Here is a 72,089-nt window from a genome sequence, read left to right as displayed (position 1 = left end):
TGTCGTTATTGATGCTTTGAAGTAGCAGGGGGCATGTATTTTTGCCCCACCTGAAATGAAAGAATAAAACTCTTTTACTCTTTTACACCAAGAGTAATTTTCATATATTTTCATTTTATTACATCATACATTTTAACAATGTTGTAAATATATTGTTATTACTGTAACTTTTTTTGCTGTTTCATATGTTTAACCATGCTACTGCCTTTTACCTATAATTTAAAGTTCAATTTACACAAACCCCAAATATCCATTAATATACACCATTTCTATGCTATAAAGCACACATCTTCTGAAGCACCTTCTATTGCCATGGCAACATTGGCTACTGCATGCAGCCTGTAACTTTCAGAGTCTGGAATATAATCAGCTGGAAAGCTGTGGGAACATCTTAATTGGCATGGCTAAGGAATTCATCTACATTCCCAAACAGCACCAGCACAATATGTGTCCAATGTATTCTATATCATAATACAACAAGCAGGGAGGTCAGTCATAAGGGCTACTACTGTTTCATACCTGGCAAGGGCAAAGATGTAGTCACCATGCACAAAAGTCCATGATGAAGATGTCCTGGCATTATTCTCTTGGTAATGCAGTGTTCCAGAAATCGTTGCCCCAATGTTTATTTGAATATTCCATCTCCCAAAAAACCTTTTGGGTTAGCAGTACTGACATTGTCTAAAGGGAGTTAGCTATTTTGTAACATGGTGCAGATTCCAGACTGTTATGCAGGGCCCTTTGCTAAGGCATCTAGCAAAATGGATATATAAAGCACCACCTCCTTAATCTCATTCTATAATACCTCATGCCTAAGTAGTCAATATTGGATATTGATACAGCCATATTGCTCCTGTCACAGTACATATCTCTTATGGCCAAGGCATCCATACATTACTAGCAGATGTGGCTGAACAACTATCTGTGGCCTATGTTCCACATTCCATGGGGGATGTCCAGTATGTGAGACATATACCCCTGGGAGAGGTGGGGGTGATGGAGGGCCCTAGAGATGCTGAGGGAATTGGAGGATGGCATTCATGGGTGGTCATACACCTGATTGCTGTTGTGCCTACATGCACATCCTAACTAGATATTGTCTACCTGTACAGCCTTACTCATGCACAAAAGTGTCAGCATGTATCCACAAAAACTCTGGTACAGCAGTTAGCAGTAAGATTCAAAACACACCACTTCTAGCTAATCAAAACCTTACCCCCTACATATATGCTGACGATGTACATAAGTACATAAGTAATGCCATACTGGGAAAAAACCAAGGGTCCATCGAGCCCAGCATTCTGTCCACGACAGCTGCCAATCCAGGCCAAGGGCACCTGGTGAGCTTCCCAAACGTATAAGTACATAAGTAATGCCATACTGGGATGTTACGATCTACATCCCATTCAACAGTGACTTAAACGAAATAACCAACGAGATCAACCAGAGCCTCCAAATCATGCACTCTTGGGCGGACTCTTTCCAGTTAAAACTTAACGCAGAAAAAACTCAATGTCTAGTCCTCACTTCCCAATATAACACAAACAACTACCCCACTATAACCACACCATACTGCACACTTCCTATTTCAGAAATCTCAAAATTCTTCGAGTCACCATTGATTGAAACCTCATACTCGATACCCACGTGAAGAATACAATGAAAAAAATGTTCTACTCGATGTGGAAAGTCAAAAGAATTAAACCTTTTTTCCCAAGAAACATCTTCCGCACCCTAGTACAGTCATTAGTGATAAGTCACTTGGACTACTGTAACGCTCTTTACGCAGGCTGTAAAGAACAGACCATTAAAAAACTCCAGACAGCCCAGAACACCGCAGCCAGACTCATTTTTTGAAAAACTAAATACGAAAATGCGAAGCCTCTAAGAGAGAAACTGCACTGGCTCCCGCTGAAAGAACAAACTGAGTTCAAGATCTGCACAACTGTTCACAAAATCATCCACGCAGACTCCCCACTCTATATGTTAAATCTAGTGGACCTACCGCCCAGAAACGCCAAAAGATCGGCCTGCAAATTTCTCAACCTGAACTTCCCCAGTTGTAAAGGAATTAAATACAGTCATATGCCACTACTTTTGTGTACAGAAGCACACAAATATGGAACGCATTACCCATGGTCCTGAAAACCATGGATAATCTAACCAACTTTCGCAAATTTTTGAAGACACATCTCTTCAACAAAGCTTAAAAAATAATCCTCAATGAAACAAATCATTCCTTAAACCACTCATGTGCAACACTCATGTGCACTAAAAAAAAAAAAACACCTCTCACACTACCTTACCTACCACCTTTCCATCTAAAACCCCATTTACCTTCAGCCTATTATCGATTGTACTTAAGATCATTCAGCCTATCATTGATTGTACTTAAGATCCATTTACCTTCAGCCTATTATCGATTGTACTTAAGATCCTTCAGCCTATCAGCGATTGTACTTAAGATCCTGTAATGACTACATCATAACAACACTCTGTAAGCCACATTGAGCCTGCAAAAAGGTGGGATAATGTGGGGTACAAATGCAATAAATAATAATAATAATAATAATAATAATCTTTCCCCTAAGAAACACCAATGCACATGCTGACAACCAAGCTAATGTTTCCCATGACCATATGTAGACTCTATAGTTGCCATTCAGGCTTATTTTCAAAAGAGAAGGACAACCATCTTTTGACACAAATCAGGAGATGGGTGTCCTTCTCCCAGGGGCGCCCAAATCGGCATAATTGAAAGCCGATTTTGGGCGTCCCCAACTGCTTTCCGTCACGGGGATGACCAAAGTTCCCAGGGGTGTGTTGGAGGTGTAGCGAAGGCAGGACTTGGGCATGCTTAACACACGGGCGTCCTCAACCCATAATTTATTTATTTATTTATTATCTCATTTGTACCCCACATTTCCCTGACAAGCACTTGGACGACGTTACTTGGTCCTTTTTTCCTTACGACCAAGCCATGAAAAGGTGCCCGAACTGACCAGATGACCACCGGTGGGAATCGGGGATGACCTCCCCTTACTCTGCCTTCATTTTTTATGTTTTATCTATGTAATGGAGACAGATACCACACCCAACTGATGCAGTCAAAAACACCAGACACAATATAGGCATGTTAGAGATCACCAAATCTTTACTTCAGAGATATGCAATTAAAACTCTAGTTTCCTATTAATAGTTTTGCTAGTGCCATACATATTTTAAAGCTGGAGCATATTATGACAGGCTTGTATGTCTCCTATCAATGCTTTCAGCCACAAGCTATGAGACAACCTCTGCCTTCCCCACCCTTTGTAAACATAGCTACAAGTACTACAAATTCATCCTGCCCCGCTCACTATACAGGAAGTACCGCCGATCTACCACAGCAGCTCGGCGGTACTTCCCACCTCTAGCACACCGTCATTTCTGTCGCTACAAAACTTTATTTATTTTTGTAGTGCCCCAACGTACCCGGCGATAATCGGGCCGTGTTGCACACTGACCAGTTTACTGCTGGGTTAATGCGGGAGCCCTTAACACCACCTCAATGGGTGGTGGTAAGGGCTCCCCCCGAAATGGCCATGTAAGAACGCAAGACTTCCCTTTTACCAGCTGTGGCAAAAGGGAGCCTCGACACGCATGTAAAACATGCACCAATGCCAGCGCTGGCCCCCTTTTGCTGCAGCTTGGTAAAAGGGGCCCTCAACCAGCTCTCTATATCAGGGAATTCGATGGAGACTGGTCATGTCCCAGCATTGAAGTTTTGGGTTTAATGCCAGCGGCAGTCAGTAAAATTCTGATCGCTGCCGGCTGAATATAGGGCCCCTATATTTAAGTGCAACTACTTATATCAGCCATAGAACTGGTATAAATGCTCATGCATAAATTGGGAAAAATGGACTTAAATTATAGTATTGTATAATTTACATTTGTAACTATGCATCGTATTTACACATATATATGCACATATATCTGAGTATATGATGTTATTTTGCTAATTTACATGTGTTCTTGATCCCTAAAAATAGGTGCACTGTTATAGAATTACCCCAGATGTATGCAGAGCTCTAGTTTGGGTGCTGCTGCCTGAAAGACATTGACCAATGGGTTGGCATGATACATGGGTCAACCCAGGGGCAGCAGAAAGCCTTTTTGTTGGGGGGCACAAAACTCTGCCCCAAACTTGCCCCCATCTCTACTCTGACCCAACCCTGCCCCTGCCCCCACTCACCCCTAGGTCTGCCCCTTACCTTATTCCCAGCTCTGTCTCTGACTCCACCCTGGCCCCAACTCTGCCCAATCCCAGCATCCCCCCTTCCCTTACCCAACGTCCCATAGTCTCCCCATGGCATTCAGCAAGTTTCTCCTTCCATACCTCTCAATTCCCCCATGATATCCAGTATCTCTCTGTGTCCTTCTCTCCCCTCCCTGTGGTGTCCAGCATATCTCTCCTTCCCTCTCTTCCCCTGTGGTTTCCAGTCTCTCTTTCCTTCTGCTCCTCCCCCGGTGGTGTCCAGCATTTTTCTTTTCCCAACATCTCAACCTCTACCTCCCTGATGTCTAGCATCACTATCCTTCTCTCCTTTCCTATGTGGTATCCAGTCTCTCTCTATGTTCCCCTCCCCCATTGTATCCAGCATTTCTCTCCTTCCCTACCTCTCAAACTCTCCCCCCAATGTCCAGCATTTCTCTCCTCCTCCATGGTGTCCAGAATTTCTCTCCACTACCTCTCAACCCCTCTCCTGATGTCCAGCATCTCTTTCCTTCCCTCCCCCCATGGTGTTCAATCTCTCTTTCCTTCCATCCTCTGTGGTCTCCAACATTTTTATTTCCTTACCTCTCTCCCTGATGCTACAATTATCAGAACAGGTATCAGGGCTGGCCAGTACAGGGCCTTAAAGATCTGTACATGCTTAAGACTTGCTGGTTCCCACCCCCTCCAAACTTCCTGTTTCAGAGGGTTTGGAAGCCGGCAGGTCTTGAATATGTGTAGGCTCAAGGACCTGCTTCAGCTGGTTGTGATACTTCTATAGTTCTGCCCATTATAGTGCTGACACCCCAGGGGTAGGAGGTAAAGAAACCCCACCCAGAGGGGAGGGTGGAAGAGATGAAAAATGTTGAAGATATCATGGCACCCGTGACTCCTCCCATGTTGATACCTATGTGTCAACCAAACTTGAATCACTTGACACTCCAGCTACAGATGGCCAGTGGAGACTGTGTGCAGGTCACAGGACATCAAGAGCTATACTTCCAGCCCTACCAGCCACAGCTGAATAAGATTTTGGGGCTTACTGGATGTGGCCAGGGATAGAAACATGTCACTTCTGTGATGTGGTCTGCATTATATGCTTGTATTATGCTGTCTGAGGTTACATGGGCATTCCTGTAGTGCAAATCAAGCCCTAGTAACTGTCTTCACTGGTGACAACAGACAGCTGTGCCAGCTCTATGGCCATGTGGATTAGGTGACCTGGAATATGAAAGGCTATTTATGCATTAAAGTGAAGACATGAGGCTCCAGAAAGCAGATCTTTAACATGATGTGATAGATGCTTCATGATTGATACCCTCTGGATACCCCTGGCAGAGAAGTGCATTGAGATTGGGGCACTTGTGCAGTTATTATCTCCCAGATTCTATAGTGCACCTAGAGAGCCATGACAAAATCCAAGCGTATTCTATAACAATGCGTGTAACTTAATTGGCTTAACAAGCTAATCAGCATCGATAATAGCTCTTAACATGCAATAAGAAGCACTAATTGGTAATAATTAAAATTTACGCACACAACTCTCTAAGCACATTCTGTAATGCAGAGTGCATAAGTTATAATGTGTGCAGGTAAAAAGGGGAAATGGGTGTTTCATGGGCATTCCAAAATTTATGCGCATAGTTATAGAATATGGCCTAATCTGCCTAAATCTACATACCAGGATTTATGCCACATTTCCTTTGATGTAAATGGATGTGCATAGTTTTAGGAGCTGGGGTATCAATTAATTGTATTCTATATACCGTGCCTAAATCTAGGTGCTGCTTAAAGAATATGTTTAGTTGGCATTGATTTATGCACCGATTTTTTAAGCGCCATATATAGAATCTTCCCCTATATGCGTAAATGCCTATGTCAAAAAGGCATTGATGGTGTGCTATTATTTCCTATCTGCAGTGGAGACCACTGCTTCTGATGAGGACCAGCCAGGATGCAGCCATGTAGTGAGGCATCTGTAGAAACCTGCAGGGAGAGTGGAACATAGCAAGTAAGTCAAGTAACTAAGGAGGAGCACCATGAAGAGCAGTCCACAGGGTCTGCTGCATGTAAAGTTAATGAAGAGGATCCTGAAGAAGTTGCTAAGGATCCTAATCTCACCCAACAGACCCCTCTGTCATGTCATGCGTGCTAGAAACAGGAAGTTACACCAGAGAAGGCCGGGCATGACAGAGGGAAGGACTTGTGCCAGCCGGAGACAAGGTTGATGAGCCACCGAGGGGGCAGAGGGCAAGAGCGAGAGATGTTGTGCTGAGGGAAGGGTGGAGAAGGAAAGGGAAAAAGAGATGCTAGATCACAGGGGCAGGGGAGCAGTTGGAAGCCAATGAGTATGAAGAGGGCATTTAGGTGTATGAGCTGGAGACAGGGCTCAAATGTGTGTGTGTCACAGAGAACAGTTTAATACACTAAGCACCAGAGCTGGAGCTTATTGTAGTGATCATGACGGCTAAATTTCAGCCCCTATGTGGATAGGCTCACCTATGACCTAAAAGTTGATGAATAAAGGGAGTTATTAAATTCAAGATTAGAAAGAAGCTTTATGAAAAAAATACTTTGTTAAATTAGTTTTGCTCGTTTTCTCTGGCCCTTGTTTTTATTGTTTTCACTGTACTCAGATTGTAAGATATAACTGTCTGTATCTCATTACCGACTGCTTCTCTTCTGTATCAGATAGATGATAGTATCAGTAATAAGCTTAGAAACCCAGCAGAGGATAAATGAGAGACTTTGTTCTTTCAACATTAGCATTCTCATTCACTCTGATATATATGTAGTTTACCATTGTTGCTTTACAAATAATTTTTTTTACTACTGTTCTCTGTATATGGAATTTGCAGAAATGAAAGTAAAGAAGAGGGAATTTTGACCTAGTAATTAGACCAAAGAAAATTAATATTTCACTTAGTGCTATATTTTCTAGATGCCATCAATATAAAACACAGCAAATAACAGGGACACTTCACAAATGCATTACCTAATGATCCATGTGTGCATATATTTTATTTCAGCATTTAATCCACATTATTAAGTACATATTCAAACTAGAGCATAAAACTCATTAAACAATTTATAGAAGAGGCTAGAGATTTCCAAGGTGATGGATCGTTTTTACAATTTTGTTAGGGTACAAGATATTAATTCCCCCACAAAATTAGAACTGAAATGCAGTTACTTATTTGCTATATACTACAGGTGAACCTGCTCATAAAGAATGCTGTTACATGAAAATTTATAAATGGATATCAATTTATTTATTTGCTACATTTGTACCCCACATTTTCCCACCTATTTGCAGGCTCAATGTGGTTTACATAATACCGTGAGGCAGTATCTACCTCCAGTGATGAAACAAATACAGAGTAATGTTATAGTCAGTGAAATAAATATGTTACAAACACAGTAGGGAATCATAGAGAAGAGGGGTTATAATCCAGCTGATTTTCGAAAGAGATCGCCGCCCATCTTCTGACACAAATCGGGAGATGGGCGGCGATCTCCTGAATCCAGCCAAATCGGCATAATCGAAAGCCGATTTTGGGTGGTTTCAGCTGCGTTCTGTCGTGGGGCCGGCGAAAGTTCAAGGGGGCGTGTCGGCATGGTAGCGAAGGTGGAACGGGGGCATGGTTAAGAGACGGTCGTTCTCAACCGATAATGGAAAAAAGAAAGCCAGCCTTCACGAGAATTTGGTCCGCTTTATTTGGACCTTTTTTTTCAGGTCCAAATCCCCAAAAACTGCCCAAACTGACCAGATGACCACCGGAGGGAATCAGGGATCACCTCCCCTTACTCCCCCCTCCCACACACACAATAAAAAAAATAAAACATTTTTTGCCAGCCTGTATGCCAGCCTCAAATGTCATACCCAGCTCCCTGACAGCAGTATGCAGGTCCCTGGAGCAGTTTGTAGTGGATGCAGCACACTTCAGGCAGGTGGACCCAGGCCCATGCCCCCCCTACCTGTTACACTTGTGGTAGTAAATGTGAGCCCTCCAAAAAACCCCAAAACCCACTGTACCCACATGTAGGTGCCCCCCTGCAGCCCTTAGGGCTATGATAATGCTTTAGAGTTGTGGCCAGTGGGTTTTGGGGGAGATTTGGGGGGCTCAGCACACAATGGAAGGGTGCTATTCACCTGGAAGCTAATTGTTTTCATTTTTAAATTTTTTACAAGTGCCCCCTAGGGTGCCCGGTTGGTGTCGTGGCATGTCAGGGGGGCCAGTGCACTACAAATGCTGGCTCCTCCCATGACCAAATGCCTTGCATTTTGCCGGGTTTGAGATGGCCGGGCCTGGTTTCCCTTATGGCTGAAAATCGGAGCCGGCCATCTCATCTACACCCGGCGAGCGATTTGGCCGGCTCCAAGCGTATTTAAAAAATACGCTTGGCTCCGCCCCTTCACGGAGCCAGTCTCGAAGATGGTTGCCCATCGATTTGGCTGGCACCGTTCGATTATGCCCCTCCATGTGTTCATTACAAGTTTTTGTTTGTTGTATTGCTGAGTTAAGCATTTAAGTTCAATCAGAAGGGTATGCCTTTTCGAATAAGTTGGTCTTTAGTGATTTCTGGAAGCTGAGGTGGTCGTATGCTGTCTTTACGGCTTTTGGTAGTGCATTCCAGAGTTGCGTATCCATAAATTGATCTGTACTTAAGACCTTTGCAGCTAGGGTGGTGAAGATTTAAGTATGTTCGTGATGATCTAATTGAGTTTCTGGTTGGCAGGTCTATGAGGTCGTACATATATCCCAGGACATTGCCATAGATAATCTTGTCGACCAGGGTGCAGACTTTGAAAGTAATACGTTCTTTAATTGGGAGCCAATGTAACTTTTCTCGAAGGGGTTTGGTGCTTTTGAATCGCAATTTTCCAAATATAAGTCTGTCTGCTGTATTTTGAGCGGTCTGTAACTTCCTTTTGAGTTGGTCTTTGCATCCCAAGTAAATTCCGTTGCAGTAGTCGGCATGGCTTAGTACCATTGATTGTATCAGGTTGCGGAACATTGCCCTTGGGAAGAATGGTTTTACGCGTTTGAGTTTCCACATTGAGTGGAACATTTTCTTGATTGTAGAGTTAACTTGGCTTTCGAGTGTAAGGTTCCTGTCGATTGTGACACCAAGGATTTTCAGGTTATCTGAGATACGGAGGGTGTAATCTGGAGTGATTAAGTTTGTAGGTATGCTTGTGTAGTATTGGGATGAGAGGATAAGGCAATGTGTTTTTTCTGTATTGAGTTTTAGTTGGAATGCATTTGCCCATGAGTTCATGGTGTGCAAGCCAAGGTTGATTTCATTGGTGATTTCTGCCAAATCATGTTTGAAAGGGATGTATGCTCTAGAGGGTGAATAGCTAGAACTATTCAGGTTTTACCAAATAATAGCTGCCATAAAGGAGATGTTTATGAAACATATATATATATATATATATATATAGAGAGAGAGAGAGAGAGAGAGAGAGATAGATAGATAGATAGATAGATAGATATAGATGGATAATAAATAGATATCATGGTATGACAGAAAGATATTTGCCAGAGATGAATGTGTACTGAAGTGTGTCCAGTAAAGAGCTAAATAGCATGTGCTAACAGTTAATGCATGACATGACAGTGTACACTGATTCATGCATTACCTGCATGTTGATTAAGGGCCCAGAACTGAATAGGATATGGGTGTGGACTGTACATTGAAGTCAGCACACAATACTTATCACACACTTATGCAGTTAGCATGGGTCAACTAATTGCCTCATCAAGAGCTCATAGTGAGTTACACACAGTCATATTAGGTCCCCTGGAGGGTTCACAATCAAATCTTGTACCAGAGGCAACAGAGGGTTAAGTGGTTTGTCATGATCACAAGGAGAAGCAGTGGGATTTGAACCAGACACCCCTAGATGTCAAGCCTGCTGCTCTAACCACTAAGCTACATCTCCACTCCACTAAGGGGTATAATTATTTTTAAAGTGGACTACTGTTAAGATGCATTTAATGGTAACATATTTATATTCCACCTCTATCCAAGGCAGAGCACAGTAAAACACACACACTTTTGCTGTTAATCCAATTATTAACTAGATCTCATTACATAAAATGGGATCTATGCTTCAATGTGTGACACGTTTTGCTCCAAGACATGAATTTGAAGACACAAAGCTCTAGCCAAGTCTGCAATTAAGTGCCATAAATTGTCTAAGTGACCTCAGCCGGTTTAGACAAAAGAAACACTGGAAGCGGTGTAACAGTTTCCTGCTATGATGAGGAATCACCTTGCAGTCTATCAAGCTGAAAAAAACTAGAAAAGGATTTGTCTGAGACCCAGAGGGTTCAGACCATTATCACAAAGGATATTTCAAGTTGAATTAGCAAGTCTGAGTCATTTGAGAATTATGGGGCTCTTTTATGAAAACATGGCACTCCAACTGCGGCAATTTGGCTCTACCACTGTGCGCCATTTCCAGCACATCAAACTTCAAGAGGCAGGGATGTGCCTGGGGGTAATCGGGCAGCGCAGTGCACTGCCTGGTTACTGCTGGACTACTTTATTGAATTTAATCCAATCTGTACAGCTCTTAGCAGAAGAGACGAAGCCCTTACTGCCTCCTAAATAAGAGGTGGTAAATGCTCCCCCAGGAAATGGCAGTGTTTAACTTACCACACAGTCATTTTCTTCCTTTAAAAGAAAAAGCCTTTTACTTGTGGTAGTAAAATGGGGGCCTCGACGTGTGACAAACCCATGAACCGATGCCACCGCAAGAAACCTTTTACCACCACTTGGCAAAAGGAGCCCTGTGTTAGGAGTAATAATTTTCATCTACGGTGAAGCCCCGGGATACACAACAAACCTGATCGGCCTACCAACTAGAAACACATCCGAATCAATACGAACGTACCTAAATCTGCACTACCCAAGCTGCAAAGGACTCAAATACAAATCAACTTACGCACCCAGTTTCTCCTACATAAGCACACAACTGTGGAACGCATTACCAAAAGCCTTGAAAACTACATACGACCACCTAAACATCCGGAAAAAACTAAAAACTAACCTTTTAAAAAAGGCATACCCTACCAATACAACATAAATGCCTGATCTCTGCAACACAACAAAACTAAAGTATGTAATGGACATAACACAACTCTTCCGTTGTACGATTCCCTAATGTGGCTGTGCCACATGAACTTTATCTTACCACAATATCACTTTGTATTTGTTTACACCGGAGTCTGCAAATGCCTCTCCGGTACTATGTAAGCCACATTGAGCCTACAAATAGGTGGGGAAATGCGGGATACAAATGTAACAAATAAATAAATAAATTTTAAACTTCCCTTGGGTGTTTGTTTCTACATCTAGAGATACATTGAAACAATATCTGAAGGAGGAGTTGCAGGAGAGAAAATTCCACCTTTTTTCAAGTTTATTACTTGCCAAATAAACCTTTGGAAGGCCAACAAAATGTGGGTCGAAATGCAGCTCCTTTGAATGTATCTGATATCTTGGAATCATTGGATATGGATTCTGCCACTGTGGCTACTTTGGTAGCTACAGTGATGTTAACACCGGATAATGATTGGTTAATGAGAGAGGGTTTTTTTAAGGACATTCTTGGGACTTAAGATACAAAGTTTTCTGGACATCGCTAAGGAAACCCAGAGGCGATGTAGGCAGTTTCTTTCGATGAAGCCAGGTGTACGTCAGATTAAATATTCAAGAGAGAGATCTGCATGCAGTAGAGACAGTGTATGCAAATATCTCTCATGAATATTCATTGTGGATATCCTGTAAACCTGATTGCCTGGGGTGCCTCCAGGACCAGGTTTGGGATTCACTGGGCTAAGTACTAATATTCAGTGCGATGTAGCTGGTTATCTCTGTTGAATATTACCACTTAACGCATAGCAGCTAACTGGCTATATTGAATGATATAACTGGCTAACCACGAGTGCAGAAATATTTTCTCCGATTTGTTTTAAATTTACTACTTTGTAGCTTTATTGCGTGCCCCCTAGTGCTAGTATTTTTGAAAAGAGTAAACAAACAATTCATGTCTACCCGTTCCACTCGACTCATTATTTCATAGACCTCTATCATATCTCTCCTCAATTGTCTTTTCTCCAAGCTGAAGAGCCCTAGCCACTTTATCTTTCCTTACAGCGAAATTGTCCCATCCCCTTTATCATTTTTGTCGCCCTTCTCTGTACCTTTTCTAATTCTTGTAAATCTTTTTTGATATGTGGTGACCAGAATTGCACACAATATTCAAGGTGCGGTCGCACCATGGAGCGATACAAAGGCATTATAATGTCCTCATTTTTGCTTTCCATTCCTTTCCTTATAATACCTAACATTCTACTCAGAGTGGAGGAGTGGCCTAGTGGTTAGAGCACCAGTCTTGTAATCCAGAGGTGGCTGGTTCAAATCCCACTAGTGCTCCTTGTGATCTTGGGCAAGTCACTTAACCCTCCATTCCTTCAGATGCAAACTTAGATTGTGAGCCCCCCTGGGACAGAGAAATATCCAGTGTACCTGAATGTAACTCACCTTGTGCTACTACTGAAAAAGGTGTGAGCAAAGTGAAAACAAAATATTTGCTTTCTTAGTTGCCACTGCACATGCCATAAAACTTTGCCCTTAAGGCATGTTTACAAAAAAAAAAATAATGCAAGGCATAATGGTGGTCAAACACTACAGAGTTTTGAAAATTCTTTAAAAGATTAGAAATTACTGGTGTTCACCTTTAGTCTAAGCAGAAAGTGTGAAAGCAACAAAGGTCTCAAAGAATACAAAATTTGGCAACCACCTATTACAAAATAAAACAATCCCACAGATACCACTGCTTCACTCAGAAAAAAAGCCACAGTAAGATGGCTTAAACGTCAAATTGCCATTCATTAAAGAGTGTAACCTGCACTGAGTGGTAGGAACAGCACTGGCCATCTTGTAGGACTGACTGGATGGATCGTGTGGCCATTATCTGCTTCCAATTAGTATATTTTTGTGTTACTATTGGGCTCATTTTCGAAAGAGAAGGATGCCCATCTTTCGACATAAATCGGAAGATGGACGTCCTTCTCCCAGGGTCGTCCAAATCGGTATAATCAAAACCCAATTTTGGACGTCCCCAACTGCTTTCCGTCGCAGGGACGGCCAAAGTTCAAGGGGGCGTGTCACAGGTGTAGCGAAGGCGGGACTTGGGCGTGCCTAACACTTGGACGTCCTTGACCTCGTAATCGAAAGAAACAAGGATGTCCCTAACGAACACTTGGACGACTTTACATAGTTGTGTTTTTCTTACGACCAAGGCGCAAAAAGGTGCCTGAAATGACCAGATGACCACCTAAGAGAATCGGAGTTGGCCTCCTGTTACTCCCCCAGTGGTCACTAACCCCTCCCACCCTCAAAAAATATCTTTCAAAATATTGATTGCCAGCCTCTATGCCAGCCTCAGATGTCATACTCAGGTCCATCGCAGCAGTATGCAGGACCCTGGAGCAGTTTTAGTGGGTGCAGTGCACTTCAGGCAGGCGGACCCAGACCCATGCCCCCCTACCTGTTACATTTGTGGAGGAGACAGCGAGTCCTCCAAAACCCACCACAAACCCACTGTACCCACATCTAGGTGCCCCCCTTCACCCGTAAGGGCTATGGTAGTGGTGTACAGTTGGGGATAGTGGGTTTTGGAGGGGGGTACAGCATACAAGGTAAGGAAGCTATGTGCCTGGGAGCAATTTCTGAATTCCACTGCAGAGCCCCCTAGGGTGCCCGGTTGGTGTCCTGGCATATCAGGGGGACCAGTGCACTACAAATGCTGGCTCCTCCCACAACCAAATGGCTTGCATTTGATCCTTTCTGAGATGGATGTCCTTGGTTTTGAAAATCACTGAAAATCAGAAATGTCCATGTCTAGGGACAACCATCTCTAAGGACGACCAAATTTCAGGATTTGGACATCCCTGACCGTATTATCGAAATGAAAGATGGACGTCCATCTTGTTTTGAAAATACGGGTTTTCCCGCCCCTGGATCGGGACATTTTGCGAGGACGTCCAAATCGAAACGTGGACGTCCCTTTCGAAAATGCCCCTCCATGTCTCAGTTTGACCCTTTGTTTTTTCTAAGTGTGACCTGCTTGTATCTTGGAAAGTACAGTATTTAATAGGAGTGGGCAGCCACAAAAAAAAGTGTCACTTTTTTCAGGATTTTTTCATTCTGGAACCAAAGCTTTCAAGAGTGCACATTTTTTGCAAATGAGTACACAAATATGCAAAGAAGGCCCACTCTTCGTAAAGGGTGTACTCTTTTCTTGATATCGTGCATATACGAGTGTTATCGAAAGCGTGCATACTCTGAAGATGAGTAGAATAGTGCCTCTTTGCTCATAGTGCCCACTTTAAGAAGAGTGAACCCTCTGTGACTCTGGGCAAGTCACTTAACCCTCCATTGCCCCAGGTACAAATAAGTACCTATATATAATATGTAAACTGCTTTGAATGTAGTTGCAAAAACCACAGAAAGGCGGTATATCATCTTGTACCCCCCCCCCCCCTTTAAACATAGTGCACACAAACAGCAGCCCATCCTTAGTAGCTAGCCCCTTAAAACTTACATGTTGTGTAAACACCAATGAATATGAAAAGTCATAGAGGTACACAATGATTCACTTATAAATTATTTAAAGGTAAATGTTCTAATTTCATTAGGGGGCATATTAGCCTTAAGGCTCTGATATTTTAGCAGTTTCCCCAAAATTGATCATTTCTTTATGGTGTTCTGCACTTAGGGAGCCTTACAAGTTGTGCTGGCCCTAAGTCCATCCTTCATTTTAAGGGCCCAACCTAATAAAAATGAGTTTCCTTATAATTGTTTCATTCTAGATGACTTTGATTGATATCCTTTTGGAAATGAAAAGCTGGTATTCAGTGTTTATAAGAACCAAGAGACCTGGCTGAATGTTAGGAGGGATGAGGTCCTGTTGCAGGAATCTGTGTGCCCATCAAAAAGTGAAGGGCCCTTTTACTAAGCCGTGTAAGCGTCTATGCATGCCCAACGCACGCCAAAATGGAGTTACTGCCCAGCTACCATGTGGATTTTGCTTTAATTTCATTTTTGGCACACATCCGAAACGCGCGTCCAAAAAAAAGAAATTTTGGATGTGCGTATTGGGTGTGCGCCAAGTGGCATTTGATGCACATAGGTCATTATTGCCCAGTTACCATGCGAGACATTACTTCTAGGCAGTGCTTTTTTTGTAGAAAAAAAGGTGCCGGTACTCATTGTGGGCGGGGTCACCACACATGGCACCGCCCCTATTATAGCCACACCCACATTAGCCACACCCCTTATACCAGCCATGGCGCATATAAACAGACATCATTGAAAATATTATACTAGTATAGGAGATAAAATAATGTGATTTTTTTTCATTATAAATAATTTCTGTAAGCTGTTACAGCTCCAGTATACCCAGTGCAAAATAAGACAAATTCCAAATACTAAAATGAAAATAAAATGATTTTTTTCTACCTTTGTTGTCTGGTGACTTTGTTTTCTATCCATATTGGTCCCAGTCTCTGATTCTGCTGCTCTCTATCTGTTCTCTTAACTCCGTTTCCAGGGCTTCCTTTCCATTTATTTCTTTACTTTCCTCCTTTCTTCTTCTTTTGTTGCCCTGCATCCATAAGTAAAAGCTGGGTCCTCCTCCATGGAATTGACTGGAGGAGGAATAACATGGATCCAGCTTTTGCCTATTTTCTCCATCCATGTGCAGTTTTTCTCCTCTCTTCCCTTTCCCTCATCTCCATCCATGCGCATCTTCTTTTTTCTTTCCTCCCCTCCATTCATGTCCAGCACTTCTCCTCTCTCTTTCCCTCCATCTATGTCCAGCATTTCTCATCTCTCTTCCCTCCTCTGTATCCATATAAAGCAATAATTCTCTCTCCCCTCTCCTCCATCCAAGTCAGCATTTCTCCTCTCTCCTAGCCAACTCCTCCATCCATCCATGTCCAGCAATTCTCCTCTATCTCCTGCTCTCCTCTCCATCCATTTCTAGCATTTCTCCTCTCTCTCCTCTCATCCATGTCCAGCAATTCTTTCTTCCCTGTCCTCCCCTCCCTGTCCAGCGATTCTCCTCTCTCCCCTCCATGTCCAGAAATTCTATCTTCCCTGCCCTCCCCTCCATGTCCAGCAATTATCTCATCCCTGCCCTCCCATCAATGTCCAGCAATTCTCTCTCCCCTGCCCTTCCCTCCCATCCCATGTCCAGCAATTCTCTCTCCTCTGCCCTTCCCTCCCATCCCATTGATTTCCAGCAATTCTCTCTCCCCTGCCCTTCCCATGTCCAGCAATTCTCTCTCCCCTGCCCTTCCCTCCCATCCCATTGATTTCTAGCAATTCTCTCTCCCCTGCCCTTCCCATGTCCAGCAATTCTCTCTCCCCTGCCCTTCCCTCCCATCCCATTGATTTCTAGCAATTCTCTCTCCCCTGCCCTTCCCTCCCATCCCATCCCATTGATTTCCAGCAATTCTCTCCCCTGCCCTTCCCTCCCATCCCATCCCATTGATTTCCAGCAATTCTCTCTCTCCTGCCCTTCCCTCCCATCCCATTGATTTCCAGCAATTCTCTCTCCCCTGCCCTTCCCTCCCATTGATTTCCAGCAATTCTCTCTCCCCTGCCCTCCCCTCCCATTACTTCCAGCGATTCTCCGCCTCTTTCCTGCCCTCCCATCGACGTGCAGCGATTTTTCCATCCCTCCCCTGCCCTCACCTCTCCCATATCCAGCGATTCTTCGTCCCTCAGCGTCCTCCTTCACTCCCTGCCAGCCAGCGTCGGACTCAGAAGCGAACGGTGCAGGCCGCGATTGGCTGGCAGCGTCGTAGCTTCCTTCTGCATGTCCCGCCTACAACTTCCTGTTTACGCATAGGCGGGACTTGCAGAAGGAAGCTACGACACTGCCAGCCAATCGCTGCCTGCACCGTTCGCTTCTGAGTCCGACTGGCTGGCAGGCAGTGAAGGAGGACACTGAGGGACGAAGAATCGCTGGATATGAGAGAGGTGAGGGCAAGGGAGGGACGGAAAAATCGCTGCACGTCGATGGGAGGGCAGGAGAGAGGCGGAGAATCGCTGGAAGTAATGGGAGGGGAGGAGGAGAAAAAGGTGCCGGTACGCCGTACCGTTGCATACCGACACAAAAAAAGCACTGCCTCTAGGTCAATGGCTGGTGGTAAGGTCTCAGACCCAAAATGGACACGTGGCAATTTTCATTTTGCCACGTGTCCATTTTCAGCAAAAATAAATAAAAGGCATTTTTTACAGGTGCGCTGAAAAATGGTTCTGCGCATGCCCAAGACACACATCTGCACTACCACAAGCCATTTTTCAGTGCGCCTTTGTAAAATGGCCCCTGTATTTCTTTTTCTGATAAGCACTGATGTAAAACTGGATATAAATAGTGTAAGAAAGCAAATAATAATAAGATTCTACTTACTACATTGTGATAAGGTTAGTAGTTACTGCATGGTAATTGCCAAAATTACTGCTTGATGACTGCAAAACCTCTGCCTTTACTGTTAGAGGCAGTTCCAGTAGTTTCCCATTCGGTTAACACAGAGAAAAATATTTTAACATGTGTTAACTGTACTGCAGATAATGAAAAACAGTAAGAAATATCTATTGAGGTAGTGTTTTCTGTGCTGCATAATTTTCCGCATTAATCGTTAATTCATGGTAACTACTTCCATGTTAACTGTGAGAAGCAGGTGCTGCTCATTTCAGGCTCCCTTTCACATTGGATGTTAATGTGGAAATTAGTCCCCATGTAGACAGCTCTTTTACTAAGTTGTGCTAATAAATGGGCTTAGCACATCAGAACGCAGGTCTTTCTTGTGTGCTAAGCCCATTTCTAGAATGACCATAAAAGAAGCATTTTCTCTTTGTTGACTATCTGTCTGTTGCTAATGTTAGCATTCAAAAGAAAAAAGCAACACTGGGCCTTCAAGAATGAGACAACAGGAGTACTTTATTAGCCAAAGACCCGACACGGGCCGTGTTTCGGCGCCAAAAAGGCGCCTGCCTCAGGGGTCAAATTGTAGATATAGCGATCGTACAGAGTTCAAGTGGTAAGTGCCTTAAAGACAGCCTGGGTAACTTGCATTAATTTCGCTATAGCGCGAAAAAAGGGCTCCGGCGAAGGAGCATTCTCCTGTTTGGTCCGAGAGGATAAATGTTAGCATTAGCACACAAGTAGCCCAAAAAAGCACAAGGAGTCTTCAAGAGTGGGGCATCACTACTACTACTTATCATTTCTATAGCGCTACTAGATGTATGCAGTGCTGTACACTTGAACATGAAGAGACAGTCCCTGCTCGACAGAGCTTACAATCTAATTAGGACAGACAAACAGGACAAACAAGAGATAAGGGAATATTAAACAGTACTTTAGTGATCAGATCCAAAATGGTCCTTGTTTTGCTGAAACTGCCTGCGTCAGGGGTCTTATAGGAAATATGATCCTTGAATGTGTCAGTGAATCAATGACTGTCAATATGAGATGCCAGAGAAACCATAAACCGGCACTGAGCATAAAAACAGCAATGCAAACGTTTTACTGCATTACAATTCAGCATCTAAGATTGTTACTTTGTAATTCAGGGGCCCTTTTACTAAGCTACGTAGGCGCCTAGGCACACCCAATGTGCACCAAATTGGAGTTACCATCCGGTTACTGCGTGGCCCTTGCAGTAATTTCAATTTTGGTGCGCATCCGCTATGCGCGTGTGAAAAATATTTTTTCATTTCTGATGCGCAGCAGCTATGCGTGTCAAGTGCCATTTGATGCGCGTAGGTCATTACCGCGTGAGACCTTACCGCTAGGTCAATGGCTGCTGGTAAGGTTTCAGACCCAAAATGGACATGCGGCAATTTTAATTTTGCCACAAGTCCATTTTCAGCAAAAATTTTAAAAAGGCAATTTTGTATAGGTATGCTGAAAAATAATTCTGCACGCGCGCAGCACGCGCTCAAAACATGCAGGCCATTTTTCAGTGCACCTTAGTAAAAGGACTGCTCAGTCATTGATTCATTGACACATCTGAGGATCATATCTCCTATAAGATCCCTGATGCAGGCGGTTTCGCCGAAACATGGACCATGTCGGGTCTGATCAATAAAATACTGTTGTGATGCCCCCACTCTTGAAGACTCCTTGAGCTTTTTTGGCTACGTGCTTCTGCCTTTGCGCTTTTTTGGACTCCCTATCGCATGTAGGCATGCCCAGCATTAACCGGTTAGTGCAGCTATATCGCTGCATGTCAACCAATTAGTCATGGATAGTACATGAGTCCTTTCCACCTACTAGAGATGTCAGTAAGGGCTCATGCACTAATGACCAAGCACTGCTTGGCCATTAATAGAAAACATGGAAGTGTGGCATTTTATAACCATGCTAAAAGTGGCCTCAGCGAATGGGGAAACTCACATGCTAGTCATAGCGCATGGCCTTTTTAGTACAGCTTAGTGAAAGGGCCCAGTATTTTTTAATGAAAAATCAAGTTCATCACATTTTGATGCGCTTTTCAGGCTTCAAAACATATTTTAATGGTGACCTTTAGATTCTATTTCACTTCATTCATGTTTAATATGCCATCTGAACAAAAAAAGCTGTTTGGGTTGTTTGAGCACTTTTTCTCATTTGATGTCACAGGAAATGACTGGTCTTTTGAAAATGTCCATGTTAACAATGTAATGAATCATGAGTTTCTCATTGCACTGAACACAATTATCTACAAATGCTCAACAGTCATGAAAATCAAAGGTCAGGAAAAAATTATTGAAAACATGCCATTCCAAATTAACCATATATCATGGTGATGGTGGGTAAGAATGGAGACATTCTCTATCATTTTGGGACATGCCCTGCCACCATGCATATAAATCAGGATGATTGCCTGGTAGAGATATAATCACTCTAATTATTCTATTCACTGTCTTTTGAATACCAGAGTTTACACTGCTGTATCCTTTACATAGGAAACACTGTCAAGTCAATAAGTTTGCTTACTGGATTCTGTACCAGTTGTAAGTTATCCATGTCCACCATTCGGATTTTTGTATCTCTTTGGCTGACGGGAATAAGTATAGACAGTCTTTTCTGTATATCATTGGAAACTGTAGTACTTGAAATCAACACATTATAAATAGGATAGCCTGAATAGATGCACTAACAGGTATAGTGAGGGAGGTTCAACTGTGGATGAACATGAATCAGCTAATTTTAAACTCAGAAGAAATTAAGGTTACATCAATAGATGGGCAAAATCTGCAGAGACCAGTTCAGGAATTAGAAATATCATGAATTAAGATTCCGGTACTGTCTGAAATTGAAAATTGGAGGGTGGACTGGCACTACTCAACTTTAGTATATAACAAAAGAGAGGGAACGAAGTACAAACTAAAGTCCAAACAAAAAAAAAACAAACAAAACAGCACCACGGGCCTTTAAAAATGGAACACAGTTCTTTAATGAATGAGCCTTGACAAAAAGACCCGACACGGGCCGTGTTTCGGTGACTAGCACCTGCGTCAGGGGTCAGGGGTTAGGCCGAAGCCAGCATTCCTCCCCCTGAAGGCGACCTTCAGGGGGAGGAATGCTGGCTTCGGCCTAACCCCTGACCCCTGACGCAGGTGCTAGTCACCGAAACACGGCCCGTGTCGGGTCTTTTTGTCAAGGCTCATTCATTAAAGAACTGTGTTCCATTTTTAAAGGCCCGTGGTGCTGTTTTTTTTGTTTACTACTCAACTTTAGGACATATCATAGGATTATCTTACTGAAGGGAATTGTCAATTTGCAGTTACAACTAAAGAAGAATCACTGGATTGACTGATGTTAGCTCCTCTATATGTGACCCCCCCCCCCCCCAGTCAGTTGAGATTGAAGATAATCTCCCCTTCTCTCATATATGGTTTTATCGATGTAACCTAAGCCACCCAGTGTATATTTCTTTTTCATCCCCTTTCAAGCGGTACAGTTTATCGAATAAAATAAACTATGGCTACACCCTTGAAGGCTTAAAGAGCAGCAGGGTTTACATGTCAGCTCACCAAATTCTCCTCTTCTTTTATGCCAGTGCAAAATAATATGGCTGTTCTTAGGGACATTTCAAAACTTTGGGCTGACACACAGGTCAGTTCTTCCAGGTGGCCCAGTTCTTTCAGGTGAGCTTCTTTATCAAGCTTTTATGATTTAGATCCTGCATTAATGCCCCAACTAGTGTGCCTGTCTGGTACATACAACTCAAGTAGCTCCTTGGCAAAAAAAAAAGCCCTACAAGCCTGGAGGTATTCTGGATCCAACATGCTTCTTCCCCTCTTACAAAAGAGAGGTTTGATTTTAAAAAATTATCAACAGCTCTTGTATTTGGAGCCTCTGTCAATGAATAAACTAAAAACCACGGGAGTCTGAGCTAGGGCTCAATATATCCAAGAAAGAGTGGTTGCATATTTTTGTTAGATTAACAAGATGAGGAGATCCATCAGTGTGAAACAGGTACAATATTTTACATAAGTGGAATTTTTCTTTTACCAGATAGATTGACTAGATGGGTTGGACACCCTCTCCTCTGCTGGGAGTTTTGTGGGGGCAGGGGGACATTTTTACATTTATAGGGGACATGCCTTCTAATTCAAATATTCTGGGTGGAAATAATTTCCTGGATTCATAAGATCTCAGTCTTATGGTTCTCTAAAAATCTGGTGCTGCTGCTCTTGAGATATATGGTACAACTATACAGACCTAAGCTTAACAGAAGCATGAACTAGTTGGAAAGTATGGAAAATCTACACAATGGAAGCATTCTTAATATATGAAAACTTCCTAAAATTCACATCTGGCAGCCTTTTTAACAGGGAGTTCACAGTGGACAATCCCCTTATAGTGATCTATCAGCTGAAAGTATATGAAGGAAGTAACCCCAGGGAGCAGAAGAGGGATCTTGTGGATAAGTGATAATTTAAGATATTGGACTTTTTGTCTGGAGGAACCTATAAGTTTTCTAGTCACTCATTAGAGATGTTGACTGCAGGTGCTGATGGTACTGGGGACAACAGTAGGTGAGAACTATTGGGGCAATGTATGTGGCACTATCAAGTTGTCAAGAGTGAAGTTGTATTGTTTTTCATTTGGTGATGTTAGTGTATTAATCCCAATACAATTAATAACAAAAGGATTCTGGTACTGGAACAAGTTACCAGTTTGGGAATTGTGATTTATTCCAGGTTAACAGTGGAACAGCAAATGACAGCATTAATAAGAAAGTATTTTCTAACTTTATTTTATAGCAGCAAGTTAAATCTTATTTTCATGAGAAGATATCACAACAAATTTTCCTGGTGGTTATTATAGCAAACCTGGCATATTGTAATTTAATGTATCTAAGATTAAATTTAAAAAAACTGTTAAAACTAAAACTAGCACAAAACACCAGCAATAATTATTCAAAAAGCTAAATAATGGGCTTTAGTAGAATTATATTGGTTACCAATTAGTTCTCCTTTTAGATTGGGGAGGGGGAGTTATCAACATAGGTAATCTTTGAAGTTGACTCTAAGAACTTTAGCAGGACACTGAATTCTCTGAGTTTGCCTGCTCCTCTGGTCTTGCAGAGTGAACATTAAGGCTGGCAATACCCACCTGTTACTGGGATGTCCTCAACCTTGGTTCAATAGAATTTGGAAGGCTTTGTGGCCCTATAAGCTAGCACCGATATCTGTGGAAGAGAGCGCTTGGAAAGAGGTTCTGCGCTGGGCATCTTTAATGCAACTCTAAGCCCAGAAGGTCATGAAACTTCCTCCCTTGGAAGCATGGAACTGGTTCCAGCCCCAGAATGGACACTGAAGAGATTGCCATGGGTGGGCAGGCTGACCTAAGTTTAGGCACCCTATAGAGAATTACCTCACAGTGCCCAGGGGCAGATAGGAAGCACACTACTACTGTAGGAGTGAAGAGACAGATATTACTTTACTGGTAGTGCTATAAAGGGACAGAGAGATATCTGGTCCTGTTACAGTCAGAAAGACAGAGAATAGTAGAATTTTTCTTTTCAAAACTAGAGATGTTTGATTGACAGACTGTGTCTTGTGTTTGGCATCAACACCACACATTTGCACGTACACTGACTGTGTTTTCTAACTCTTATCCCACACATAAAAATTCATCATCATGATGTTTTCAAGAGGGAAGGAAAAGTACAGTCATACTAAGCAGCCCTAGTAGCAGTAACACTAGCAATACCCACTCCCTCCCCCCCAACCAAAATTTAAAATTACTCATCTAAAATAGAAGTTGAAAGAGGGTTGGGTCATGGGTGTAGGAAGGAATTTCTCCAAGGTGTGTGTGTGGGGTGGGGGGGGGGGGATTGGGGGCAAACTCATTTTTGTATTACCTGACAGAGTGTTTTGGATGACAGTCATGATTTTTTTACCCCAATTTATTAATATCTTTCAACAATTTACACATACCTTCACAAACAAACATTGGCATCAGCGTGTGGAGTCCAAAACAGATATTTCTACATTCATTCCACAAATGCATCCAATATAGAACAATAATTTACTGCAGTCATCACTTCTTTGTGTCATCTCTTAGTCACAACTCCTTAGGGGCCATTTTACTAAGTGGCAGTAAGCCCACCACGGGCTTGCCGCATGCCAATCTGGAGCTACTGCATTCCCAATGCGGACGCTGGTGGTAGTTCTGCCCACAGTGCACAGTATTTCTGGAAATAGTAAAAAAATATCTACCTGATGGTAATTGGGCAGCACTGTGCGCTACCCAGTTACCGCTAGGTTAGTGTGGGAACCCTTACCGCCACCTCAATGAGTACAGGTAAGTGCTCGCTCCCACATGATCATGTGGTAAGTGAAATCTTAATGCGTAGGCATTTCTTTTTTCAGCCTTTATACCCGCTGCAGTAAAAAGGGTCTCAGCACAGGGAAAAATGGTCCTCACCACTAATACAAGGCCCTTATTGCTGCAGCTTGGTAAAAAGGCCCCTTAATATTTACAAAAAAAGACAAACAGTATATAGTAAAGGTTGATATATACTTCTAAGTCACAACTATAAATTTAACAGCAAAAGCTAACAAGAAATCAAATATGTGTATATCTCCTTTAGAAACGGGGGTATGCAAACCCATCAATTTCCAAATAATAAATACCTAAAATAGGCAAGATCAATGTTCAAATATCTGTTCAATAAAGATGCCCACATTCATATCAGATATGTGACAGGGTATCTATCTAGATCTTAAATGTCCAGAATCTGTTTCCTGAAACTGAGGCACACAATTCTTATATAGAAACTCCATGTTAATATAAAATCCAGTTTTGGTAGCAAGCACAGAACACAGATGGAGGGGCATAATCGAACAGAAACGCCTATCTCCATGGGCGTTTATCTCCGAGAACGGGTCCGTGAAGGGGCGGACCCAAGCGTATTTTCGAAAAAATTAGACGTCCATGTTTTATTCGCCAAGTTGTGAGCTGGGCGTTTTTGCTTTTCAGCGATAATGGACAATGAAATCGCCCAGCTCAAAAACGAATAAATCCAAGGCATTTGTTCGTGGGAGGGGCTAGGAGTCGTAGTGCACTGGTCCCCCTAACATGCCAGGACACCAACCAGGCACCCTAGGGGGCACTTTTACAAAAACAGAACAAAAGGTCAAAGAGCTCCCAGGTGCATAGCACCCTTCCCTTGTGTGTAGAGCCCCCCAAATCCCCCTCAAAACCCACTGCCCACAAGTCTACACCATTACTATAGCCCTAAGGAGTGAAGGGGGGCACCTACATGTGGGTACAGTGGGTTCGGGGGGGGGGGGGGGTTGGACGACTAAGCATTAAGCAGCACAATTGTAACAGGTAGGGGGGGGATGGGCCTGGGTCCACCTGCCTGAAGTCCACTGCACCCCCTAACAACTGCTCCAGGGACCTGCATACTGCTGCCAGGGAGGTGGGTATGACATTTGAGGGTCAAAATAAAAAGTTGTGAAACATCATTTTTTGTGGTGGGAGGGGGTTTATGACCACTGGGGGAGTCAGGGGAGGTCATCCCCGATTCCCTCCAGTGGTCATCTGGTCATTTAGGGCACTTTTTGGGGCCTTATTCGTGAAAAAACAGGGTCCAGGAAAAGTGCCCTAAATTCTAGCTAAAAACGCATACTTTTGTCCCATTATCTGTGAAATGCGCCCATCTCTGTTCGGCAGATAACCACGCCCCAGTTCCGCCTTCGCCACACCTCTGACACGCCCCCATCAACTTTGTCCGCATCCACGACGGAGTGCAGTTGAAAACGTCCAAAATCGGCTTTCGATTATACCGCTTTAATCGTTTTTGTGAGATAAACGCCCATCTCCCGATTTAGGTCGGAACTTGGGCGTTTTTCTCGTTCGATTATAAGCTGGTTAGTCTCTCACCATATAAAAAATAAATGACCACAGAATGAAAATAGAAATATGCAGACAAAAATCTAACTGAAGCACCAAGAAACCACATACTGCATGCAGTGCAACGTCAGAGAAAAGGAGATTTGTTTACCACTGTAGGAGGCAAAATACAAAGACAGCAGATATTCCAATCACTAGATAAGAAAGAAAATACATTTTTTTTCTGCCTTTCCTGACTGGTTATTTTATTTTTCTAATTTTATTGGTTCCTGCTTTCCTTTGTTTTTTCATTCCAGAGTCATCACCTGCCCATTAGCCGTTTCCTCTCTTACCTCCATCATTAACATTCTCCATCCATATTTAACTGCTCCTTACCAACCAGTATTATCTTCCTCTTTTTACCTAAGCTACCTACAGCTTTCTACCTTTTTTCCTTCACCCCCATATATACCTATTCCCTATCTTCCTTAATAACTCCCTCTTTTCTCTCCTTCCTCCCCTCTTTCTTCTGTGCCTAACACTTCCCCTCTCTCCTTTTCCTTAGATCCAGCATCTCCTTTCTCACACCCCCGTCTAGTGTCTTTCATCCAGCATCCCCTCTCTGTCTCCCTATGTCCAGCATCCCAGACACATCTCTCCCTAGTTCTTCCTGTCCATGTAGTCGAGCATTTCCTATTTGTGTCCCTATTCCTCACCCTCCTTCTTTGTGGTCCAGCATATCCCCCACCTTTGTCCCTATCCCAAGCTTCCAGCTATGTCATTAGATCATTCTTCTAACATGGTGCCTCCTCCTCCCATCCTCCCATCTGCCAACACAAGCATCTCTCCTCTCTGTCAATCTATCCCTCCCCCCATGTCCAGCATATCTTCTTTCTGTTCCCTACTCCTTCCCTGTGTCCAGCATCCCTTCATCTCTGCCCCAAGTCATATGATCCAACATCTCCCCTTAGTCCTGCTTGTCCATCACTACCCTTCTCTTTCAGTCAAAACTCCCTGTGCCCCATACATTCCAGTACCTCCCTCCCTCCCTGCCACACCTCTAATTTCTTCCTGCTTACCAAGTAGAACAAGAAAACAAGAAAGCAATACATATCAAACAGGAATGTGCATGCTGCAATACATATCAAATAGGAATGTGCTGTCCCGAGAGTAGTTGAACTCTCTGACGTGAACCAACCCCCCCCCCCCCAAACAAGTGTACATCAAAACAGGCAGGAAAAGGCTCTGTTGTGGGCAATGTGGTGTGTGCATTTGCATTTGTTGTCAGCAAATTTGTTGCATTTCTTGTCTTCTCAACCTGCATGGTATGCAGGAAGAGCTGCAACAGGGAGGGAGGTGGGAGAAGGGGCAGACTGATAGTGATCTAGGCCCCTGACAGTAAGAGTCATGGCTCCCCTCTCATAGAGATTCTTACTACTATTCATTTCATAGTGCTACTAGACGTGGAGGGGCATAATCGAACAGGGACGACCATCTCTAAGGGCGCCCATCTCTAAGGATGTCTCAGCGAAGGGGCGGGGAAACCTGTATTATCGAAACAAGATGGGCGTCCATGGTTCGTTTTGATAATACGGTCGGGGACACCCAAATCCCAACATTTAGGTTGTCCTTAGAGATGGTCGTCCCCGGTTTTCAGTGATAATGGAAACTGAGGATGCTTATCTCAGAAACAACCAAATCTAAGCCATTTGGTCGTGGGAGGAGCCGGCATTCGTAGTGCACCGGTCCCCCTCACATGCCAGGACACCAACCGGACACCCTAGTGGGCACTGCAGTGGATTTCACAAATTGCTCCCAGGTGCATAGCTCCCTTACCTTGGGTGCTGAGCCACCCAACCCCCCCCCAAAAAAAACTGTACAACACTACCATAGCCCTAAGGGGTGAAGGGGGGACACCTACATGTGGGTACAGTGGGTTTTGGGTGGGTTTTGAAGGGCTCCCATTTACCACCACAAGTGTAACAGGTAGGGGGGGATGGGCCTAGGTCCACCTGGTTGAAGTGCACTGCACCCACTAAAACTGCTCCACAGACCTGCATACTGCTGTCATGGAGCTGGGTATGACATTTCAGGCTGCCATAGAGGCTGGCAAAAAAAAAAATTACGTTTTTTTTTAGGGTGGGAGGGGGTTGGTGACCACTGGGAAGGTCATCCCCGATGCTCTCCGGTGGGCATCTGGTCAGTTCGGGCACCTTTTTGAGGCTTGGTTGTTAAAAAAAATGGACCAAGTAAAGTCAGCCAAGTGCTCATCAGGGACGCCCTTCTTTTTTCCATTATCGGCCGAGGACGCCCATCTGTTAAGCACACCCCAGTCCCGCCTTCGTTATGCCTTCAACACGCTCCTGGGAACTTTGGTCATCCCTGCGACAGAAAGCAGTTGAGGGCGCCCAAAATTGGATTTCGATTATGCCAATTTGGGCGACCCTGAGAGAAGGACGCCCATCTCCCGATTTGTGTTGGAAGATGGGCGCCCTTCTCTTTTGAAAATAAGCCTGATAGTCAGTGCTGTACACATTATAGGTAGACGCTTTCTCTGTCCCTAGTGGGCTCATAATCTAAGTTTTGTACCTGGGGCAATGGATGGTTATGTGATTTGCTCAAGGTCAGAAGGAGATGTAGTGGGAATTGAATCCAGTTTACCAGTATCAAAGCACATTGCACTAACCATTAATTTGCTCCTCCACTAGATTATAGGTTCTGCATCTATTGTAATATATCTAAAGTTCAGTCCCTGTGGAGATCAGATCCAACCCCCCCCCCCCCCCTTCCAGGGCTTCCCCATACTCTTTACATTAAAAAAAACAAGCAAACCAAAAAAACCTAAGATACTTGAAGGGGGGTATCCCTGCGCCTGTCTCCAGGTTGGTAATAGGAATGATGACTAGGAATCCCTGCCATCTCCTGCTCAAAAAAAGGACAATAATGGGTCCTTCATCTACCACTCTCTTTTTATTGCCAGTATGAAGCAGGGGCATAGCCATACCTCAATGGGAGGGGGGGCCAGACCCTAAGGTGGGGAGGTCACATTTTGGACCGCCTTCCTGCTGCTGCTGCCCTCCTGCCACCACCTCTGCCCCCTGCCCCCACTTCTGTCTCCCTGACGCCACTCCCCCCCCCCCCCCCACTGCCACCGCTTGCCACCCGTCGCCACCGGAAGGCACCTTGGCTGGCAGGGGTCCCTAACCCCTGCCAGCTAAACTGTTTGTCCTGCGCTGGTCTTACATTGCTGGCACCCTGTCCTGCTTTCAGTGCCATGCACGCTCATGTAGCACTCTGTTCCTGAAGAAGCCTTGTTACCGGGGTGAAACGGTGGCCCCCGTCAAACGCTAAGACAGGAGTGCTTCATTAAACGCTGCTAAGCTAAGTGCTTTTATTTTCTTGATGCTGTTGATTTACAGATAAGTTGTTATTTCAGCATTTAAGAACAGAAACAATTAAAAGTAAATATTAAGAGCAGCAAGTATGCTCAGCTGTTTTGTGGAGTTTTTTTATGCCTGATGATAGAATCCCAGCACGTGTTACTTATACAATCAGTAACCCCGCTCAAAACCTGCGGCTGTTTGCCTACGGTTTCTGAGGGCTTTTTCTCCATCAATAAGCACTTCTTTTGAAGATTGTTTACTAGAGTTTGCATATTTTGCTTTTTTTAGTTCTGCCACAGACTGCAAATTTCAGTGTGCCATCAACATGAACATTTGCTATAAAGCAAAGTTTGAAGGATATGTGCCATTGCTATAATTATTTTGCAGGGTATTTTCATTATAGTAGACTGGTCAAGTTTAAGTTATGGGATAACCTAACTAAACTAAAAAGGACGTCCCTGACGAGCAGGACGGGCTTTTCTTCAAGGGTGCTCGATTATGCCCCTCCTCCAGGTCTCTCTCAGCCAATCACAGCACGTTTAGCTGTCACTGGTGTCAGCTAAATGCGCTGTGATTGGCTGAGAGGCCGTGGGGGAGCCTCACAATCGTCCATTAGCCATCTCTTCAGCTGCCGATGAGGAAGGGAAAAATGTCTCAAAGGAAGATTTAAAACAGAAGAGTGAGAGTAAAAATTAAGAAGTACGATGTCCTTTTTTGTTGTTGTTGTTTTGAGTGAAGGACGTCCATAAAGGACGTCCCGGACGAGCACTTGGACGGCTCTTTCTGCCGATTGGTTTTTTGTTAAATTTAATTAAGAAGTACAACGTCCTTTTTTTGTTGTTCTTTTGAGTGAAGGACGTCCAAAAAGGACGTGTTTTTGTAGTGGGTTTTTATTATTATTATTATTATTATTATAAGTGAAGGACATCCAAAAAGAACGTCTTTGGAGTGGGAAGGTTTTTTTTTTTTTTTTTTTTTACAGGTGAAGGACGTCCAAAAAGGAGAAACCTGACGACATTTTTTTTCTTCCGATTCTTTCCTTTGCCCCAACGAGAGGTGTAGACCTCCCGTTAGATTTTCTACGGTAAGGGGATCGGAAAACGGTAGTGCATCTCATTATATTAACCTTGCAATGGTAGGGCAGCTCATTATAATAGCCTCTGGATCATCTGCATTCCGTTTTCGTTAGCTGCTACCGTGATCTGAAAATGGCTCATAGAAGCCTTTTGTGCATGCTAAGGTTTAGTACTTGCTCATTAATGACTTGTTAATGGCTCGTTAATGGCTCATTAAGTTTAGTGCATCTGGCCCTCAGTGTCTTGTCTGCTTGAAGACACAGCTGGACAAGGCAGAAGGGAAGAGTATCCATTTTACAAGTGACATCTAGATCAGTCAGAATGTCATACACATTACCTATTTCTCACAGAGCACTGGCAGCAGCTAGATAAGGCAATGAAACAATGGCATAGCTAGGACAGAATGGGCCATTGGCAGAAAAATTAAAATAGGCCCCTATAACACCATTTAAGTGGGGATCGGAGGTGGGAGGAAGTGGGGGGTGGTGTTACCATAGATCAGTAATAGAAATATGAAGACCAAAATGAACTAGAACCCTTAAAGGTTAGACTCTGCATGTACAGTAAAATTAGAGAAATAGAAACTGAAATGCAAGATATCAGAGATGTACATTACCTGAAGCTGACATATTTGAATTAACAAATTCAGAATAAAATACATTTTATTTCAACCTTTGTTGTCTGAGCACTTTAATTTTCCATTTGCTTGGATCCCAGTGTCTTTTTTCTGCTTTTCTTTGTGTTTTCCTCTGTTTCTAGGGTCTACTGACCATTTGGCAGCATGGTTTCACTAAAGGCATGTTTTGTCAGACAAATTTGATTAGTGTCTTTGACTGGGTGACCAGAGAGTTGAATCAAGGGGAGAGCACTAGATGTGGTGTACTTAGCAAAGCATTTGACACAGTTCCACATAGACAACTTAAACTGAGTACCTTTGGTGTGAGCCTTAAAATGATAAACTGGGTTAGGAATTGGTTAAGTGGAAGATGACAAGGACTATTAGTAAATGGAGCTCACTCTGAGGAAAGGGATGTTACCAATTGTGTACCACAAGGTTCGGTTCTTTTTAACATTTTTGTAAGTGATATTGTGGAAGGGCTGTCTGGTAAGGTTTGCCTCTTTGCAGGTACATCTTCAATAAAGTATATACTCCTAATGGTGTGGGTAACATGACAAGGGACCTAGTGAAGCTCGAAAGATGGTCCAGAATTCTGCAGCTAAGATTTAATGCTAAAAATGCAGGGTCATGCTTTTGGACTACCAAAACCTGAAGGGGCAGTACAGTTTGGCAGGTGAAGTACTTTTGTGTATGAAAGAGGGGTAAGGACTTGGATGTCATTGTATATGATAATCTTAAGGTGGCCAAACAGGTAGAAAAGCTGATGGCAAAAAGCCAGAAGGATACTTGGGTGCACATGGAGAGGAATGGCCAGTAGGTAAAAGGAGGTGATAATACCTATTATTTAAATCTTTTGTGAGGCCTCATTTAAAGTACTGTGTAAAGTTCTGAAGACCGCACCTTCAAAAAGATAAACAGGTTGGAGTTGGTCCAGAGGGTGGCTACTAAAATGGTCAGTGGTGTTCATCATAAAGCATTTGGGGACAGGGTTAAAGATCTCAATTGGTATACTTTGATAAAAAGAAAGGAGAGGGGAGATATGATAGAGACATTTAAATACCTCCATGGCATAAATGTGCAGGAGATGAGTCGCTTTAAATAGACAGGAAGTTCTGGAATGAGGGGGCATATGATGAAGATGAAAGGGAAAAGACTCAGGAGTAACCTAAATCATGGAAAGGGTGTTGAAATCATGGAAAGGCTTCCCAGTGGAGGTGGTGGAGATGAAAACTGTATCTGAATGCAAGAAAGCTTGAGACAAATGCATCGGATCTCTAAAGGAGAAGAAGGGATAGTAGATAGCATGGATGGGCAGAGTGAGTAGGTCACATGGAGGGGCATAATCGAACAGAAACGCCTATCTCCATGGGCGTTTATCTCCGAGAACGGGTCCGTGAAGGGGCGGACCCAAGCGTATTTTCAAAAAAATTAGACGTCCATGTTTTATTCGCCAAGTTGTGAGCTGGGCGTTTTTGCTTTTCAGCGATAATGGACAATGAAATCGCCCAGCTCAAAAACGAATAAATCCAAGGCATTTGTTCGTGGGAGGGGCCAGGAGTCGTAGTGCACTGGTCCCCCTAACATGCCAGGACACCAACCAGGCACCCTAGGGGGCACTTTTACAAAAACAGAACAAAAGGTCAAAGAGCTCCCAGGTGCATAGCACCCTTCCCTTGTGTGTAGAGCCCCCCAAATCCCCCTCAAAACCCACTGCCCACAAGTCTACACCATTACTATAGCCCTAAGGAGTGAAGGGGGGCACCTACATGTGGGTACAGTGGGTTCGGGGGGGGTTGGACGACTAAGCATTAAGCAGCACAAATGTAACAGGTAGGGGGGGGGATGGGCCTGGGTCCACCTGCCTGAAGTCCACTGCACCCCCTAACAACTGCTCCAGGGACCTGCATACTGCTGCCAGGGAGGTGGGTATGACATTTGAGGGTCAAAATAAAAAGTTGTGAAACATCATTTTTTGTGGTGGGAGGGGGTTTATGACCACTGGGGGAGTCAGGGGAGGTCATCCCCGATTCCCTCCAGTGGTCATCTGGTCATTTAGGGCACTTTTTGGGGCCTTATTCGTGAAAAAACAGGGTCCAGGAAAAGTGCCCTAAATTCTAGCTAAAAACGCATACTTTTGTCCCATTATCTGTGAAATGCGCCCATCTCTGTTCGGCAGATAACCACGCCCCAGTTCCGCCTTCGCCACACCTCTGACACGCCCCCATCAACTTTGCCCGCATCCGCGACGGAGTGCAGTTGAAAACGTCCAAAATCGGCTTTCGATTATACCGCTTTATTCGTTTTTGTGAGATAAACGCCCATCTCCCGATTTAGGTCGGAACTTGGGCGTTTTTCTCGTTCGATTATAAGCAGGATGGTCTTTATAAGTCTTAATTTTTCTCTGCTTCTAAGTTTCTTCTTTCACCATTTCAACCATCCAGCTTTCCTCTGTGTTCCTATCTCTCCTGTTCTGCATCTCTCCTCTGTATCCTTGTCCTTATCCTCCTCCCATGTTCAGCATCTGTTCTCTTTGTCCCTGTCTTCCCTTCATATTCATTATTGTATCTCCCATCTGTGTCTCTATCTTGCCCTGTCCAGCATCTGCTCTCAGTATACCTATCACTTCCCCATCTCTCCTTGGTGTCCTTATCTCTTTTCCTGTGTCCAGCATTGCCCCTCTGTGTCCCTGACCCTATGCTTCCTCCATGCCCAGCATCCCATCTTTCTTCCATGTACACATCCAGCTTCTCCCCTCTCTCTTCCCTGCCTTCTATACCCACCAAACCTGAGCCAGCATCTAATCTAAACATAAGAACATAAGCACTGCCATATTGGGTCAAACCAAAGGTCCATCAAGCCCAGTATCTTGTTTTCAACAGTTGCAGGGACGCTGATTGGGGGGGGGGGGGGGGAGCAGGGAGGCAAGATTCCTTGTGCCTGGCCTCCAAGGAGGGCCCAGCACCAGTGATTGAGAGAGACTGCTCTGCCAGCCATGGGTCCTTCTTCCTGCAGCATCCTGCCTATGCAGAAACAGGAAGTTACTTCACAGGAGGTGGGACACAGAAGGAAGAAGGACCTGCAGATGGCAAAGCAGTCTCTTTTGATTGCTGTTGCAGGAGTGGCGTGGCAGCAGCGGGGCCTTAAAGATTGTTTGACCTGGGCCTGACTTTGTCTCTTGGTAACCCTGAACAGTTGCCAATCCAGGTCACAACTGCCTGGTAAGATTCCCCCCCCCCCCCCAAAAAAAAAAAAAAAAAAGTAAAAACAGAGTTTATACTGCTTATCCCAGGAATAAGTGTGATCCCAAGTCCATCTTAATAATGGCTTATTGATTTGTTTGCAGGAACTTGTCCAGACCGTTTTATACCCTGCTAAGCTAACTGCTTTTACCACATCCTCTGACAACAAATTCCAGAGTTTAATTAGACACTGAGTGAAGAAATATTTTCTTTGATTTGTTTTAATTTACTTTTTAATAGCTTCATTGTGTGCCCCCTAATCCTTGTATTTTTGGAAAGCAATTCATATATTCCCATTTACTCCACCTCTGTTATAGATTTGAAAGAGATCAAGTGATGATGAAACCTGAGAGAATTTTCCATGTTTTCCAAGTAACAGTGAACCATCAACTTGTCATAGGCAAGTCCAGATTATACATTTTTAAGAACAAAGACAATTCTAACTTCAGAAGATAAGAATAGCCATACTTGGTCAGGCCAATGGGCCATGTAGCCCAATAACCTGCTTCCATCATTGGTTAATTCAGATCACAAATACCTGACAGAATCCCAAATGGTTGCAAGATTTCAAGTTTCTTTCCTGAAGCAGTGCATTGAGATTCTGAGACTATATCCTAGACTGTGTGTCAAGGGTTAACGTTTCTGAAGATGAAAATATCTGCTGCACAATAATCAGATTGCTCTAGATAGTGTCTAAAATAATAGTGGAGAGTCTTACCAAAAGCACTTGATTGCTAAAAGAGAATATAGCACCACAACCTCTGGAGAAAGATCTCCAGTATTCATTTCTTGCTAGCTGACAGAAGCATGCTGCACAATCCCTGAAAGGAAGCACCAGCTGTTCAACTTTCCTTCCAGAGATCACCAGTTGACAGTAAGATGTTCAGAAGCTCTGATATTGCCAGTTAGTGCAGTCTTTGACAATGTCTTCCTTGTTCTGTAACATGACCGGCTCATTTCCACCTTCTGTGGGGACCTGCCGCTCCTCAAACTATCTGCCTCCAGTTATTGCAGGGAAATAGGATAGCCGGGTCTGAGTGATGTATTACTCTGAGGCTGGGACACTGCTCCTCGGCTGGCCATAGAATCTGCATCTGATGCTCCAAACAATACCACTGCGAAGAGCTCTGGCACCGAGGTGTGGTGCATGAGAGGTCTATTCAGGCTCTTAGCCCAAATGCTCCCCTTGTGCTTTGCTACAACAGAAGAGGAAATAAAGGTAAAATGACAGAGCTCTCATAACAGCGTCTCCCTGTCCTCCGTTATCTTGCTTCCCCATGAAGTGTGATTCTCCTCTTGTTTTAATGTTGTTTGAATGGTTAAACAACCATCTATTTAGCTGTTTCATCCCACTCATGGTTTTATAAACTTCTATCAAATTACCTCTGATCATCTTTCTTGTAAGGTAAAGTACCTATTTAGCCTTTCTTTACAAGAAAAGTGGTTCTTTATCTTTTTTTTTTTTTTGCCCTTATCTTAACATTTGCTAGTTCTACAGAACAGCACACCGTATTCAGTAGGGATGTGCATTTTATTTAAATGATATGAAATATGTCATTTCATACCATTTACAACCCCCCACAACACCCCCCCCCCAAAAAAAAAAAAAAAAAAAACCAAGAAAAACTCCCAAATTTATTTTTTTCTTGTCCTTAAATGTCTAGGTTTTTTTTTTTTTTTTAAACCAATATTGTTAATAGCTGCCTGGCATGAACCAGTCTCAGACTACTGACTGTTAGGAGAGCACTTCTCTTCCAGGAGGCTATAATCTGCCTCACCGAAGCAGGCATTAGCCAGCTCATTCATAGCTGTGTCTTGAATTTCTGGTATTCTTAGCTCCTGTGTCCTGATTTGCTCAGTAGGAATCAGCCCAGAGCAGGTTTGGAAATTTCTGCTTCACATCTGGGCTTGTTCCCTGTTGCTTCAGTCTTGTTTTCATTTCCAGCTGTGCACATGGTTCCTGCTTTTGTCTTGCCTCAGGATTCCAGCTTCTTTTCAAACTCTGCTTTCAGTAATTCTTGTTTGCCCTTTTCTGTTTGATGCACTTCTTGGAGAAGTAGTGATATGAAAACTTACCTTGAGCATCCTAGTTCTTATCTTATTGCTGTCTAGTATACAAGCCATGGGAGTTCATGTCTAGTAGCTGCCTGCACTCTGGCTAGGGACCTTGTGACAGAATGAACCAGCCCAAGTAAAGATATTGAGAGATTGACTCAGTAAATTTAAAACAAAACATCAACAACAAAACTAATAGAAGGACATTGCTGAATTTGAGTGCCCACAGCAGCTTAAGCAAATCTGTTCTTGGATGGAGGCTTTTTGGTCAGTCCTGGCTTTCTGACAAGCCTATTGTGATGCATTATGGAAGTTGCAGCATGGATTTCAGTGGATTGAATCAGGGGCCATAAATACTGCACAGATTTAGGGTATATGCTCAAAACTAAGGTTGTCCAAACAGTCTCTTTTCTGGAACTGCCTTGGAGCAGAGAGGTCTTCTAAAAGGAGAACATCATCCTGGTGAAGTTGGAAGTAATCTTGTAGCCAGGACCAGCCCACCAGGAGAAGCAATATCCTCTCGCACTGAGAATGTCAGGCTCATTTTCAAAAGAGACGGATGTCCAAAAAGTGACATAAATCGGCACTTGGACGATTCAAAAAAGACCTCACGAACCAAGTAAATTACAGACTCTTAAATGGTCTCTTCCCCACGGACAAAGGAAATATCCTTTTCACACCACTGCCAAAAGATACCAAGAAAAGCACAATGGACCTAACAAACTACCGACCAGTTGCTTCTATCCCGCTCATAACAAAACTGATGGAGGGCATAGTGACAAAACAACTCACGGACTACCTAACCAAACACTCAATTCTATATGAGTCTCAATCAGGATTTAGATCAAATCATAGCACTGAAACTGTACTTGTGTCTGCAATGAATTCATTCAAAAAAACAATTGCAACCGGTAAAAACATACTCGTACTACAATTTGACATGTCTAGTGCCTTCGACATGGTAGACCACGGAATATTACTACACCTTTTAGAATACTTTGGAATCGGAGGCCCAGTTCTCAACTGGTTCAAAGGCTTCCTCACCACTAGGTCCTACCAAGTAACAACGAACAATGATAGATCACCACCCTGGACACCGGAATGTGGAGTTCCTCAGGTATACCCCCTTTCACCAACTATTTTCAACCTAATGATGATACCACTAGCCAAACTACTAGCCAATCAGAACCTTAACCCCTACATATATGCGGACGATGTTATGATCCACATCCCGTTCAAAAGTAACCTAAACGAAATAACCAACGAGATCAATCAGAGCCTCCAAATCATGCACTCTTGGGCGGACTCATTCCAGCTAAAACTGAACGCGGAAAAAACTCAATGTCTAGTTCTCACTTCCCAATACAACACAAACAGCTACCCTACCATAACCACACCTTACTGCACACTCCCCATCTCAGAAAATCTAAAAATTCTTGGAGTCACTATTGATCAAAACCTCACACTTGATACCCACGTGAAGAACACAATGAAAAAAATGTTCCACTTGATGTGGAAACTCAAAAGAATAAAACCTTTTTTCCCAAGATATGTCTTCCGCACCCTAGTACAGTCACTAGTGATAAGTCACCTGGACTACTGCAACGCTCTGTAGGTAGGATGCAAAGAACAGATCATTAAAAAACTCCAAACAGCCCAGAACACTGCAGCACGACTCATTTTTGGAAAAACCAAATATGAGAGCGCAATGCCCCTAAGAGAGAAACTGCACTGGCTCCCACTCAAGGAACGAATTGAGTTCAAGATCTGCACGACCGTACACAAAATTATTCATGTGGATGCCCTACTCTACATGCTAAACCTAATAGACTTACAACCCAGAAATGCCAGAAGATCAGCCCGCAAGTTCCTCCATTTGAACTTCCCCAGCTGTAAAGGAATTAAATACAAACAGGCATACGCTACTACCTTTGCGTATAAAAGCACACAGATATGGAACGCACTACCCATGGACCTAAAAACCACGAACAACTTAACCAGCTTTCGCAAATCTATGAAAACACATCTCTTCAACAAGGCATACAAAAATAATCCTTAATGAAACAAATCACTCCCTACACCACCCAAATGCTTTAAACACCCCTCACACAACCTTACCTAACACCTTCTAAGTAATTATTCTTTTACCTCCAGCCTATTACCGAATGTATCTAAGATTATGTAATGATGATATCATATTAACACCATGTAAGCCACATTGAGCCTGCAAAAAGGTGGGATAATGTGGGGTACAAATGCAATAAATAATAAAATAATAATAATCTCTCAGAGACGTCCAAATCAGTATAATCGAAACCCAATTTTGGATGTCTCTAACTGAAGTCCATCACAAGAACGTCCAAATTTCAAGGGGGCATATCGGAGGCGTGGTGAAGGCGGGACTTGGGAGGTACTAAGACTTGGATGTCTTTGACCCATAATGGAAAAAAGCAGAAATGTCCATGAGTAAACCTTGGATGTTTTCACTCGGACCAGTTTTTATTATGAATAAGGCACAAAAAGGTGCCTGGAATGACCAGATGACCACTGAAGGGAATCGGGGATGACCTCCCCTTACTCCCCCAGTGGTCGCTAACCCCCTCCCACCCTCAATAAACATTATTAAAAAAATTACTTGCCAGCCTCAGATGTCATACTCAGGTCTATGATGGCGCATGCAGGTCCCAGGAGCAGTTTTAGTGGGTGCAATGCACTTCAGACAGGTGGACCCAGGCCCATACCCCCCACCTGTTACATTTGTGGAGAAAACAGCGAGTCCTCCAAAACCCACCAGAAACCCTCTGTACCCACATCTAGGTGCCCCCTTCACCCGTAAGGGCTATGGTAGTGGTGTACAGTTGGCGGTAGTAGGTTTGGGGGGATTGGGGGGGCTCAGCACACAAGGTAAGGGAGCTATGTACCTTGGAGCATTTTATGAAGTCCACTGCAGTGCCCCCTAAAGTGCCCGATTGATGTCCTGGCATGTCAGGGGGACCAGTGCACTAGAAATGCTGGCTCCTCCTATGTCCAAATGGCTTGCATTTGGACGTTTTTGACTTGGACGTCTTTGGTTTCTAAAATTGCTGAAAGTCAAAGACGTCCAAATCTAAGGACGTCAAAATCCAAGGACGTCCTTGGTATTTTTGAAAATGAAAGATGGACGTCCACCTTTTTTCAAAAATGACCTTCTCCCCGCCTCCGAATTTGGAAGCCTTTGTAAAACGTCCAAATTCCGACTTAGATGTTTCTTTCGAAAATGCTTCGTGTCTCCAGGAGCTTCTGCCCAGGAGGGAAGATTTAGGATGGATGTTGTAGTTGGTGATTCGATTATTAGGCATGTAGATTGCCAGGTGGCTCATGGATGTGAGGATCGTCTGGTCACTTGCCTCCCTGGTGAAAGGTGGCACACCTCAGCCATCACCTAGATAGGATTTTAGATAGTGCTGAGGAGGAGTTGGCTGTCTTGGTACATATGGATACCAATGACATAGGAAAATATGGGAGGGAGGTTTTGGAAGCCAAATTTAAGCTCCTAGGTAGAAAGCTGAACTCCAAATCCTCCAGGGTAGTGTTTTCAGAAATACTCCCCAGTCCACATGCAGGACCCAAGAGACAGGCAGAGCTTTGAAGTCTCAATGTGTGATGAGATAATGGTGCAGGGATAAGGGATTTAGATTTGTTAGGAACTGGGCAAAATTCTGGGGAAGGGGAAGCCTGTTCCAAAAGGATGGACTCCACCTTAACCAGATGGAACCAGGCTACTGGCACTAACATTTAAAAAGGAGATAGAGTACCTTTTAAAGTAAAATGGAGGGGGGGGGGGGGGAGTTCACAGTCACCCAGGAGCAAATTGTTCGGATGGAGTATCCTTGAAGGATACTATTGAAACAGGATCTTTAGGGAATCTCGATAGAGAGGTTTCAATAATGGTGAAAGAAAACCAGGAGTGTTCAATTGGAGAACAGAGTAAAGGATGCAAATTAACCATATTAACTTCAAAGCAGCCTGTAGATGCAAAGAAAAAGACAATTTGAAATGTTTATATACAAATGCTAGAAACCTTAAAGATAAGATAGGAGAACTGGAGTATATAGCACTAAATGAAGAGGCAGATACAATAGGCATTTCGAAGACCTTGTGGAAGGAGAGAAATCAATGGCACACTGTGTTAGCAGGGTACATATTATATTGCAATGATAGAGTGGATCAAATTGGAGGGGGGTTGTGCTATATGTTAAAGAGGGAATTGAGTCAAACAAAATAAACATTCTACATGAAACAGATAGCAGCGTGGAATCCTTATGGATAGAAATTCCAGATGTGAAGGGGAGAAGTATACTGGTAGGGGTGTACTACCATCCACCAGGACAGAATGAACAGACAGATGAAAATATGTTTACAGAAATTAGGAAAGCTGGCAAATCAACCATTATTATTATAGTAATGGGTGATTTCAATTATCCTTATATTGACTGGATGTTACATCAGAGAGTGCTAGGGAGGTAAAATATCTTGATATAATAAATGACTGCTTCTTGGAGCAAATGGTCCAGGAACCAGTGAGAGGGGGAGCTATTTTGTATCTAACCCTTAGTGGAATGCGGGGCATAGTTTAAGAGGTAAAGGTATTGGATCCGCTGGGAAACAGTGATCATAACATGATCAAATTTGAGCTATCTGGAATGAAGTCGCTAAGGAAATCTATTGTAGCAGTTTTTAATTTTTGTTAGGGCGACTATGGCAAAATGAGGAAAATGGTTAAAAAGAAGCTGAAAGGATCCCCTGCAAAGGATAGGACTTTAAAATCAGGTGTGGATGTTGCTTAAAAATATCATTGTGGAAGCCCAGTCTAGATGTACTACATATATTAACAAAGGTGGAAAAAAGAGCAAAAGACACCCAGCGTGGTTAAAAGATGAGGTGAAAGAGGTTATTAGAGCCAAAAGAACATCCTTCAAAAAAATGGAAAAAGGATCTGAATGAAGAAAATAAGAAGCAGCATAAGCACTGGCAAGTCAGATGCAAAGCATTGATGGAGAAAGCTAGGAGTATGAAGAAAATCTTATTGCAGAAACAAAAACTCATAGTAACACTTTTTTTTTCAGGTATATCAGAAGCAGGAAGCCTGCAAGAGAATCTGTGGGATCAATAAATCAGGAAGGAGCAAAAGGAGCACTCAGATAGGACAAGGCCATAGCAGAGAGATTGAATAAATTCTTTGCTTCAATCTTTACGGAAGAAGATGTACGAGATCTACCTATACCAGAAATGGTTTTCAGGGGTGACGATGCGGAGGAACTGAAAGAAATCCTGGTGATCTTGGGCGATGTAGTGAGCTAAATTGACAAGTTAAAGAGTGATAAATCATTTGGACTGGATGGCATGAACCCCAGGGTGTTGAAGAGCTCAAACATGAAATTGCTGATCTGATGCTAGTGATCTATAAACTGTTGTTAAAATTGTCCGTAGTACCTGAAGACTAGAGGGTGGCCAATGTGACGCCGATTTTTAAAAAGGTTCCAGGGGTGATCCGGGAAATTACAGACCGATAAGCCTGACTTCAGTGCCGGGCAAAATAGTGGAAACTATTATGAAGAATAAAATTACAGAACACATAGGCAAATGTGGTTTAATGGGACAGAGTCAGCATGGATTCAGCCAAGGGAGGACTTGTCTCACCAATTTGCTTAATTTCTTTGAAGGCATGAATAAACATGTCAATAAAGGTGAACCAGTTGATGTAGTGTTTCTAAATTTTCAGAAAGCTTTTGAGAAAGTACTTCATGAGAGACACCTGACAAAATTAAAGAGTCATGGAATAGAAGGCAATGTCCTTCTGTGGATTAAGAATTGGTTAGTGGACAGAAAACAGAGGGTAAGGTTAAATGATCATTTTTCTTAATGGAGGAGGGTGAATAGTGGAGTGCCACTGGGATCTGTACTGGGACTGGTGCTATTTAATATATTTATAAATGATCTGGAAATTGGTACGATGAGTGAGGTGATTACATTTTCAGATGACACAAAGCTATTCAAAGTTGTCAAAACACATGTGGATTGTGAAAAATTGCAGGAAGACCTTAGGAAACTGGAAGACTGCATCCAAATGGCAGATTAAATTTAATGTGCACTAAAGCAAAGTGATGTACATTGGGAAGAATAATCCAAATCATAGTTATCTGATGCTAAGGTCCACTTTAGGAATCAGCACTCAAGAAGAAGACCTACCTCAGAACAGCTGCTGATCGAGTTCATAGTGCTTAACCGGCTATCCACTGATATTAAGCGGGGGATAAATGGTTATCCCCTGCTGAAAATCCCCAGTTAGCGATTAGTGGATAGCTGATTAAATTGGCCAATAAAACTGGCTATCCGCCAATTTCTAAACTGGGGTTCGCAGACATATTCGGCCATGTGAAAGCCTAGTATATCTTTGGCCAGTTTAAAGGTAACCAGTGAAGTCTGAATGTTGACATAGCTGGTTATCAATTTTTTACTCATTCAGAAAGTACAAAGACCAGGGGACACTCAATGAAATACTTTTAAAACAAAGAATAGTTAAGCTCTGAAACTCATTGCCAGAGGATGTGGTAACAGCAGTTTGCGTATCTGGGTTTAAAAAAGGTTTGGACAAGTTCCTAAAGGAAAAGTCCATAGTCTGTTATTGAGATGGACATGGAGGAAGCCACTGTTTGTCCTGGGATTGGTAGCATGAAATAGTGCTACTAATTGGATTTCTGCCAGGTACTTGTAACCTGGACTGGCTGCTGCTGGAAGCAGGATACTGGTCTAGATGGACCATTGGTCTGACCCAGTATGGCATGTTCTTAGGTTCTTAGCTTGGCAGTTCTGCATTAGAGAGGTTCCTTATAAGGTGTTTCTAATGGATCCTTGCACACCCACAGGAGGTTCGATTCCAAGGTGGGCTTCATTTGCCTTTTCCTCAAAGGAAAAGCATTATGCTGGATTACTCTCCTGTTGGATTAGAACAGCCCATTTCTGTGCAAGATGAAAGACTTTATAACTGCTATGACCATCAGGTTTCAGGTACCCTCACCTGCTCCAAATATTTCTAAATATGTCTTTAAGCTGTGTTGCAAAGTCACCTGTTTCTAAAAGTCCAGCTCCTGGTATTCCAGTCCAACTACACCTACCTTTGCTTTAGTGTTTCCTCCAGCTCCTGGTATTCCAGTCCACAAGTTACAGCTACCTTTGCGTCAGTGAAATGGGAGACGAGGGGGATTGCTCCTACCTTGGCACTATACCACTGATTTCCCTGGTAACAAGGCTCTTCACTCCAACAAACCATTGTACTTGGTATCCTCTGTTTCACTATAAACTGTATAGAGCCATGCAATCTGCCTAAGACATTTTTTTTTACCATTCCCTCTATCTTTCAAGCTTATTTAAATTCTACTCACCAAACTGCCTTTTCCTTTACTGCTCTAACCTGCTGGAATATGCTACTTGTCACTCTTTGTACAGAGTCTTCCTACAAGAACTTTCTCATTATGACTGGAAGCCCAACCTTATCACACAGGCCTTTGGTATTGTGTTAGATGATGCGGACTCACAGTAGGGCCTGGTTCTTTTCTGTCTTTCTTGAATTGTAATTTTCCTTTCTTTCTTTCTTTCTTTCTTTCTTTCTTTCTTTCTTTCTTTCTTTCTTTCTTTCTTTCTTTCTTTCTTTCTTTCTTTCTTTCTTTCTTTCTTTCTTTCTTTCTTTCTTTCACCTCTTTCCATTTTTCTTGTCTCTTCTTTTTCCTGTTAATAATTTGGCATACCTTTCCCCCTTGTTTTAATGTAAACCTCTTTGATTGGTAGGACTTTAAAGATGGTATATTAAGAACCAATATACAAAAATATAAACATAACTTCCAGAGGGGAATATCTGCCTCTTTGGTAGTGGGTGGGGGGATGTGGGGGGCACGTTTCCTAATTCTGGTACTGGGGGCAGGTTACTGGTGGGTTGGTGATGTTCTTAGTAAGATGCAAGTTGTCATTGTGAGTATAGATTATAATGGGATTGGGTGGTTTGCCATAAACTGTTTTTTTTTTAAGAGGGGCCAACAGCAGCAAACACCTCTTAACAAAATTGCCATGAAGCAAAATGAAAATTTACAAAAAAGAAAAAAACACAACACAAAAAAAAACCCTATAAATGACAAAGAAACTAGTGGAACAATTTTTTTTGGCCTGCACACCCCTAGTATTCATGATACAGTGTTGCTATAGGATTTGTAGAAATATACTGTCACTTGCTCTCAGTGAAATACAGACCAATGGCTCAGGCAAAGGGCTAGGCCTCTTAAAATCAAAAATCATCTCTGACACAAAATACATCTCACTGCAGCAAAAGCTGAAGTGAGTTCCCAGAGAGCTGACAAGGGAGGGGGACTTTGCTCTTGTCAACAATGCTGGGACTGGCACCTGCGAGAAGTCATGAGCGAATATGTTTTGGCTAATGGAAGATAGTAGTGGGTCAGGTGCAAGTAGAGGGGGGGGGGGGGGAGCTGAAGAGGGCAAAATGGCCTGTGAAGTCATTTCTTCACAGATGTTGCCCTGAACATATTTTGTTTATACTTAGAGTTTGGGAACATGTGAAGTCATTCTTATCAACTGATAAGGGCCAAAGAGTTCTGGTGAGAAAGCTAGGGTCCATTGGAATGAATAGAGTCAGAAGGGTATAAAAAGGGCAGTCTGAAGGGTATCAGGGGAGAAGGCTGGAGAAGGCTGAAGAGAGAGAACGTGTTGTGAAGTGTTGTTCCACTATGTGAATGCCTGGTTGCCTGTACTGCCTTTGGGTAAGATACTGATGCTAATAAACTACAGTGGGGGAAATAAGTATTTGATCCCTTGCTGATTTTGTAAGTTTGCCCACTGACAAAGACATGAGCAGCCCATAATTGAAGGGTAGGTTATTGGTAACAGTGAGAGATAGCACATCACAAATTAAATCCGGAAAATCACATTGTGGAAAGTATATGAATTTATTTGCATTCTGCAGAGGGAAATAAGTATTTGATCCCCCACCAACCAGTAAGAGATCTGGCCCCTACAGACCAGGTAGATGCTCCAAATCAACTCGTTACCTGCATGACAGACAGCTGTCGGCAATGGTCACCTGTATGAAAGACACCTGTCCACAGACTCAGTGAATCAGTCAGACTCTAACCTCTATAAAATGGCCAAGAGCAAGGAGCTGTCTAAGGATGTCAGGGACAAGATCATACACCTGCACAAGGCTGGAATGGGCTACAAAACCATCAGTAAGACGCTGGGCGAGAAGGAGACAACTGTTGGTGCCATAGTAAGAAAATGGAAGAAGTACAAAATGACTGTCAATCGACAAAGATCTGGGGCTCCACGCAAAATCTCACCTCGTGGGGTATCCTTGATCATGAGGAAGGTTAGAAATCAGCCTACAACTACAAGGGGGGAACTTGTCAATGATTTCAAGGCAGCTGGGACCACTGTCACCACGAAAACCATTGGTAACACATTACGACATAACGGATTGCAATCCTGCAGTGCCCGCAAGGTCCCCCTGCTCCGGAAGGCACATGTGACGGCCCGTCTGAAGTTTGCCAGTGAACACCTGGATGATGCCGAGAGTGATTGGGAGAAGGTGCTGTGGTCAGATGAGACAAAAATTGAGCTCTTTGGCATGAACTCAACTCGCCGTGTTTGGAGGAAGAGAAATGCTGCCTATGACCCAAAGAACACCGTCCCCACTGTCAAGCATGGAGGTGGAAATGTTATGTTTTGGGGGTGTTTCTCTGCTAAGGGCACAGGACTACTTCACCGCATCAATGGGAGAATGGATGGGGCCATGTACCGTACAATTCTGAGTGACAACCTCCTTCCCTCCGCCAGGGCCTTAAAAATGGGTCGTGGCTGGGTCTTCCAGCACGACAATGACCCAAAACATACAGCCAAGGCAACAAAGGAGTGGCTCAGGAAGAAGCACATTAGGGTCATGGAGTGGCCTAGCCAGTCACCAGACCTTAATCCCATTGAAAACTTATGGAGGGAGCTGAAGCTGCGAGTTGCCAAGCGACAGCCCAGAACTCTTAATGATTTAGAGATGATCTGCAAAGAGGAGTGGACCAAAATTCCTCCTGACATGTGTGCAAACCTCATCATCAACTACAGAAGACGTCTGACCGCTGTGCTTGCCAACAAGGGTTTTGCCACCAAGTATTAGGTCTTGTTTGCCAGAGGGATTAAATACTTATTTCCCTCTGCAGAATGCAAATAAATTCATATACTTTCCACAATGTGATTTTCCGGATTTAATTTGTGATGTGCTATCTCTCACTGTTACCAATAACCTACCCTTCAATTATGGGCTGCTCATGTCTTTGTCAGTGGGCAAACTTACAAAATCAGCAAGGGATCAAATACTTATTTCCCCCACTGTATATTATTATATCTACTGACTATTGGGCTTCTTTCTAATTATGGAGCTTGCTACTGCCCAGTCTGCGTAAAGCAGACATGAGCAAATACAAGGTCATAGTAATTAAGTATTTTATGGGGATATGCAGTCCTTTTCAGAGTAGTAGAAATCCCAGTGCTTCCGCTGCCCAAACCGTTCTGGCAGACCCAATTATATTCAGATTATGCAGAGGCATAATGATATTCTTAGTTGTGCTAGCCATTGCTTTTCCAATAATCCTTAGCATTCTATTTTCTGTTTTTGTAGCTATACAATGCTGGGCTAAACATTTCAACCCGTTATCCACAATGTCTCCAAGATTGATTTTGAATGATGATTCCAACTTGTAACCCATGATTTTTGACCTATAGCTAAGATTATATTTCCTTATGTGTATCACTTTGGGCTTGTCCACATTAAATGTATTTTGCCATTTAGATGGCAGGGTTCATAGTCTCACACGATCCTCAAGCAATTCCTCACAATCCTCTTCTGTTTTAGGGGCTTTTTACTAAGCCTTAGTATGCGTTAATGGAATTATTATGCACTATATGCTGGGCATCCTATTTTATGCCTATGGGCTACATGGTACTTAGTGCATGCTAATGTCTGTTAGCGTGCTTTAAGCTTTAGTTAAAGGGCCCCTTAATGACTGAATAATTTTATAACATCCCTAAATTCAACCACATCCCTCATTTCTTTATCAAGATCACTTATGAATATGTTACACAAGAGATCCTTGGGACACTCCGCTATTGACAGTTTTCATTTCATAAACTGTTTCATGCTAACCTGCAACAATGTTTAGGTTAGTACCCATTTCCACAAAATTTGGCTAGGAGCTCCTGGTTTATTAACCTTGTCAAATAAATTCTGCATGGAATTTTTCACACATTGCCATAGCCAGGAACCTAGAGTGGCAAAAACCATGAAAGAAGGAGGAAATGCCCTTTCATGCAGCAATGATGGTTTAAGGGTCCTCTGCCCTGAATCGAAGATCCCTCGGATCTCTTCTCTGGGGGCACCTTCACCCTCTGGTGACTCCATAAGCCTAGCATAGCCACTCCCTAGCCCCAACACAGGACTGAAAGTATTCAATAGCCCTCTCTCTCCAAATCATTATCTCTTCCTGAAGCCCTGGCCTTCCCATCCAAAGTACAGGCCCTATTACCTCCCACCACTTACCCTTTCCCCAATAGTCCAGGTACCTCAATTCACCCCAAAGAGTCCCAAAGATGATTGGAGAGGATCGTTCCTTATTTGCTCCTGCCACAGCAGCTGTCCTGGACAAAATAATGCTAGTGACCCCTAGTAGTAATTTCATGGTACTACCATTAGGGTCAGATATGCCAGGTAAGAAGCATACAAATATTTGGCAATCTGACCAATAGTAGTAGTATTATGAAAGAACTGTTAGAGGTCACCAATGCCATTTTAGATAGGATAACCACTGAACAGAAGTAAATGGGATCGTTCCTGACTCCATCAACTCTAGAACTCCATTGGGCTATTTGGGGTACACGGGTATTGGAGGATGTGGATGGAGAGAGCAAATGGGGCCTGTATTTCGGGTGGGAAAGGCAGGGTTTCAGCAAGTGGTAGGACTTTGGGGAGGAAGGGATTTTAACCCCTCCATCATGATTTAGGAGTGACTGTGTTGGACCCACTGGACTACTAGGAAGTAGAGGGACCTTTCAGGGCAGGGGTCCTGGGAAGACCTCTGATTAGGGCTGGAAAACCTTTTCATTTCATCTGCCTTTGCAGTGCAATGGAGCCTCAAATTTCTTTAAGACAGGAAAAGAGTTACATCTTTTCAGCTATAGTTATTTTCCCCCAACAAAAACGGGAGTATGAAGCTGTTTAAGTAGACTTGTTTTTCTTTTTGCTTTAATGAGCTATTTTGAATGAGTTTTCATTGCAGTAGCTTAATAATGTCATATTTACATGAATGCTCATGTGAAGTGTGCTTTGCATGAAGCTTTACCACCTCAAGATGTACTTCTGCAAAGTGACTTTGTGTAAAAATATAGCCCAAAACAACTGCATTTTGGCATTTTTTGCACATTTCCAGATGTTTTGTACTATTGTTTGCATAAACTGCAAGTCACTTTGCACTTTAGTTCATAGGGGCCTTAATGAGTAATTAATCTCCAATAGGACACTGCCTTCAATTTTCTGAGAAGTATCTCATGATAGACTTTGTCAGATGGCTTCTAAAAAGTCAAATACATTAGTATCAACTGGATCATCATTATCCATATGTTTGATAATACCTTTAAAATATATATAAGGAATTGGTAAAGTGTCTTTACTGAATACATACTTGACTCATTACTATTTAGCTGTGTTTATCTATATGGTAAGTAATTTTCCTTCCTAGAATCCCATTTATCATTTTGTCCAGAACCAATGCCAGACTTATGACTCTATAGCTTCCCTCTTAGGTAAATATGTATTAGAACACTAGTACTTCTGCTTCCCAAATTGTTTTTCTGTAAATCAGTGGTCTAAACCAGTATATCCCGAGACCGGTCCTGGAGTACTCGTCAGTCAGGTTTTCAGAATATCCAGTATGAATATGCATGAAAGAGATTTGAATATAATGGAAGCAGTGTATGCAAATCAATTTCATGCATATTCATTGTGGATATCCTGAAAACCTGACTGGCAAGGGGTACTCCAGGACTGGACTTGGGAAACACTAGTCTAAACGCACCTTTGAGATTGGGCTATTTGCAATGGATATGCATTAGGAATATTTGTATACAGTGTAAGAAGTACATTAAAATATATTCAATGTAGATATCCAGAAAATGTGAGAGGCCGGGATGCCTTAGGTCACATTTAGATACTACTGTTGTAGAAAATGAAAGATTTCAGTTTCTTTGACTGCCAGTTTGCAACCTTTCACATGCAAATTTTACTAAAATAAAACACATACATTTTGCTCTATTTTAAGTTGATGGGGTGAGGCACAAATAATGTCAGAGCAGAACTTCTTAAGGTTTAGTACTAAATTACCTCTTTATATTAGAGTGACACATTGTAATGCAAAACATTGTTCCTTGAATAGAGCTATTTTTAAGGATTATACAATTTTTATCATGCAAAAAAAGAAAGGTATGAAAGTCTTTACCTGAAAGAGTTTATAGTGAAGAAATTAGAGTTTACAACTGCACTTCAAAAAGCACTTTACTTAAATATTTCATTGTTTTATTTATAATTGCCAACTTACATGCACGAAGATAAGCAGCTGTGGTGCTTTCTACTCCAAAACATAATTGCTGATATCTAACTAGGGCATATGAATATTTTGACAGTGTAATTATATGGCAAATGCACTGTATGAAGGCAGTATCAAAATCTTAGCAAGCATTCTAATTAGAATGCATCTTCTGTTGTCATTAGAATGCTGAATGGAGGTTGGAAACTTTTCCTATGTCTTGAAGCAGAAATGTGCTGTAGGAATTGAACTGTGACCCAATGCGCTATACCAGAGATGTCTAAAATTCCCTTAAAAAGTGAACGACGCTCCAGATAAAGATAGCTGTTTATTGAAGGGTGAACAAGACTCGACACAGCTGTGTTTCGGCCTATGAGGCCTGCATCAGGAGTCTCTTGTATTCAATAATTATATCCACTTGTAGTATCTGTCGTCAAAAAGTTTGTCTAAATGGAAGCTGCTGCCCCCTGTGCGCCGAGATAAAACAAAGCTATAGTTAGCAATAAAACCTTGAGGGTGAGACAAATGTGATGACAAATACTACAAGTAGATATAATTATTGAACACAAAGACTCCTGATGCAGGCCTCATAGGACAAAACGCAGCTGTGTTGAATCTTGTTCACGCTTCAATAAACAGCTATCTTTATCTGGAGCGTCATGGACTTTTTCAGTCATCTTCGCTGTCTCGTCACACACTATATACTCTTGCGGAGACTTGTTTCTTCTGTTCTACATCTAAAATTCCCTTAACCCTTACTAGTGATATGTATCTTCACCGACACATAGCATGATGTCAAAGAGAAAGTTATTGTTTTACGACACCCTCTAGCTGACAGGTGTCTAAAATTTAGAAAATTCAATAAAGTGAAGGAGCCCTGAAAGTTTATCTTCGTTTTCTCTGACTTGTCATCTAGGGAGAGCTCCAGAGCTCAAGGGTGGAACACATTTGGATATCTTTGGAGAGAGTGTGCAAAGCAATTGTGAGAGGCTGTGGGCAGGAATCTGATTTAGATTCCAGGTGACAAAGGATCCCATACTCCTTTTTTACTGCACAGAATTCACACCAAATCTGACGAAGAGGAGTAGATTTTTACTAGGAGCAGTTTAGGCTTCAGGGAGTGTTATTCTGTTAGAAAGATTCCACATCCAAGACAGAAGCAGCAGACTCAGGGGAGGAAGAGGATCACACATGTAAACACGGAAACTGCCTTGCATTGATGCTGGACTCAGAGCTCTGTTTGACTAGATGTTTCTTAGCCTTTAGAAGCATTTTCTTACTTTTATTTATGCTCAAATGGAAAGGGAAGTTGCAGGCTCCCTCTAGCTCGCTGCTAAGATGCGGCAGATGGGGATTTGGCAGTTCGCACATCAGAGTGCTGATTCGGGTGCACCTGCAATGCAGGGCGTGAGAAAAATCCCCAATTTGGGAACAGAGGTATCAGTCACCGGAAGGCTCAGCCGCACCTCTGGCATTTCGAGTCATGGCAATGTTGGCAACGTTGATAATGTCTGGAATTTCACCAATTGTTGCAGCTTCGAAGGAGGGCTGGCTTTGCTCTCTAGCTCTGGAAATGTTACATCAGTAACTGGGATGACTACTCCAGCTTCATCTGAAGGTGCTTTGCATCATCCAGAGAAGTTTGCAGTTTTCTCTCTGGTGAAGCCAACTGTGGTGACTCTTGACTCCATATGGACTGCTTTGGACTCGCTGTATAAGGTTTGTGTCATAGTTTGCCTGCTATCAGAAAGCATAGCACCAAGATCCAGAAACTTTAGGAAACAATGAGTTCTAAAGAAGAGAAAATGGAGGAACTTTCTGCTCAACTGCAGCAATCTCAAGCTACAGTTTTGCAAGATAAAATACTTTTTCAAAGAAAGATGGAAAAATTATACTAAGCAGTTGAACCTTTGTTTGTTAAATTTTCCTCAGTTATTGACATCAGCACCTAAAGAATTATTTTATATATACTTGAAAGAGGTATTTAAATATACTGAAAAGTTTCCCTCTATTACATAGGATTTATTTTCTTTCTAGTTCAAAGAAACAAACCATTCCGGATAGTCTTGGACCTGACTGGTATCCTTGAAAAATGAACAGAAGAGGTGATTGTAAGGATTACCTTATTAGTGACCTTTGTATTCCACCAAGATAAAGATGCTTTAATGAGGCTTTATTTTAAAACTAAAGATCTGAATTTTCTTGGTGGGAAAGTTTCTATATTTCCTGACCTAGCTAGAACTATGAAGTCCAGGAAGAAGCAATTCCTTAGGCGTCGACAATGAGCCATTGACTTTGGAGCTAAATTTCAGTTGAGATATCCTTGCAAAAGTATTATTTTTTTTGATAACCATATGTATATTTTTATGAGTCTTTTCATAAGAACAAGAATAGACATATTGGGTCACAGCAATTGTCCATTTAGCCTAGTATCCTGCTTCCAGCAGTGGCCAATCCAGGTCACAAGTACTTGGCAGAAAGCCAAACAGTAGCAACATTCCATGTTACGATCCAAAGACAAGCAGTGGCTTCACACATATTTATCACAATAACAGACTATGGACTTTTCCTCCAGGAACTTGTCCAAACCTTTTTTAAACCCAGATATGCAAACTGCTGTTACAACATCCTCTGGCAATGAGTTCCAGAGCTTAACTATTTTTTGAATGGAAAAATATTTCCTCCTACTTGTTTTAAAAGTATTTCATGTAATTTCATTGAGGGGCCCTTTTACAAAGGCATGTAAGAATCTACCATGTCCAGCACATGCCAAATTGGCATTACCGCCTGGCTACCGTGTGCCCTGGGTGGCCTGCTGTACTGTGAGTGCATGTTTTGGGTGCATGCTGGGCCAATTTTTACCACGGCTGGGAAAAAGGGCTTTTTTTTAAATGGGCTGGGAAATAGGCGTGCGCTGAAATAAAAACTAGCGCATGCCTATTTATTTATTTATTCATTCATGACATTTATACCCCACATTAGCCCAAAATAGACTCAAGTTCAATGAGGCTTACAAACAAACAATAAAGTGAATAAAACATAATAATGTACAGAATATAACACAAATTACAATAACTTAAAGAAGCAAATTAATACATGTGCAGTAAGTAACCAGGGATTTAGACTATCTCAAGGATAAACAAATACTTAAGGGTGGATAGGTGAAAGCATAATTAGGCAGGACTAGATGGGAAAGGAGATTAAGAAAAGGGTTTGGGTAAAATTCAAATAGAGTTCTTTGTATTCAGAAAGGCCAGACTGAAGAAATGCATTTTTAAAAGACTTCTAAGTGTTAGGTAATCATCTGTAAACTTGATTGATTTAGGAAGAGAATTCCAAATTTTGGTGCCTTCATAGATGAAATTAACAGAGTGAATTGTTTTATATATCACATTCCTACAGATAGGGAAATGTAAGACAAGATAGATGATCAATAGAAATAAAATAAAATAGAGAAAATAAAATAAGATGATAACTTTTTTATTGGACTAAATACATTAGTCCAATAAAAAATGTATCATCTTATTTTCTTTTCTATGTTTTATTTTATTTTATTTCTATTGATTACTTTTAAAAGTGGACTAACATGGCTACCACATCTCTCTTCTCTAGATGATGAAACAGCTTTACGAGGAGGTAATTCAGTAAGATTATTCATAAGATTATTTACTGCCTGAGCCCTTACTGCCAGTGGCATAGCAAGGGCGGGGCGGTGGGGGCGGTCCGCCTCGGGTGTCAATGGGTGGGGGGGTGCTCTGCTAGCAAGTCCCTACCACCTCCATCCACCCGGCAGCTATGTGGTGCGGCGCCTCGCATCTGCGCTGCTGTAAGAGAAGAAAATCACCTCGTCGGCCCTTCCCTCACTCTGTCCTGCCCTCGAGGAAATAGGATGTTACATCAGAGGGCGGGACACAGTGAGGGAAGGGCCGATGAGGCGATTTTCTTCTTTTACAGCAGTGCAGAGTCGCGCGAGGTGCCGGGTGGATGGAGCTGGTAGACAGGTGGGGACTGGGTCGGGGGCGGGGTGCCATGTTGCCTTGTCATGCCGGGGGGGGGTGCCGTGTTGCCCTGCAGCCGGGGGGGGGGGGGGGGGAGTGCGCGCAGCAGCGATCTGCCCCGGGTGGCAGTGAATCACAGAACTGCACTGCTTACTGCCACCCATTGATCTAGAGTTAAGGGCTCACGCGCTACTTGTGCCAACTGCTGATTACTGCTAAGAACGTTCCCATGGTAGAAAATAGAAAATTATTATCTACTGCTGGATTTGGCGTGTGCCAAACTCAGAATTACCACCGGGTGCATGTGCTAGCCTGGCGGTAGTGCCAATTTGGCACATGCTACCCACGCCTTAGTAAAAGGGCCCCTAAAACTGATAAAATATACACCCACGGGCCATGTTTCACCCACGCAAGGGCTGCATCAGGGAGTCTAAAATAACTGAGAACAAAATAAAATAAACAGTTGTTAGAACATATAATAAAATTAAATAATAAATAAAAATTTAACTTCTTGTATAGTTAAAATCAAAACTATAATATGTACATAAATATATATGAATTAGAAACACTAAAACCAAATGAGATGTTACCACACTGAGGGCCCTGTTTACTAAGCCGCACTGTAGGCGCACTATCTTTTTAGCATGCACTGATAGAGACACGCATTGTATTCCTAATTTTTAGAACATGCTAAAAAATTTGTGTGCCTATAGCACGGCTTAGTAAATAGGGTCCTCAGTGTAGTGATGTGAAAATGTTTTTCCTCTCTCCTGATTTCCCCTATTAATGATTTCTGATCTTTAAACAAAATATAATACTGTATTAAACAAAGGGAACCTGAGTAAACACATAACACCGTTTTTAAATTATTACTTCATGTATTTAAGAAATAAAGTTATCCAACACTCATATCACCCATGTGAAAAAGTAACTGCCCCCTAAACCTAGTAATTGGTTTCCCCTAAACTTAATAACTTAGTTCACCAGCAATAAATGCAACCAAATGATTCCTGTAATTTGGTATCAGTCCTTTACATCTCTGTTGAGGAATCTCAACCCACTGTTTTTTTGCAGAATTGCTTTAATTCAGACACCTTTGTAGGTTTTCGTGCATGATCTGCTCATTTCAGGTCCCTGCCACAGCATTCTATTGGGTTCATGTCAAGACCTTGACTAGAAAGAAAAACAAAAAAGGCAACAGTCTACTTGCTAAATAAAAGTCTGTTATAAAAAGTAGACCGATACACATATATAAAAACAAAGAAATAATTTATTCAAACCAAGATAAAAGCAGTACCCGACGTGGCCACGTTTTGCCCTCAGGCTGCGTCAGGGGTAAAACTACAAATAAAAACATAAAAATAGTGATAACATCATCTCAAGTTATGTACATATATATATATATATATATATATATATATATATATATATATATATATAAAAAGTCATAACAGCAAATGATAAAATAAAGTACAATAAATGCATTACACATTCAAAAGTAAAATGGAGGAGGGGATAAGACAAGCCACTTTCCAAACATATAAAAGTGTACTTTATTTTATCATTTGCTGTTATGACTTTATATATATATATATATATATATATGTACAAAACTTGAGATGATGTTATCACTATTTTTATGTTTTTATTTGTAATTTTACCCCTGACGCAGCCTGAGGGTGAAACGTGGCCACGTCGGGAACTGCTTTTATCTTGGTTTGAATAAATTATTTCTTTGTTTTTATATATGTGTATCGGTCTACTTTTTATAACAGACAAGACCTTGACTAGGTCAATCCAAAACTTTAATTTTGTTTCTCTTAATTGGATTATTGCTTTGGTTTTTATTGATAAGCTATGGGGTCCTTATACGAAAGGGCGTTAAGCCTTTGACACATTGTTAATAGTAACATAACATAGTACCGTGTTTCCCCGAAAATAGGGCATCCCCATAAAATAAGATCTACCGAGGTTTTTGGTGCCCTTAGAAAATATAAGGCCTCCCCCGAAAGTAAGGCCTAGCAAAGTTTTGTTTTTCCCGGTAAGTAGGGTCCCCCCCCCCCTGAGATCGCCGGGCCCCCCTCCGTCGTTCTGAAACTAACCCCCCACCCGAGGTCGTCCCCCCCACCCGAGATGGCGCCCCCACCCGAAGTCGCCGGACCCCAACCCCCTCTGTCGCTCCGAAACTAACCTGCACTTAAGCCTCCTTTCACTTTCCTTCCAGTTCGCAGCAAGCAGCAGCAGTAGGAGGGCAGGCCACTCCTTCCTTCCGTGTCCCGCCCTCGCCTGACGTAACGTAACGTCAGGCGAGGGTGGGGCTCGGAAGGAAGGAGAGGCCTGCCCTGCCCTGCTGCTCCTGCGAACTGGAAGGAAAGTGAAAGGAGGCTTAAGTTCAGGTTAGTTTCTGAGCGACGGAGGGGGGTGGGGTCCGGCGACTTCGGGTGGGAGCGCCATCTCGGGTGGGGGGGGCGACCTCGGGTGGGGGGTTACCGGTAGTTGCAGGAGCGACGGAGGGAAGGTGGGCGGGCCAACCGTGTTTCCCCGAAATATTAAGACATCCCCTGAAAATAAGACCTAGTGCCTTTTTGGGCGCAAAAATTAATATAAGGCAGTGTCTTATATTCGGGGAAACACGGTAACATAACATAGTAGATGACGGCAGAAAAAGACCTGCATAGTCCATCCAGTCTGCCCAACAAGATAACTCATATGTGCTACTTTTTGTGTATACCTTACCTTGATTTGTATCTGTCTTTTTCAGGGCACAGACCGTATAAGTCTGCCCAGCACTATCCCCGCCTCCCAACTACCAGCCCCTTGATTTGTATCTGTCTTTTTTCAGGGCACAGACCATATAAGTCTGCCCAGCACTAACCCCGCCTCCCAACCACCAGCCCCGCCTCTTAATGAATGGATACTTAATGAATGGATACTGGCTACCATTGAGGGGTTTTGTGGTAGTTTGCCTGTTTCCATGCATTAAACTGCATGTTTTACTGCATTTTTCAGATTTTGTTCCCCATTGACATTGTACAGTGTGAGACTAGAAGTGTTAGCTATCTGCAGCGTTATACTTATCATGTACTAACCAGGCTAATGTAGAGTTAATGCAGGAGCACTTAGAGGCCCTTTTACGAAGCCATTTAAGGGTCTGCACGTGCCCGACACGCCCCAAAATAAGGTGCCCTTTTACTAAGCCACGTAAGCGTCTATGCATGCCCAATGTGCACCAAAATAGAGTTACCTTTTGGCTACCACGTGGTTCTTGTGGTAATTTCATTTTTGATGTGCGTCTGATACGCGCATCCCAAAAAAGAATTTTTATTTTCAGACGTGTGTATTGGGCACGCGCCAAGTGGCATTTGACGCGCGTAGGTCATTACCGCCCGGTTACCACATGAGACTTTACCGCTAGGTCAATGGCTGGCTGTAAGTTCTCAGATCCAAAATGGCCGTGTGGCAATGATTCTGGGCATGCCCAAATATGCGTCTACACTACCGCAGGCCATTTTTTCAGTGCAACTTAGTAAAAAGACCCCTTAGTGCTTCCTTAAAAGGATGAGGTAAGTGGTCCTGCATTAAATTTCAATAAAAATAAATAACTACAATAAAAATAGCGGGAATGGCCCCTAAAGATGCTGCCTAATATTTGTAGCTACAGTGTGGTAAAATCCCATGTTATGCTGTGGTAACTGCAAAAAAAAGGGACCCTTAATAAATAAAATATTTTTTTAATTCTGAGAAGAACCAGATGTACTGTTCCCTGCAGCTTACCTCTAGTATTGCCCCTTTCCTCAGAGTGAACCTAGGGTGAATGAATTGAAAATAGCGCTGCTAAAAATCAAATCAAATCAATTCTTGTATACCACTAATATCCCCTTTCCAGGATTCAGTGCAGTTTACATTTTCAGGAATCCAGTGGTGGACATCCTGGGAATGGACAAGGACTCACTCCCTCCCATCACATGGGCTTATTACATCGGGAGTACTGGCGTGGTGGTGGGAAATCCCCCCGTAATAGGGGAGGGAATGAATCTTACCTCATTCCTAGAAAGCTCATTAGAAATAGTTACTCAGAGGTTAACTCTGCTTGCCACTTTCGCGTTGGAGCCTGATAGGAATGCCGTACTACGGCTTTCGTTGAGACACTTAGAAAATCTGTTTTTGGGCTCAAAGGTCCGTATCTTTCCAGATCTCTCACGGCCTACACAGATGAGACGAAGGGCCTTTTTGGAACTTCGCCCAGGGTGGTGGCATTGGGAGCAAATTTTGTTTTGCGATTTCCTTGTTTTTGTAATGTGATGCTTGAGGGTAAACATTTTCAGTTTGTAGATCCAAAACAGTTGAAAGAGTTTATTGATGCAAGAGTTGATGTGAATATAGTAAACCTTCCCTAATTTAGCAGGCTGGGGTCTGAACCAGAGGAAGCATCTATTGATTATTAATTTTTGTATTTTTTTTTCTTTTCTAATTTCCTTAATCTTGGAATCAAATTTCTTTAACTTGTGGACAAATGGGCTGTAAAGATATATACTTATCATTTTTGTTTCCTAATGTTAAATAATGCCGATTGCATATTCACTTTATGTGGTGATATATTGGAAATTTTAAATAAATAAAAAAAATGGAGTCACCGCCTGACTACCGTGTGGCTTTTGCGGTAATTTCATTTTTGGCGTGTGTCCAATATGCACATCTGAAAAATATTTTTTATTTTTGGGAGTGTGTAACGGATGCATGCCATGTGGCATTTGGCACGCATAGGTCATTACTGCCCGGTTACTGCATAAGTCTTTACCGCTAGGTCAATGGCTGGAAGGTAAGGTCTCAGACGCAAAATGGACGCTCGGCAATTTTCATTTTGCCGCATGTCCGTTTTCGGCAAAAATTATAAAAAGGTCTTTTTTTTACAGATGCACTAAAAAATGGATCGGCGTGCGCCCAAAACCCACGCCTACACCACCACAAGCCATTTTTCAGCACACCTTTGTAAATGGTAACAAAATGCAGCATCCTGTATTAAAAATATGAAAGGTATGTTTTACAATTTTCAGAATTGATTTAAGAGAAAACTAAATCACCTTAGATAAAACTAGTAAGAATGAAATGCTAACAGCAGTGTAATAAATTGATTTATTATCTTTTCTTGTTATCTTTTTCCTGAGTCTTGGGGCTTCAAGTTAAGACAAAACCTAACCCAACTTACTGCTGCTGAGGAAGAAGATATGTATTGCCATCTTTGGACTGGTTTTAGTTTACACAGGGATCCCTTTGTCACAATTTGAACACTTTGAGATACTACTAAATACAGCATCACATTTCCTGTGTCATGCTAATAGATTTGATTATGTTTGTCCACTGTTTGATTCTTCTGTACTGGCTTTACATCTCATTCCACTTACAATTTAAAACTCTTTTGCTGGCCTTCAGGGCTTGTTACCTGGCATTGGGAGTCATTCTTTATATGTCACCTTGAACTTTGAAATCTCTTAGGGGTTGTTTTAATAAGTTGCAGTAAGCACCAACACTTATGTACCACAGCAAAAAAGGGCTTACCATGGTAATTTTTGCATGTACACATACTATTCGTATGCTAAAAAATAAAATGTAACTTTTAGCACTGGGGACAAGTCTGAGGGCAGAGAGTGGCCGTATTCTGCACTAATCGGTTAGTGCAACTACTTTGCCATGTACTAACCAATTAGCCCCTATTGCCATATTGGGTGGTAATAGGGGCTCATGAGCCACACTAATGGGAAAATGAGTTTGTGGCCATTAATAGTGAAAATGGAAAAATTGGCCATTTTACCTTGGGAGTAAAAATGACCTTAGTGGACAGTAATGACCCGCATAAGGACACGCTAAGGCCACTTTTTACTGTAGTTTGGTAAAAGGGCCCCCTTAATGGTCATTGCTTGGTTCATCCTTCTCCAACTATCATATGACTAGAATTTACAAGACCTAGTGCATTCTTCTCTTTGGTTCCATCCATGTGGTATAATCTTCTCTTGGCTCTTCAATCAGAAACGTTCATTAAAGGGGTCTTTTACTAAGCGGCTGTCCTGCTTATTTTCGAACGAGAAGGCCGGCCATCTTCTGACACAAATCGGGAGATGGCTAGCCTTCTCCTAAAGCCGGCCAAATTGGTATAATCGAAAGCCGATTTTGGCTGGCTTCAACTGCTTTCTGTCATGGAGCCAGCGAAAGTTCAAGGACGCGTGTCGGCAGTGTACCGAAGGCGGGACGGGGGAGTGGTTAAGGGATGGCCGGCTTTGGCCGATAATGGAAAAAAGAAAGCCGGCCCTGATGAGCATTTGGCCAACTTTACTTGGTCCCTTTTTGTTCACGACTAAGCCTCAAAAAGGTGCCCCAACTGACCAGATGACCACTGGTGGGAATGGGGGATGACCTCTCCTTACTCCCCAGTGGTCACCAACCCCCTCCCACCCCAAAAAAAATAAAAAACATGTTTTTGCCAGCCTCTATAGCAGCCTCAAATGTCATACCCAGCTCCATCACAGCACTATGCAGGTCCCTGGAGCAGTGTTTAGTGGGTGCAGTGCACTTCAGGCAGGCGGACCCAGGCCCATCCCCCCTACCTGTTACACTTGTGGTGGTAAATGGGAGCCCCCCAAAACCCACTGTACCCACATGTAGGTGCCCCCCTTCATCCCTAAGGGCTATGGCAGTGGTGTACAGTTGTGGGTAGTGGGTTTTGGGTGGCTCAGCACCCAAGGTAAGGGAGCTATGCACCTGGGAGCAATTTGTGAAGTCCACTGCAGTGCCCCCAAGGGTGCCCAGTTGGTGACCTGGCATGTGAGGGGGACCAGTGCACTACAAATGCTGGCTCCTCCCATGACCAAAGGGCTTGCATTTGGCCAGGTTTGAGATGGCCACCATTAGTTTCCATTATCGGCGAAAACCAATGGCGGCCATCTCTAATGCTGGCAATCTCTAAGGGCAGCCCAAATGTTGAGATTTGGCTGGCCCCGACCGTATTATCGAAACTAAAGATGGCCGGCCATCTTGTTTTGATAATACGGTTGGGTACACTGGTTTACGGGGCCGTCATTAGAGATGGCCGCCCTTATAGATGGCCGGCCCCGTTCGATTATGGCCCTCTGTAAGCCCAATGCAGGCTTCCTGTTCACTAATCTGGAACTACCACCGGACTACCACAGCAGCCTGGCAGTAGTTCCCACTCCCAGCCATGCCATTTCTAGTGCTACAAAAATATTTATTTTTGTAGTGCTGGTGCTTACCCGGCTGTAATCAGCATGCTGCCTGGTTACCACTGGATTAGCGCAGGAGACCTTATCGCCATCTCAATGGGTGGCGGTAACTGCTCCCCTCCCCCCCAAATGGCTACGTGGCAAGTGGTTCACTTACCGCACAGCCATTTCTTAGAAAAAAATGACAGCCTTTTACCTACTGCTTTAAAAGGGGGCCTCAGCGCACATCAAAAACATTCAATGATGCCATCGCAAGTTCCCTTTTAGCACCGCTTAGTAAAAGGGGCCCTAAGAATTTTAAGATAGCATTCAAGACTCCCTTGGTTTATTTTTTATCTTTGAAGGCCTAGGCTAGGAACCATGGCGTAAAGGCATTACCTGTTCATCTTTTTCTTTTCCCTGCTTTTGTTTTCTTCCCTCTCTCCTTTCCCCTGGTTTTGAAGTTATAATTTTCTTTAAGTTCCCTTTTGTGCAAATGGTATTACTTTCCTATCATCATTGCAGTTCTTTTCCTTTGCATACCTCACTTGCATTGCCATTTCAGGGTACAAAATAGAGGAGTGTGGTAGCCGCGTTAGTCCACTCTTAAGGTTATCAATAGAAATCAAACAAAATAAAACATGGAAAAGAAAATAAGATGATAGCTTTTTTTATTGGACATAACTTAATACATTTCTTGATTAGCTTTCGAAGGTTGCCCTTCTTCTGGTAACATGAATAGAGTATTAGTGTGGAATTACTGACATTTATTGTCCCTGTGTCTTTAGTCTTGACCATGAGTCCTGATTTAACCCGTCTGGTTGTATTGCTAGTTAGGTTGGAGACGGCTTTTACTCCCTTGCAGTAAATTCCATCTCCAAGGGGGGGAATCTGTAGGGCTATTTCCCTGTGAGCCTCACTCTGCTGATCTCAGCCTGTGTATACAGCTGTGTCAAGATGGAGTCTGTGAACTAAGACCCTGCACTTCAGTGACCAAGCAGATTCAACTTTCTGATTGTGGCAGAGCTCTGCTTGTGGTAAATAACTGGCAGGTCTGAAAAAAAAACTCAAGGATATGCAGTGGGCTACCTGACCCTTGCACCTCCCTGATGAGCTACAGGGGGTAAGGCCATGGTGCCAGCGAGTCTGATGAGAGACAGGAATGCATACCAATGTAACAACTGGAAGATCAAAAAGGTTTTTCTTGCTCAGGGAAGGAGCTGGACAAGATCATGATTGGTTGTTGTCTGGTCACCTGGGAATCAGGGGCCAGAGAGCGGAAAAAAAAAACCCAGAAAGAGAAGGACAGAGAGAACAGACAGAAGAAGAAAGAAAAGAAGAAAGGGAGAATTTGTCTGGTTCTACTGGAAGAAGGTTAGCTGAAAAGAAGACCAGCGAGACCTGAAGTGGTCCACAACCTTGTGAACTGACCATCTGAAGAAAGTACCTGTTGGTTCAGCTCTACCGGCCAGAGAGACTGTAATCCTGCATGCTGCAGAGAGCCTGTGTTGTTTCCTAAGACGGGGACTCGCTGTGGAAAACAGCTGGAGTCTAAAGGGAAAAACCTGTGTCCACTTCATCTGAGAGACCACCTAGAGTCGGCTCGGTGAGGATTACAGAGATTTATTTCCTACAGTCGGGGATTAGCTAGTGGGTTCTTACCTCAGCAAAGGCGGGTTAGTCAGAACTTTATGATCAGGAAGATGTGCTGCTAACTGTATTACTTCATGACCTAGTCAGTATTACTAATCAGGATTGTGTAATAACCTAGTAACCAGTGATATCAGTGTTTTAGTTAGACAATACATTCTACAGTTGCTTATCAGCATAAGGGAGCTACATTTGTACAGCTGAGCTGTAGCGTAGGGTGTATTATTCTATTTTCTTACCTATATAATAAATTAATATATTTCACAGCAGTGACTTTACTTTTATTCCAGTTCTCTCTAACAGAAGAAAAGTTCTGGTGTAGGCCCAGAACAGCCAGGTTCCTTTATAATATATAACCCCTGGACAGAGCTAGGAAGTTGGTTTAGCCAAACTCCTGTAAACGGAACCTGGGAATTACTCATTGGGTAGCTTTGCCCAGAAGAGTTATTCATCCTATAAATGTACAAAATACAATTGGTGTTACAAAGATGTTAAGGATAACAAGGTTCACATGTCAATATAATCAAACAGTTTGATTATATTGACATGTGAACCTTGTTATCCTTAACATCTTTGTAACAGTTACAGAAAGGAGACAGTCATAGTCAAGGAGTCGTGGTGGTATGTTGTGGTTAGTTATGGATTCTCGTGGTAAGCTTTAGTGAAGAGATAGGTTTTTAACAATTTGCAAAAGTTGGTTATTTCATTAATTGTTTTTAAGTATTTTGGTAGTGTATTCCACAACTGCGAGCTCATGTAAAAAAGCTGGACGCATGTATTAGTTTGTATTTTAATCCCTTGCAACTGGGGAAGTGTAAATGAAGAAAAGTACGGACAGATCTTTTGGCATTTCTGGGTGGGAGGTCCACTAGGTCGTGCATGTATGACGGGGCGTCTCCGTAAATGATTTTATGAACTATCGTGCAAATCTTGAACATGATACGTTCTTTAAGAGGGAGCCAATGTAACTTTTCTCTTAAGGGTTTTGCACTTTCATATTTTGTTTTTCCAAATATAAGTCTGGCTGCGGTGTTTTGGGCGGTTTGAAGTTTCTTGATAATCTGTTCTTTACATCCAGCGTAAAGTGCATTGCAGTAGTCCAGGTGACTTAGTACCATTGATTGTACCAGATTTCGGAAAATAGCCCTTGGGAAGAAAGGTTTTATTCTTTTGAGTTTCCACATGGAGTGGAACATTTTCTTAGTTGTATTCTTCACGTGGCTTTCCAGTGTGAGATGTCGATCTATGGTAACTCCAAGAATTTTCAGAGTGTTAGAGACGGGGAGGGAAAAGTTTGGGGTAGATATGGTGGGTAAGTTATTTGTGTTATATTTAGCAGGAAATGTCAACTTCCTTCCCTGCAGAATGATCCAAGCTGCTGATGTTCCTTTGTTGATTATGGGGCCTCTTTTACCAAGCTACGGCAAAAGGGGGCCGACACTGGCATCGGCGCGTGTTTTACACACGTGCCAAGACCCCCCCCCCCCCTTTTACCACAGCTGGTAAAATGGAAGTCTCGTCTTCCTACGGGAAATGGCCAGGCGACAAGTTAAGCGCTTGCTGCGTGGCCATTTTGTGGGGAGCCCTTTCCGCCACCCATTGAGGTGGCGGTAAGGGCTCTCACATTAACCCAGCAGTAACCAGATTACCGCTGGGTACACTGTGGCGCTACAAAAATAAATACATTTTTGTAGCACCAGAAATGATGGTGCACTAGGGGTGGGAAGTTGCTGCAGTAGCCAGGTGGTACTTCCTGTACAGCGAGCGGTAAGCCTGCTTTGGGCTTACCACCGCTCAGTATACTGCTTTGTCACCCTCTTATCACTCATCCATCTCTCCCTGTCTCTCATCAACCCCGCTCTCCCTTTTTATTACCTTATTCCCTCTTCCTGTGAGACTGTCACTGGAATACTTTTAAATTGCACTTACATATGCTGGTATTTGCCAGCATTTGCTCATATCTGATCTGATCTGAAGAAGGGAAAGGGAAATAGGACTTGATATACCGCCTTTCTGAGGTTTTTGCAACTACATTCAAAGCGGTTTACATATATTCAGGTACTTATTTTCTACCAGGGGCAATGGAGGGTTAAGTGACTTGCCCACAGTCACAAGCAGCTGCAGTGGGAATGGAACCCAGTTCCCCAGAATCAGAGTCCGCTGAACTAACCACTAGGCTACTCCTCCACTAGCAACATTCCATGTAGAAGCCTGCCCTTGCATATCAGCAATGCGGCCACGCAGGTTTTTGTTTCTGTGAGTCTGACGTCCTGCACATACGTCAGACTCATATGCAAGGGCAATGGCAGGCTTCTACATGGAATGTTGCTAGTGGAATAGCAACATTAACATTATTCCACGTAGAATCTCAAATAGTAGCAACAGAATCTCTAGAATCTCCAATAGTAGCAACATTCCATGTAGAATCTCAAATAGGGAAAGGGAAATGGGATTTGTTATATTGCCTTTCTGAGGTTTTTGCAACTACATTCAAAGCAGTTTACATATATTCAGGTACTTATTTTGTACCAGGGGCAATGGAGGGTTAAGTGACTTGCCCAGAGTCACAAGGAACTGCAGTGGGAATGGAACTCAGTTCCCCAGGATCAAAGTCCACTGCACTAACCACTAGGCTACTCCTCCACTCCAAGAAGATGGATTACCTTTGAAAGCTTATCAATCAATAAAAAGGTATCATCTAATGTTCTTTTTTATGTTTTGTTTTATTTCTATATATAATCTTTAAAGTGGACTAACATGGCTACCACACCATTTTATTAAATTAGAAGTTTTGCTGATCCAGGTCTCATCGTTTCTGCCTCCGGCAAGGACAGCACTAGCTGTCCTATTAGAAATGCAGCCTAGTGGTTAGTTTAGTGGACTTTGATCCTGGGGAACTGGGTTCAATTCCCACTGCAGCTCCTTGTGACTCTGGGCAAGTCACTTAACTCTCCATTGCCCCTGGTACAAAATAAGTACCGGAATATATGTAAACCACTTTGAATTTTATTTTTGTTACATTTGTACCCCGCGCTTTCCTACTCATGGCAGGCTCAATGCGGCTTACATGGGGCAATGGAGGGTTAAGTGACTTGCCCAGAGTCCCAAGGAGCTGCCTGTGCCTGAAGTGGGAATTAAACTCAGTTCCTCAGTTCCCCAGGACCAAAGTCCACCACCCTAACCACTAGGCCACGTAGTTGCAAAAACCTCAGAAAGGCAGAATATCAAGTCCCCCCCCCCCCCCTCCCCTTGCTGACTGGGAATGCAAATGCTGAAGTTCAGGATATGTAAAAGTCACTTGCTGCAAGAAAAGAAGAACACTATAGATAACACAGCCAAATAGCAAGTATAAAATAAAATACAGAATTGCCATAAAATGATTGCTTTCTGCTGTACAACCACGAGAGAAAAACATTGTGAGCTTTAAAAATGTACTTTAAGTATATAGCCTGAAATACAGAGCAAATTAGTGATGCGTTCTCCACAGAAATCTTTGGCAAAGAACGAGATAGCAGCATTACTAACCACCTCTTAAAATATTTACCGACAATGAAGCACAACTCTTACTGATGCTGCTGAGTTTTACTTTTACTTTTTACTGACATTGACTTTAAGACACTGTAGGGATTATTCTCAGACTTAAAAGCCCATAATAATCACCAATGATAAATAACAAAATGTTATAAATAAGATCTTGCCTATCTTAACTGAAAAAGCCAAAACTCTTTTGTGCATGGGGAACAAATGATATGTTTTATCAAATACTGTTTCCTGACTGCTGGAACATTGGTTTCTGACCTTGAAGAAGGATATACAGCAAGTAAAGTCCAAATGGATCATATTTTTCTTTTCTTTATACACTTTATTTCTGGGGAGGAGGAATTGGCAACAGTTATTTTCTCCTTTTTCTTCGTGCTCTCTTTGAAACAGTGCTGGGATTTTGGCACCATGAACATTCATTTGTAACTATGTGTGAATTTTTCATCTAGTTCTAATATAGCTAATAGTTTATTAGCTTTTAATAAATGGGCTTTCAAAGTAAAAAGCAAATAACAAAGTAGTTTACAATACTTCAGTAAAGAAAGCATTTAGAAAAGAATTTCATCACAATGATAGGATAACACGCAAATGAGCCCTTTTACTAAAGGGTTGTCGTGTGGCAACCGGCTTACATAAGAACATAAGAAGAACGTAAGAATAGCCAGACTGGGTCAGACCAATGGTCCATCTAGCCCAGTATCCTGCTTCCAACAGCGGCCAATTCAGGTCACAAGTACCTAGTAGAAACCCAATTAGTAGCAACATTCCAGACTACGAATCCCAGGGCAAGCAGTGGCTTCCTCTAAGTCCATCTAAATAATAGACTATGGACATTTAGAATCATAGAAACATGATGGCAGATAAAGGCCAAATGGCCCACCCAGTCTGCCCATCCTCTGTAACTCCTAACTCTTCCTTTTCCTAAGCGATCCCACATGCTTATCCCATGCCTTTTTAAATTCTGACACAGTCTTCGACCCCACAACCTCTGCCGGGAGGCCATTCCACGCTTCCACCACCCTTTCCATGAAATAATACATTCTTAGATTACTCCTAAGCCTATTCCCTCTTAACTTCATTGTATGCCCTCTCGTTCCAGAGCTTTCCTTCAGTTGAAAAAGGCTCACTTCCGGTACATTAATGCCCTTGAGATATTTAAACGTCTCTATCATATCTTCTCTCTCCTTCCTCTTTTCCATTGTATATGTGTTGAGGTGCATAAGCCTGTCCCTATATTTTTTGTATTCAAGATCGCTTACTAATTTTGTAACTGCCCTCTGGATTGACTCCATCCTGTTTATATCTTTTTTTAAGCCTAGATACGTTAAATGCTGTTACCACATCCTTGCTGCACACCAATCCAGAACTACCGCTGGGCTACTGCAGGAGCCCGGCGGTAGTTCTCACTCCCCAGAGCATGTCATTTCTCTATTTTTCGTTTATTGTTTATTTATTTATTTACTATACCGTTACTTCTTACATAGCAAATCAGAACGGTTTACATCTTTAAAATATACAAGACATATAATAATATCTTTAAAATACAAATAACATACAACAATATTCTAACATAAAAGAAATCCATTTGTAATAGGACAGCTCTAACAGAAACTTCCATACCAAAGAGAACAAACCAATTACATATATCACTCATACATATCACATCAAATAATGCTGTTACCTTAAAATAGTATGTCCATATAATATCATAAAGAGCTTAATGGGATATCGCTTATAATCAAAGTTCACATCACAGCCAACAAAGATATCCTAACCAGTCCTGAAAATTTTTAGGTATTAGGAGAAAAAAACCTCAAATTATAAAGGCACACTCCTAGTGTTGGTATCACCAACTATTGGGAGGTCCTTCAAATCATCACAGGTAAAAAACCTCCTTCTTTTTTGTTATTTTACAAGTACTAATTTGTTCACTCTATTTAAACAAAAATAACAAACCCGTCTATTTCTAGTACGGGGAAAGGCACTTATCTTATCCAATATACAGTCAACTTGACACCTTCCACGGCCCGACTAGGCCTCAGTTTCGTAACCTTCTTCAGGGTGCCGTGGTGTCTGACTGATCGAATCTGTAGAAAAAGTGCATCATCATTTCCACATGACTTTGCTAACAAGGCTACTCAGAATAATAGTGTAATACTTAAATCTTTTTTCTTACAGAGTGCTCTCCAATCTGTTCACGCTTCCACAATCATTCTCAAAATGGCTCCGCTTTATCTAGAGGTGACGTCAGACGCCTTCGCATTACGCTCCTCCTCTTTGATGTCACTTGACCACACTTCACACAGCGTCTTCTCAGAAGAATTTATTCCATTCAATCTTGGTATTCAATCCAAACGGAGTCAATGTATTTAAACGGAATATCCATCGCTGTTCTTGTCTAAGTAAGAGGAGTTTCCTATCACCCGGGGTGATAGGAAACTCCTCTTACTTAGACAAGAACAGCGATGGATATTCCGTTTAAATACATTGACTCCGTTTGGATTGAATACCAAGATTGAATGGAATAAACTCCTCTTACTTAGACAAGAACAGTGATGGATATTCCGTTTAAATACATTGACTCCGTTTGGATTGAAAACCAAGATTGAATGGAATAAATTCTTCTGAGAAGACGCTGTGTGAAGTGTGGTCGAGTGACATCAAAGAGGAGGAGCATAATGCGAAGGCGTCTGACGTCACCTCTAGATAAAGCGGAGCCATTTTGAGAATGATTGTGGAAGCATGAATAGATTGGAGAGCACTCTGTAAGAAAAAAGATTTAAGTATTACACTATTATTCTGAGTAGCCTTGTTAGCAAAGTCATGTGGAAATGATGATGCACTTTTTCTACAGATTCGATCAGTCAGACACCACGGCACCCTGAAGAAGGATACGAAACTGAGGCCTAGTCGGGCCGTGGAAGGTGTCAAGTTGACTGTATATTGGATAAGATAAGTGCCTTTCCCCGTACTAGAAATAGACGGGTTTGTTATTTTTGTTTAAATAGAGTGAACAAATTAGTACTTGTAAAATAACAAAAAAGAAGGAGGTTTTTTACCTGTGATGATTTGAAGGACCTCCCAAAAGTTGGTGATACCAACACTAGGAGTGTGCCTTTATAATTTGAGGTTTTTTTCCTACTAATACCTAAAAATTTTCAGGACTGGTTAGGATATCTTTGTTGGCTGTGATGTGAACCTTAAAATAGTATACATTCCCTGTTTAAATAAACCATATTTCATTTCCTGAGTGGTTTTCTCCAATAAATGACACTAGATTTCTCTTTATAAAGAGCACTAGATATCAAAAGCTTTTTGAAAGAAATAGTTTTTTAATGCTTTACGAAAGAGCATAAATGATTCTTCTACCCTAATATATTTTGGGAGAGAATTCCATAGTGATGGTGATAAAAAAAAATGCTGAAGCTCGAGTTGATTCCTACCTCGCTCTTGAAGACAGTGGGATTACCAACCTATTATCAGTAAGTGAACTTAACGCTCATGACGGTGTGTATGGAATAGTTAAATTCGCAAGATATGATGGTGTAGATAAATATAGCGCTTTATATGTAAGGATGAGAGCCTTAAAAGAAATTCTCAAATGGATCGGAATCCAATGTAGTTGACATAATAAAGGCGTACCTTATCATATCTTCAAGCTCTACAAATTATACGAGCAGCTGTGTTTTGAATAGTTTGTAAGCGTTTCAAGTTGAATTTTGTAATGCCCACATAACAGATGTTACAATAATCAAGGCGTGTCGTAATGTATGCATAGGCCAAGGTACGCAGTGAGTTATTATCTTTTGTATTTCTAATGGAACGTAATTGCCTTAGATAATAAAAATATTTTTTTTACTACTTCTGATATCTGATCATTAAACAATAAAGTTGAATTTATGATCACACCTAAGTATTTGACAGATTGTACCAGGACAATTTGCCTGTCAAACAAAGTAGGAATTGAAGTCGGTATTGAACTATGACCTGTTATCCAACAAGCTATTGCCTTTTCAGGATTTAGTAGTAGTTTATAGTGACGGTACTTACCCAGTGGTAATCGGGCACTGCACGGTTACCACTGGGCTAGTGCAGGAGTCCTTACTGTCACCTCAATGGGTGGTGGTAAGTACTTCCCCCCCCCCCCCCTCAAAATGGCTGCATGGCAAGTGGTTCACTTACCGCATGGCCATTTCTTTTCTTGCAAAAAAAAAAGCCTTTTACTTGCTGCAGTAAAAGGGGGCCTCAGCACTCATCAAAAACATGCGCTGATGCTAGCGTAAGCCCCTTTTACTACAGCTTAGAAGGACCCCAAAGTACCATAAGGGTTAAAATCCATCATAATAGGATAGCATATAAAACTAGAGAGGCAGAATGAGACATAATAAAGCAAAATATAGCATGACATGATGACACTGAGGGATCCTTTTACTAAGCGGCGGTAAACCCAACGTGGGGTTACCGCTCACTATACAAGAAGTACCGCTGGGCTACTGCAGCAGCCCAGTGGTACTTCCCACCCCAGCACACCATCATTACTGGTGCTACAAAAATGTATTTATTTTATTTTGTAGCAACGGTGTGTACAGAGCACTAATCGGGCAGGTTACCACTGGGTTTAATGCAGGAGCCCTTACCACCACCTCAATGGGTGACGCTAAGGGCTCCCCCCAAAATGGCCATTTGGTAAGTGCTTTACTTGCCGTCTGGCCATTTCTTGTAGGAAAGCGACACTTCCCTTTTGCCAGCTTGGTAAAAGGGGCCCTGAATGACGTAGTCATGGTCTAGGAACTCAAGCCACACAACCAATGTCAAGCTGAAGCATCAAATGTTCTTATAAATTAGTATGTTTTCAGTATGCTTTTAAACTTTGGATATGAAAGTTCTAACCTAATATGAATGGGAAGCAAATTTCATAAAAAAAGGAGCTGTATAGAAAAATCCAGAGGATCTTTCCTCATATTGCTTCTGCACCTGGTTACCAGGTGCAACCATTATGACTCCTGCCAGGGGCTATGAATACTGCCTCTGCAGCTTTCCCAGTCTCAGCTGACTCAGGGTACAGAAGTTCTGATCTGGGAATTGAATCAAGGTCCCTCTGCAAAACAGTGCATAATACTGACAGGTTTATTTTCGAAAGTGATCGCTGGCCATCTTCCAACATAAATCGGGAGATGGCCGGCGATTTCGCAAAAGCGGTGAAATTGGTATAATTGAAAGCGGCGTTTTTGACACCATCGCTGCTTTCCCATCGCCGCACCGGCGAAAGTTCAAGGGGGCGTGTCGGTGGCGAAGCGAAGGCGGGACATGGGCGGGCATGGGCGTGGCTACCAGATGGCCGGCTTTTGCGGATAATGGAAAAAAAAAGCGGCATTAATCAGTATTTTGCCGGGTTTACTTGGTCCTTTAATTTTCACGACCAAGCCTCAAAAAGGTGCCCCAATTGACCAGATGACCACTAGAGGGAATGGGGGATGACCTCCCTGTACTCCCTCAGTGGTCACCAACCCCCTCCCACACTAAAAAAATAAAAATAAAACACTTTTTTGCCAGCCTCTATGCCAGCCTGAAATGTCATACCCAGCTTCCTGACAGCAGTATGCAGGTCCCTGGAGCAGTTTTTAATGGGTGCAGTGCACTCCAGGCAGGCAGACCCAGGTCCATCCCCCCTACCTGTTACACTTGTGGTGCTAAGTGTTGAGCCATCCAAACCCCTCCAAAACCCACTGTACCCACGTGTAGGTGCCCCCCTTCACCCATAAGGGCTATGGTAATGGTGTAGAGTTGTGGGGAGTGGGTTTGGGGGGGATTTGGGGGGCTCAGCACCCAAGGTAAGGGAGCTATGTACCTGGAAGCTATTTGTGTATTTTTTAAACATTGTTAGAAGTGCCCCCTAGGGTGCCCGGTTGGTGTCCTGGCATGTCAGGGGGACCAGTGCACTACAAATGCTGGCTCTTCCCATGACCAAA

This window comes from Microcaecilia unicolor, chromosome 3, assembly GCF_901765095.1.
Source record: "Microcaecilia unicolor chromosome 3, aMicUni1.1, whole genome shotgun sequence".
NCBI lineage: Eukaryota > Metazoa > Chordata > Amphibia > Gymnophiona > Siphonopidae > Microcaecilia > Microcaecilia unicolor.
The sequence above is the reverse complement of the archived record's forward strand: the minus strand, read 5'-3'. Positions refer to the sequence as shown.